Source organism: Mesoplodon mirus (genome assembly GCF_964341445.2).
Source record: "Mesoplodon mirus genome assembly, chromosome: 2".
NCBI lineage: Eukaryota > Metazoa > Chordata > Mammalia > Artiodactyla > Ziphiidae > Mesoplodon > Mesoplodon mirus.
The window spans coordinates 206,994,948-207,067,036 of NC_138977.1; positions in this window are offsets into that span (position 1 = coordinate 206,994,948).

Consider the following 72,089-nt stretch of genomic DNA (forward strand, 5'->3'; position numbering starts at 1 on the left):
CTATACTACGAATAAGCTGAGTGAATCTCATATACTTAATATTGAATGAAAGCAGCCAGAAATAAAAGAATACATATTCTATAACACTATTTGCATAAATTTCAAAAAACAGGAAAAACTAATCAATGATATTCAGTCAGTATTTTTTTTTAATTTTTGATGAAGGTTGTACTGTCAAAAACTGGAAACTATCCAAAGGTCTACCTAGAGAAAAATGGATATATGAATCATAATGTGAACATACACTGGTATACCATACAGTAAAAAGGATAAATATTCTATACTACGAATAAGCTGAGTGAATCTCATATACTTAATATTGAATGAAAGCAGCCAGAAATAAAAGAATACATATTCTATAACACTATTTGCATAAATTTCAAAAAACAGGAAAAACTAATCAATGATATTCAGTCAGTATTTTTTTTTCAATTTTTGATGAAGGTTGTACTGTCAAAAACTGGAAACTATCCAAAGGTCTACCTAGAGAAAAATGGATATATGAATCATAATGTGAACATACACTGGTATACCATACAGTAAAAAGGATAAATATTCTATACTACGAATAAGCTGAGTGAATCTCATATACTTAATATTGAATGAAAGCAGCCAGAAATAAAAGAATACATATTCTATAACACTATTTGCATAAATTTCAAAAAACAGGAAAAACTAATCAATGATATTCAGTCAGTATTTTTTTTTTAATTTTTGATGAAGGTTGTACTGTCAAAAACTGGAAACTATCCAAAGGTCTACCTAGAGAAAAATGGATATATGAATCATAATATGAACATACACTGGTATACCATACAGTAAAAAGGATAAATATTCTATATTACGAATAAGCTGAGTGAATCTCATATACTTAATATTGAATGAAAGCAGCCAGAAATAAAAGAATACATATTCTATAACACTATTTGCATAAATTTCAAAAAACAGGAAAAACTAATCAATGATATTCAGTCAGTATTTTTTTTTTAATTTTTGATGAAGGTTGTACTGTCAAAAACTGGAAACTATCCAAAGGTCTACCTAGAGAAAAATGGATATATGAATCATAATATGAACATACACTGGTATACCATACAGTAAAAAGGATAAATATCCTATATTACGAATAAGCTGAGTGAATCTCATATACTTAATATCGAATGAAAGCAGCCAGAAATAAAAGAATACATATTCTATAACACTATTTGCATAAATTTCAAAAAACAGGAAAAACTAATCAATGATATTCAGTCAGTATTTTTTTTTTAATTTTTGATGAAGGTTGTGACAAGAAGGAAGTGCAAAGAAGGTTTCTGATATCTTGTGATGTTGTATTTCTTAATCTAGGTACTAGCTATGTTGGTTTGAAAATTAATATAAGCTCTTCATTTAGGAATTGTAGACTTTTCTGAATAAATATTATATAGCAAAATGAAAATTTTGCTCTAAGCTATAATAGATTAGCTTGTAGCAGAGCAACTGTTCTGCCAAAATCAACTATAAAGTCTGGATAAAGTTTTTAAAAATATGCATAAAGGTATGAAGGCATCAAAGAACTAGCAAAGAGTCCGAGGTTTGAAGGACCAAGTTCTCCAAGAGAAGTAGAACCAAGAGGCTGAGAAATCAAGATGAAGGGAGCAGTTAAAATGCCGGAAAGCTCATCAGACATTTCAATAATTTCAGCTGGGAAAATAAAATTGAAGCCTAGGACTTCGTATAGTCAGGACTTGGGGGTTATTATCACAGAGAGAATGGAAATACGTTGAGGTAAGCCTGAGATCTGGTGCCACTTTTTCCTTGGATGTCTTTCCTTAGGGGCAATGAATGCAAGCAAAAAGCATCAGCTAAGAGATAGAACAACTTGGCAGAGATTATGGCAGTCTTGAAAAAATATATATATATATAATATATAAAATAATATGTTGATATCAATTTATATATATAATATATATATAATGTTGATATCAATTTATATATATATATATATATATATATATATATATATATATATATATAGAGAGAGAGAGAGAGAGAGAGAGAGAGAGAGAGAGCGACAGGGACAGAGAGACAGAGAGGAAGAGAGACCAGCCCTAACAAAACTTAAAGCCAGATCTAAATCAGCTCAATCCCAGACTGGATTATGCTGATCCATCATTTCTCTATAAGTCAGCCATAAGCAAAACTAAATCATCTTTGGAGGAAGATAATATCATCCATGATGATAAATTATTTTTATAACTTTTTATACACAGTATTCACTAATTAATTTACTAGCTATAGCATGAGACAAGACTAAATGACTACAAAACAAGTAAAGTGCCCTCAATATAGAGATCAAGAGATGATCTAGATACAGGATTTCTCAGACATGGATTTAAAATATCTATAATTTATGCCTTCTAGAAAATATATGATAGAGTGGGGAGATTTAAGCAGAGAAAATATTTATAAAAAGAGAATCAAATAAAAATTTTAGAACTAAAAGACATAATGATTGAAATGAATTTATACATGTGTTTAATATCAGTTTAGATGTAACTGAAGAGAATATCAATGAACTAGATGAAAGATTGGTAGATAATACCCAATTTGAAGCATGGAAAGAGAGAGAGAGAGGAGATAAAACATAGAGAAGTATGGGAGACAAGTGGGGCATGGTGAAAAGGCGTAGAAGGAGCCCTAGGAGGAAAGGAGAAATAGAATGGGAAAAGATCCAATATTTGAAGACATATTGGCAAAGATTTTTACAAATTGATTAAAAGAGAGCAAGGCACATAGTCAAGTAATGCTATACATATCAAGAATGATAAATAAAAAGAAAGTCATGCCTAGGGAAATCAGTGACACTACTGCAGCTGAAGGCAAATGGGAAAAGAATACTGAAGTGGCCAGAGAAAAAAAGACACATTAGCTTTAAGGAACAGTTGAAGAACTGACAGTTGATTCAGCTTTCAATAAAAATAACAGAAAATATGATGATGATGAGAAAATGGCAGTTTTAAAGTGCTTAAAGAAAATAATAACTTACCTCTAGTTCTTTACCCAGTGAAAATATTCTTCAGAAAATAGAGGTTGGGGAGGGAAGGATTGGGAGTTTGGGATTAGCAGATGCAAACTAGTATATATAGAATGGATAAACAACAAGGTCCTACTGTATAGCACAGGGAACTATATTCAATATCCTTGTGATAAACCATAATGGAAAAGATTATGAAAAAGAATATATATGTATAACTGAGTTACTTTGCTGTACAGTAGAAATTAACACAACATTGTAAATCAACTATACTTGAATAAAATTAAAAAAAGAAAGAAAATAGGGTAACATAAAATCATTTTTATGTATATATAAGTTAAGAGTACTACACTATTATATTTCAAGACTTATTAAAAAGCTGTAGTTGAAATACTGACATTGGTTTAAGGATAAACAAATAAACCAATGGAACACAATAAAGAATATAGAAATAGATCATATCCATGCAATCAGTAGATTTATAACAAAGGTGATGATAGAAAGCATTTGGAAAGGATAGCCTTTTAAATAAATGGAGCTGGGTCAATAGGATACCATTATAGAAAAAAATTATTTCTTGACCTTACCTCACACAACACACAAAAATCAATTCCAACTGGATTGTAAAACAATAGAACTTCTAGAAGGTAATAAAAGTGAATATTTTCAAGACTTGGTCTAGGCTAAGATTATTTGAATGTGGAACAAAAGGCACTAATCAGAGAAGGATAATAAATTGGATATATTTAAAAGAAAAAAATTTCTATTCATTCAAAGACACCATTAAGAGAGTGAAAAAGTAAGCCATAAAGTAGTAGATATTTGTAATACAAATATCCAAAAAGAGATTGTAACCAAAACGTACAAAGGAAACTTACTGATGAATAAGAAATCCAATAGAAAAAGAAAAAAGACTCAAATAGACATTTTGCAAAACACAATATCCAAATCTCTCTCTCTCTCTCAATCTCTCTCTCCTACATACACATATATCTTTATATCACTCATCACAAGAAAATGCAAGTAATAAATAAATAAATAAATAAATATATATATATATATATATATATATATATATATATATATATATACCACATACCAACCAAAAGTGCTAAAATTTAAAAGGACTTCTTTTGACTGAAAAAAAAAAGCACAACCTGAAAGTGGCAAGTTATGTTTTATTCAGGGACCTCACTGAGAACTGTAGCTAGGTAGATAGCCCATTAGATAACTCTGAGGAACTATTTCAAAGAGATAAGTGAGGAGCCAGGATATACAGATGTTTTTGCTGAGAAACAACATGCAGTTGAACATCAAAAGATGACTGCTAGTCACAAAAAACAGACATCTCAAGTTAGTGACTTTAGTGTTTTCTCTATGTATGGAAAATGCAAGAGTCTGGGCTCAATGAAATTATTCCTTTGATATACATCTTGACTATCTAGGGCCAGTGTCCTGTTTTTCTTCATCCTGAATTCCCCTCAGGATGCACTATTGGCAGCAGCTACAATGGCTGATGGCTTGATGGGGGGCAAAATTTGCTGTTTACTGGGATGGTGGGCAACATTCTTTGTTTACTGAAGTGGCAGGCAACACTTTTTGGTCCACACTGTCAATGCTCAGTGGCAAGATTTTGTAAGGATGGGGAGCACCTTACAAAACTCACACTGCTGTGTGGACGTGGGTATTAATGGCATGTCCCTTTGAAAAAACATCTGGTGGCATTTACCAAAAGTGAACATATCCTTTGTCTAGGTTAGACTCACCTAAAGGCAGACTTTAAGATACCAATTCTATTGCAAGAAGTTTATTTAACAGTAAATATCTGTAGAAGCATGGAGAAGTATTACAAGGTAGGGAAGGAAGCCAAAGAAGAGTGTGTGTGTTCTCAGGCAAATATCAGTGTGGGCAATGGGAGCTTACTCTTACCAGGAAACTGTGGGAGACAGTGTAGAAAGTGCATCCGTATCAGATTCAGTCATTGTTTAAAGGCTACTACCAGAGGTGTTAATTCTGACTTCCAGCTGGCTGTGTGTATATGTGGGTGTGTGTTTAGGTAGCAGAGTGTAGAAGGAGCTCCAACGGCCAGAGAAAGCCCTCATGAAAAGGAGAAAAATAGAAGCAAGTGGTTATGGGTAAATACCAAGAGCTTCTGATCTACCCTATAACCCAGATGATCATTTTTTTAGATATATATCTAAAAAAATGCAAACGTATGGAACCAAAAGTCATGTACAAGTATGTTTATAGCAGCAGTATTTTAGCAGCCCCGAACTGTGAAAAACCCAAATGTCCATAATAGTAGCATAGATAAACTGTATTATTTTATAATAGAATATAAACAAGGAGAATGAATGAACTACTGCCTTATACAACAAGGTGGATGAAACTTACAAACATCACATTGAGGGGAAAATATCAGGCAGAGAAGAATTCACACTGTCCAGCTCCATATACATATACATGAGTTTGAGCTCCTCAAACTCAGGCAAAACTCATTTGTGATGTTAGAGGTCAGGATAGCCGTAGTTACCTTAAAAAAGGTGGTCTGTGTAATGAATGGTCAGGGACACCAGAACACCATTCCACAGTGTGTGGAATGTTCTATTTCTTGGTGAGGGGTGGTGATTATAGGAATGTCTCCTCTGTGAAAATTTATTGAATCATACACTGTTGATTTGTCATCTTTCTGTATGTATGTTATCCTCCAATAAAAAGTTTAACTTAACAAATATAAAGCATAAACTAAGAACTAATGGCAACGTTGATTTCACTTTCTTCAGAAGGAGAGATTCTGGCTTTTGTCAGAAAGTTAATGCTGCACATTAATGCCATTTTTCAGCAATTCTGTTGGAGGGTACTAGAGAATTCAGCACCTCTGTCTGTGATTAGATGACAATACTCTGGAGAAATGACTAGGATATGCCAAATGTTAAATCTTCATTATCATATGTTCTCTTTTACAAGTTCCTAGCTTCAGGTCTATTTTTATATTTCCTTTAACTGTTCCACGGTTCTGAGCAACTGGCTGGTTTTTGTGAAATCCATCGCATTATGAGACCGGAAGAAAATGTCTTTGTTTCTTCTGATCAGTTCAGTTTTTAGGAATCCTTGGTATAACTAACCCCGCCCCCACTCCCCATATACCCTTTTAAAACATATTAAACCTTTCTCCAAATACTGATCTTAGCCAGCTATGGCTGCACTTCGGTACCTTTTTACAAAAACATGATATATGTTTTGTCCACTATCTTGTAAAAGGATATGTCCTTCATTATCCTCCTTAGAGCAACGGTAGACAGGATAAGCAGACTTATCTGGGTTCAACTATAAATGGAGACGTAGCTTCAGTATTTTTATAACTGTAGTCAAAGCCAATAGGAGCTGCTTTAGAAATGCAAATGACAATCCCATTGCCAGGAGGCAGATGTTGTAAGGAAAAAAGGATGGGTATGTAGCATGTTACCCTGCCAGAGGTCACATTTGTGATTGTCCACTTTTCTGAGAGAGGGTTAATAGAAAATCTTTTTAGGACTAGCAAAATAACCTTTCATCACACTCTCCAACACTTTGAGTTTATAAAGAGTTTCATAATAGTTACATATATAACTGTCAGTCGGCCTATTGTCAAGTATAGATTTCCATATTCCTTCTGCAACAGAATACAATAAGGATTAGAAAGAGGTATAAAAAGGGAGTAAAGTAAGATCAAGCCACAGAGAAATTACTGTAGCTTTATGGTTTGTATTCCAGTATGAGCTAATGATTGACATTGTTAAACATAAAATCATCTTGCTTGTTCTAAATGCTGGGAATTGAGATAAAAGAGAAAATTACTTTTATTGGAGAGACTTGGAGAGGATGTAGGGAGAGGTAGGGAGAAGTTTGGCTTTAGAGAGTGACTTTTCATGGAGATTGGTTGGATTTTCCCACCTATGTTTTCATCTATTTTGGGATACTTAAATATGCAACAATATCTCTTCTTTATTCTGACTCTGGTTCACTTTAAATTTCTCTTTTAAAGGAAAAGGGAAATGTGAAATGGGAGCTTTGAAAAAGAGATGAGATGTGAACATTTCCAAAAAAATGCATAAGGTTAAAATGATTTGGGGCAGTGGTCCATTACCTTTCAGTTCCTCCCCTGGGCAATGCTGGGTCCTACCATCTGTCAACTGAAAAATAACAACAACAACAACAAAAGAAAACAAAAGCAAAAAACAAAAATTCACACCCTAAAAGTTAAGAGTTATGTTTTTTTCCAGGATCTTACTGAGGACTAAAACCTGGGAGTTGGCCTCTCAGATAGCTCTGAGGAATTGTTTCAAAGAGGTAAGAGAGGAGCCAGGAGTTTATAGGAGTTTTTGCTGAAAAAAATAAATGTGAAATTTCAAAAGATTATTGCTAATCACATAAAAATTGGACATCTCAAGTTAATGATTTTAGTGCTTTTCTATATATGGAAAGATGCAAGAGTCTGGGCTCATTGAAATTATTCCTTTGACATGCATCTTAATGATCTAGGACCAGGATCCTGTTTTTCTCCATCCTGAATTTCCCTCAGGCTGGGATGGTTTGATGGTGGGCAAAATTTGTTGTTTACTGGAATGGCAGGCAACATTCTTTGCCAACACATCTCAGGTGGTGGTAATAAGAAACTGACCAAGACATCCTTAAGGGATGGTCCTCTCAGCTTAACTAAACTTCAAATGGGTATCTTCCTGACTATAGGCCCCCATCTCTGTGTTTTTAGAGCATTTACTTTAGAAACTTGGAAATGTAAATTCTCTCTTTGCCCCCTTTGAGATGTAAATCTTCTATGAACTTGGAATGTCAGTGTCATTCTCAAGGGCCTGGGAGCCATCCCTTCAAAATATAATTATAGCACCCCTCTTTTCCAGTCTCTGTGAGAGGGTTGGAGCCTAACTTTGATAAGTGCCAATTAGCAAATACAGCTGGCTTAATCACATAAACCAACCTCCTCCTAATATCCTCCAGCACTTTTCCACTAGCTCATCTCAATACTTAAAAATTGGAGTTGAGTTCAGTCTCCTTCTCCATATTGCAGTAGTCTTCCTTGCTTTTTTAAATGGTCAGGTGCAATTTTTCTTTTACAAAACCTTAGAAAATGTTGCTGTTAGAATGGGTGCATTTAAAGAAAGCAAAAATTCTACAAATTATGCAGTTGCAGTTTATGCTGATATTGGAGCTCCCCTCCCCCAGTGTTTGTACAATGTAGGGCAATGGCACCATGCAATATTTAGCAACTCCTAGAGGTGGGAATTCCCTAAAGTTTTGGCCAAAGATCTGGCTAGAATTCATACTTCTGACCTCAGAAAAATGAACTAAAAGAAGGAGGAACTGTATATAACTGAAGCAGGTTAAGAGCAAATTCTATAAAGGCTCTTTGATTCTATAAATGAAAGCAGTTTCAAGAGTTGATTCCGTCTAGAAATTCAAATGTCTTCCCTGCTATTTGCATCAACATTAACAGTCTGTCTTCTGATCCCTTCTTTCATGAATATGGAAAGAAGCTGGTCTTCAGTCTCACCTGGTCTTCTCACATAACTCAGGGTCCAATCTTAAATCTTCCTCTTCTTTACATGAAGACCCCTCAACAACACTTTTCTTCCTATCAAATAGTAAAACCAATGAGCACAGAGCAGGTGTTGTCTTGTTCACAGTACTTTGCAAATGATTTGCAGTTAATGAATATTTGTTGAATAAATGAATGAATTCCAAATTTGAATATTCTCAAATTTGTTTTATTTGCTTTATGATTGGCTAACATAAATGTCAATTCCTTAAATTTTCAATTGTTAAAGTATTTCACTTTAGGAATGTACTTCTTGGGGTTTAAATGAGCTGTTACTGCATATTCAAACAGGAGGTTATTTGATTTGTCTCTTCAGTAGAGGGTGGGAATCGGTTGAACATCACCTATTTTCTACTCCTCCTTAGCTCATCTTATTTAAAGACCACAGTAAGAAAAAAAGTCTTTTAAGATTGATTGCAATTTTCATCTATAGAAGAGGGGAAGTTAATGGGCTCATAAGGGACTAAACTCATAGTTGCCAATGAGCCTCTAACAAGAATAAAAAAGCATTTAAAACATACTATTTCCTGTTCTTGTTTTTTTCTCTCTTGTCATTGAGAATGTATTATTATGTGTGGTGTATGTATGTATATGTATATATATATATATATATATATATATATATATATATATATATATATATATACACACCACACAGAAATTCTCATCCCCTCAAGGTATGCTATATGGCATTTTTGTATCAGTTGGATTGTGTTGATTAGGAGTATCAGAAAACTCCACTAGATTGATTAAACAATAGCAGTATTTTGCACTCATAACAAGAAGTAGAGAGGTAGATGATCTAGTGTTAACTTCAGTGGCTCAGTGATGTCGTCATAGACTAAGACTCTTTCAATCTGTCTTCTCTGTCTTTCTTGGTATGCTGACTTCTGTCCTCTTTCTAACCTCTTCCTGGTGACCCAAGAGCTACTTCCCTTGGCAATACAGGCAAGAAGAAAGGGAAAGGGAAAAAGAGAGCCAATCATACCTACCCAATTTTAATAAGTAAGGAAAACCTGTCCTGGATGCCCCACCCAGAGTCTCCCACTTACCATCATTGGCCACTCCTACACCAGTCACAGGCCAAGTGTTACGACAGTGACAAGTCTGGATGAAAGCAACATGGTTTATTCCCTGGGGCTGTGTTGGAGTCCTACCACCCTAAGATCAAGGGATCTCTGTAGTCACCTGAATAAATCTGGATTTTGTTAGAAGAGAAAAATGAGAGGAGGGGGTTTGGATCGTGTTTAAGCAGTAGATACTGTATATTATGACTTTTAAAATCCAACATCAACAGAGAACTTACTATGTGTAAGGTACTATAAACTCTACCTGAATTAATTTGTCTAATGCTCACAACAACTCTATGAAATAGGTACTCGGATCATCTCCATTTTACATATGAGGAAACTGAGTTGTAAAATTTCCAGTATTTTGTCCAAGGTCTTGCAGCTAGAAAGGAGCAGAGCCTGGCCTTGAACTCTAGCACTTTAGCTTAGTATCCACTACTTTTCCATGTTGACTAGTCTTATTCTAAATCTTTTTGCAGTTTGATAAAACAGGTATAACACCTCGGCTAATTTTCTGTTGCATGCTTTTATTAAGAGTACTATTTATAACAGAGAACCCAGCATCTTGCCAAACTGATTTTGATTTCTGAAGCATCTGATGGAAATTTTAAAGAGTAGTTCCACATGAAGCGTTCCTTCTTGTTCATTTCAAGTGTTGAAAAAATCCCAGGTCCAACACATATATCTCTTGGTTTAAATTGAATTCTACAAACCTTTATGGATTGCCCACAATGAAACAGAAACCATAAATTTGGAGCTTGATAATAAAAATACTCTGGTCAGGGAGAGAGGCTCATAAACAAATAATCACAATTAAGACATGATAAATGTTATCAGAAAGAAATATACAATTGCAGTAAGGTCAGCAGATTTTCCTAAGGCCAAATGTGGGAGTCTGAGAATGGTATGAGGGGAGATAACTGAATTGAGCTTTGAAAGAATAAATGTATGAAACCCACTGGAATCAGTAAAGGTGATCAAGTTTTATAGAAGCAGGATCTTAAAAAATTGAAAGCTGTAGTAGGTTTAGATACCTTTTAAAGCATGGGTGTATTCAGTTCACAATCTAAGAAAATTGATGTAAATAGCATGATCTACAATGAATCTTTATTTGCAGGACAATTATCCAAACGTGAATCACTATCAGCCTCAGAGCTTCAGTGCTAAAAACTACTCCCCTAGAGATTTAACATTCCAAACTTTGAATGCAAAATGTATAGCTCGATGATCAGATTTTACTTAGCTTGTGAAAGGAGTTTGAGAGCAAATGCATTATAAGCTCATGCAAATGTAATTGACTTTAGAAATACGTTAAATTTTGTAAGCACCGATACCTTTATGTGATCTTCAAAAACTAATGCAGTGGATAGATGGGTAGATATGTGATAAAGTGAATGTAATGAATTGTCAGTTGTGGAATCTACATGATGGGTATATGAATGTTCCTTATATCATTCTTTCAAATTTTCTTCATGTTTGAAAAATTTCATAATTAAATCTTGAGAAGTAAAAGCAGTGTAATATATCTCCTCAGGAAAGCTGTGGATTACCAGGTTATATAATTTAGCCATGTAGCTCTTGCATTTGGGCAAAGCTGTATGTTTTTCTGTCTCTAGGGATGTAGGTCAAGCCACTTGGCTCAGGTTTAAACTAATCAGATCATCTAATCTCTTAGCCATAGTTAGTGGTTCAGTCAAGGGCACATATACAAAGCTGGACTATTAAAATCTGAGTGAAGCTTGTTGAAGTCTTCTGGGGAAGGAAGTTTCCTCACTCTTTTAAGAAGGCTTCTGGAACCATCTGTCTCTCTCTTGGGTTTTGGAAGAAGAAGTCCATGCTTAGAGGAATTGTTGAGAACCATTTTTAGATGACCAGGGGGAAGCTGGCAGAAGAAAAGTAGGTCTTTAGAGCTGCTAAATCAACTCTTCTCTATACATTGTCTTTCCAGTTAAACATACAAATAAATCCTCCTTTAATTTATTCCAGTGTACATTCTATTGAATGCGTATTGTTACAGATTTCATTTGTAAAGTAAACACAGTGTTCCAAGTAAGGAGGCAAAATAATGATATTGACATTTTACAAGGATATAGATGTGTGTGGATGTAAACACATGTATTCTAATGTATTCAAATACGCAAGTCCTCAACTGTAAGATATACCCATAAAGAAAATGGGTAATTCCAAGTATACATAAGAAACTGATGTTGATTATCAATGACCACTTTTTAAGCTTAAAGCATTATATTGAGGCCTAATTGTTTGAGAAATTTCCAGAAGTGTCTTTCTGATGGCTCTTGGTATGTTGAAAACAGATACATAATATCCATTTATTTCAGAAGACTACTAAACTTTTTCCTGGTCACAAAAATACCACAAGTTTACACACATATTCATACATTTATATGCACACACTCATATATAAACACACATATGTTTGTGTGTGTGTGTATTAGTATACTTGGGCTGCTATAATAAAATACCACAGACTGGGTGACTTAAACAGCAGACATTTATTTTCTCACAGTTCTGGAGACTGAAAGTCCAAGATTAGGTTCCAGGAAGCTTGGTTTCTGGTGAGACCGCGCTCTCTGATTTGCAGGTGGCTGCCTCCTCGTTGTGTTTTCACATGGCCCTTCCTCTTTGTGTGAGGAAAGAGAGCCCTCTGGTGTCTCTTCCTTTAAGGATACCAGTCCTTACGGGATTAGGGCCCCACCCTTATGACCTCATTTAGCCTTATTTACCTCTTTAAAGGTCCTATTTCCAAATACATTCACATTGAGGGTTAGGGCTTCAACATATGAATTTTTTGGAAAACAGTTCATACACTACACTACACACACACACACACACACACACACAAGCAAACATTTATATTTCCATCATCAACTTTTGTAAATGTGTGATTTTTGAACTGAAACATTGCAAAAGATGAGTGAACCTAGTGGATGCTTACTCCTCCATGTGTCCCATTCCTCTGTCCCCCATGCTCCACATAGATACAGGAAAAGAGCTCAGAAAAACTTACTGGGTAATTACGGCATCATGAATAAGGTTGCCTGATTTAGCAAGAAAAAATACAAGACACCAGTTACGTTTTAATTTTAGACAAACAAATATTGCATGAAATATATGAAAAGACTATTATTCATCTAAAAGTCAAATTTAACAGGGGGTCCTGTGTATTACATGGATAGAGGATTTTCTTGTTGCTCTTGTTGGAAGGGCTATAGTATTACCTTTACACTCAGAAATAAGTGCAATTTTTGATTCTGCTCAATCATTCTAGGTCTTACATCCTGGCCAATTCTGGGTGAAACTGCTGCTGACTATATGGCATTACATTCCCATTTGATGTTTAATTTCAGGAATGTCAAATGATGTTTTTGGTATGGCATCAAATGGGTGGCTGGGTGACAGGATGCGAACACCATGCAAGATAAAACACAGGTTCTGCTTTTAATAAGTATAACCTTCTGCAAACATCTTGAGAGCAACACATGTTTAGTTCAGAGACCTCTGTCGAGCCCTATCTTTGTGCAGCTATGGTAGTTGATGTCTTTGCATTGTTCAATTTCAATAAAGATTGTGATATAGTTGATATCCTTCCCCTAAAAATTAGATGGAGGTCCCAATCCTTGGTGCCTCAGAGTGTGACCTCGTTTGGAAATAGTGTCTTTGCAGATGTAATTAGTTGAGATGAGGTCATACTAGACTAGGGGGGCCCCCTACTCCAGTGTGACAGGTGTCCTTATAAAAAGATGGCCATGTGGAGACAGACATACACTGGGAGGGTGCCATGTAACAATGAAGGCGAAGATTGGAGTTAGGCAGCCGCAAGCTAAGGAATGCCGAAGATTGCTGGCAAACCACCAGACTCTGGAAATAAACAAGGAAGGGTCTTTTCATGTGTCCGAGGGAGCACGGCCATACCAACACCTCGAGTTTGGATTTCTAGCCTCCAGAATTGTAAGGCCATACATTTCTGTTGTTTTAAACAGATTGTTACAATCACTTATTATTATTATCAAAATAGCAGTGGAATCCAAGGTTTAAGATCTATCTTGAGACCTACTCCCCAATGTTGAGAAAGAATCACCAGTTGGGAGGAAAAGTCTAACCCTACAGAAAAGAGGACACTGTAACTCTGGACAGATCAGAGCTTCTTTAAAAAAAAAAAAAAGATTTAGAGAAGAAAAAAAATTCATTTTCTTGATAGTACTCCTTATTTCATTTTTCTGCAACAATTCCAATGAGAAGTGCAAAAGGCTTTTTATTATCATATCAGATTTACATGGTAAAATTTAATGTCCTTCTTGTCAGCTTTAAACACTAGAAATATCAATAAAATATCAAATTATATTTGACTTCAAACCCAAGTGGTTATAAAAATGCAATACAAATTTACAATCATTTAGTCTTCCCCTTTCCCCACAATAAAACCCTGTTTTATTCTTTATGGGAAGCTAAACTTATTTTATTCAAAGCTGGTAATTTATTAGAGCTTACATCAGATCTGAAGTGTGTTTCTCTTAGAAATCAATGGTAGGCCTGGAACTAGGACCAAACTTTTAAATTATGGCTTTGAATAATGTAATTGTGGTTTTTAATGCCTCCTACATCTGCTTGAAGGATTATGTGAGTTTGTTCAAAGTTCTGGAAGCAATAAAATTAATTTTTTAGACAGTGAGCTAGCAAAGGACACCCGTGATGCTAATTGGAGTGTACAGCATAATATCTCTTAATGCATTTTGTGATCTATCTCACACAAGGAATATCTTGCCCAGGGTGTCAACAGGAACCACATCAAAGGAACTTTGTTGTCCTTCTGTTCTATTCTTTTCTCCCTTCCCTTTTCCAGGTTCCTGGTTTTGAAACAATTTATCCTCTTTTGGATGAAAGATTCAGTGGCATGCAGCTCATGTTGTTCAGTGCTATTGATGATTTGAGGCCAAGCCTGTTTTACAGATTTGGGTTTTTGGGCAAAGTCTATGTCAGTGATTAAGAACTGTAGTCATTGCTTTCAAGCCAGCACAGCTGATTACTGGAAGTAAAGAGTAGAACAGGAAATTCAACAGAAATGAGAGAATGCTGGAGAGAGCAAAGAAGGAGAGACCCCAGGGAAGGTTCTATTCCAGCACCTTTTCTTGGATTCCCCCCCCCCCCAACACACAAAGCATTTCTACACTATTTCAAGATACTAAGATCTCTGGATCATAAATTGCTCAGGCAGAATTAAAAGTGAAACCTGAGCCTGTCCCTTTTCCATGCTTTCTCCCTGGTACATATGTGTGTGTTTCTTTTGTTTATTTCAATTTTATAATTATGTGGCATCATGTATGTCCCTCTAAAGCCAGTTAGCTTTCTCTAAAAAAGGTAACTCTCTCTTACGTCGTTCACAAAGTTAAGGTGAACTTTGTATATAACTTAGGTTGGTCTGTATTAAAGTAAATGTCGGACTTAGGGAGTTTGTAAAATTGTTCTTCCTGTTGTGATGTTTGATTGGAATCAACTCTTTGACATTCAGCAAACTTCTGTTTCCATGGCTGTCTCTCTGTCTCTTGCATTCCTCCCCTGGTGATGGCTCCACTGTCCTCGGCCATCTGAACTCACCCCTCCACCTTCTCTTCTTCAGTCAATGGCTTGACTTCAAGTTTCATGAAGAAAAGAGAAATTATCAAATGACAGCTCCCCCGCCCGCGACCATATGCTTAGAAATTGTATTCTAGTAAGCATCAGATCATTTTTCAGATGAGGGGGACCTTGCCTTTTGATTAACTTCTTTCTCATGTTTTTAATTTCTTCCTTTAAATGACTCATCAGCACTTGTATTTTTGTATCTAGCATATAAAATTTTTGGTGGTAGGAAAAATTATGCTCCCCCCCAATATCTATATCCTAACCCCTGAAATTTGTGAATGTATTAGGTTACATGGCCATTAGGATATGGGCCACCTCTAGAAGCTGGAAAGGACAAGGAACAGATCCTACCCAGAGCCTACAGAAAGGAATGCAGCCCTGTATTCACCTTGATTTTAACCTTGTGAGACCCATGTTGTAACCTAATAAATTTGTGTTGTTTAAGTTGTACTAGTTTGTTAGTTTAAATTAGTGTATGATGTTAAGTTAATTAAGTTTGCGGTAATTTTTCATGGCTGCAAACAGAAAACTAATCAGCCATCAAACCAATAAGCCAAGCTAAATGAAATAAATCAAACACAAATACAGCCAAATGAACCTTCCCAAACGCCATTGTTTAATCTCCCTCTCTGTCTCTCAGTCTCTTCCTCAATCTCTCCTTCAACTATCTCTCAGTTTCAACCTTTCTCACTCCCTCTTCTTTTATAACCAAACTGCTCAAAATAGCTATATGAACATACCCACCCTCTTTCCTCTCTCCCATACCCATCTTCTACCCACTCTAAATTTGACTTCTGCACTCAACATGGCACCAGATCTGCCAGTGCTAAAATCACCAATAACACCCAAGTTACCAAATTCAAGAGACCTTCATTTCTCATCACCATTTAATGCCTTTGCTTCAATTCCCTTATTGAAATAGTACTTCCTCTTAGCTGCCATGACACCAAAACCTTAAGGTTTTCATTCTCCTTTTGGACTTTCTGCATGTCTTTTTGGCTTTCCTCACCCCATCGGATTGTTTTTGTGGCAACACCTCTGTGCTCAAACCTAAACTTTGTGGGTAGTAAGCTTTGTGGGCTCTATTGGGGTTATAAGTCAGAGTCCAAATTTCAGAGTCCTCATGGAACTTACAGTCTTAGCAAGCAGCTAATAGCAGTCAGTGTGCTATAATGTTCTGGGCTTTGTTGTAAATGTTTATTTCTTTTATAAATTAGTCTGGCTGGGCTTTCCTGGGGTTTCCTAGCATCTATTTGTAAGGTTCAGTGTATGCTTTTTGCCACCTAAAACACTAGGGACAGCATACAAGAAAAATGAGCTCCTCCCCTGGGGACTCTGACAATTCTATTAGAACTTGCCAGTTCTCACAGGGGATTCTTCTTTGGAAAGTAGCTCATGTATCAGTATTATAATACAGTGAGACTGGACTCAAATCACAGTTCTCCTCAATTGCTATTTGACCTCAATAAGCCTCTCAAACTTTTCAGTCTCTGTTTTCACAGCTTTAGGTGAAGGAAATAAAAATGACATCAAAGAATTGTTCTGACTTTATTTCCTTAAATAATTTTTTAAAAATTTTACAACAGTTTTAGAGTTATAGAAAAATTGCAAAGGTAGTGCAGAGTCCTATATACTTCCACAGACAGTTCTCCTGTTATCAACGTCTTATATTACTATGGTACATTTGTCACAATTACTAAATTGATATTGATACACTATTATATATTATGTGCATTATACATACATATATATTATTAAAAACTAAAGCCTGTACTTCATTCGTAGTTTCTTAGCTTCTACCTAATACCCCTTTTCTGATCCAGAATCCCATTCAGGATATAACAGACATTCAGTGTCCAAGTGCTCCTCTTGGCTGTGACATTTTCACAAGCTTTTCATGTGTTTTGTGAGGTTTTTTTTTTTGTTTTTTTTACTGTTTTTGAGGATTGAGGTGGACACTATTATTTGTCTTCCTGTTATCTGTTCTCTCCTTCCTTTATTTATTTTTAATTTTTTTAGAATAATTCTTTATTTTTATTTATTTATTTTTGGCTGTGTTGGGTCTTCGTTTCTGTGTGAGGGCTTTCTCCAGTTGTGGCAAGCGGGGACCACTCTTCATCGCGGTGTGCAGGCCTCTCACTATCGCGGCTTCTCTTGTTGCGGAGCACAGGCTCCAGACGCTCAGGCTCAGTAGTTGTGGCTCACGGGCCTAGCTGTTCCGCGGCATGTGGGATCTTCCCAGACGAGGGCTCGAACCCGTGTCCCCTGCATTGGCAGGCGGATTCTCAACCACTGCGCCACCAGGGAAGCCCTCTCCTTCCTTTCAAAAGGTGCTGACAGTGTACTCAGCTGAAACACTCATTTACCGACTCCCTTGCAGCTAGGAGTTGCCACACGACCTCCTCCTAGGCAATGAGATGTAAGTCAAAGATTCTGAGTGGGGCTTCTCAGAAAGCTTTTTAAAAGGGTCAAACTTGACTAGCATGTGCCTTTCCGTTGTCATAAATCCACTCTTCTGCCCAGAGGGTGAAAATAATAATCAGAAATGTGACAAATACTTTTTAAAAATATTATATTTTGTTTATTTAAAACATAAAAATGAATTTTGGAATTTAAAAATTGACATACATATTTACTCATATTACTATATATATATATATATATATATATTTTTTTTTTTTTTTTTTTTTTGGCCACCCTGCATGACATACAGGATCTTAGTTCCCCAACCAGGGTTTGAACCTGTGCCCCCTGCATTGGAAGCACAGTGTCTTAACCACTGGACCTCCAGTGAAGTCCCTACTTATAAAACCCTCATATTTTTTTTAACACTTTTATGACCTATGCATGCATTTATTGTTTGTCATTTAGTTCTCATAACAATCCTATTAAGAAGTTCCTATTACTATTCCCATTTTTTTTACATCTTTATTGGAGTATAATTGCTTTACAATGGTGTGTTAGTTTCTGCTTTATAACAAAGTGAATCAGTTATACATATACATATGTTCCCATATCTCTTCCCTCTTGCATCTCCCTCCCTCCCACCCTCCCTATCCTACCCCTCTAGGTGGTCACAAAGCACCGAGCTGATCTCCCTGTGCTATGCGGCTGCTCCAACTAGCTATCTATTTTATGTTTGGTAGTGTATAGAGCTTTATTGAGATATGATTATGATTCGCATACCATGCAACTCACCTTTTGTTTTTTGGCCGCGCCATGTGGCTTGTGCGATCATAGTTCCCCAACCAGAAATCGAACCCATGCCCCCTGCAATGGAAGGGTGGAGTCCTAACCATTGAGCCACCAGGGAATTCCTGCAACTCACCTTTTTAAAGTACACAGTGCAATAGTGTTTTTTTATCATGTTCACAGTATTGCACAACCATAACAACAAGCAATTTTAGAACATTTTCATTACCCCTCAAAGAATCCTGCACCCGTTAGCAGTTGCTCATCATTTCTGCCAAATCTCCCTGCCCCCAACCTAGGCAATCACTAATTGCTTTCTATGTCTATAAAGTTGCATATTCTGAACATTTCTTATAAATGGAATCATACAGTATGTGGCTTTTGTGTCTAGCTTCTTTCACTTACCATAATGCTTTTAAGATTCATCTATGTTGTAACATGTATGAATACTTTGTTCCTTTTTATGGCTAACATCCCATTTTATGGATATAATACATTTTATTTATCAATTCATCAGTTAATGAACATTTGCTTTGTTTTCACTTTTTTTGGCTATTATAAATAATGCTTCTATGAGCATTTGTGTATAAGATTTTGTGTGGACATAGGTTTTCCTTTCTCTTGGGTAGATACATAGGAGTGAAAGTAGCAAATATCTTGACAGCATGAGGATGAACCTGAGTATGATAGCCTCACAGTAAGGATGGCTGAACAAGAAACACAGGAGATGGGGTCTTACAAACATATTAGGGGTACTGCAGCTCCCCTTGACTTTCTACCTTTGGATTTCTTTTTTTTTTAACTTTTATTGGAGTATGGTTGCTTTACAGTGCTGTGTTAACCTCCACTGCACAACAGAATGAATCAGCCATACACATACAACTATCCCCTCACTTTTGGACTTTCCTCCCATTTAGGTCACCACAGTGCATTAGGTAGAGTTCCCTGAGCTATAAAGTATGTTCCCATCAGTTGTCTATTTTATACATAGTATCAGTAATGTATATGTGTCAATCCCAGTCTCCCAATTCCTCCCTCCCCACCCCTTTCCCCCTTGGTATCCATACATTTGTTCTCTATGTCTATGTCTCTATTTCTGCTTTGCAGATAAGATCATCTATATTATTTTTCTAGATTCCACATATATGCATTATTATATTATATTTGCTTTTCTCTTTCTGACTTAACTCAGTATGACACTCTCTAGGTCCATCCATGTCTCTACAAATTACCTAATTTCGTTCCTTTTTATGGCTGAGTAATATTCCATTGTATATATGTACCACCTCTTCTTTATCCATTCCTCTGTTGATGGACATTTAGGTTGCTTCCACATGCAGGCTACTGTAAATAGTGCTGCTATGAACATCGGGGTGTATGTTTTTTTTTTTTATTTGAATTTGAATTATGGTTTTCTCTGCATATATGCCTAGTAGTGGGATTGTTGGGTCATACGGTAGTTCTATTTTTAAGTTTTTAAGGAATCTCCTTACTGTTTTCTATAGTGTCTGTATCAATTTATATTCCCACGAACAGTGTATGAGGGTTCCCTTTTCTCCACACCCTTTCCAGCATTTATTGTTTGTATATTTTTTGATGATGGCCATTCTGACAGGTGTGGGGTGATACCTCACTGTAGTTTTGATTTGCATTTCTCTAAAAATTAGTGATGTTGAGCATCTTTTCATGTGTTTGTTGGCCATCTATATGTCTTCTTTGGAGAAACGTCTATTTAGGTCTTCTGCCCAGTTTTGGATTGGGTTGTTTGTTTTTTGATATTGAGCTGCATGAGCTGCTTGTATATTTTGGAGATCAATCCTTTGTCAGTTGCTTCATTTGCAAATATTTTCTCCCATTCTGAGGGTTGTCTTTTCATCTTGTTTATGGTTTCTTTTGCTGTGCAAAATTTTTAAGTTTCATTAGGTCCCATTTGTTTATTTTTCTTTTAATTTTCATTAATCTAGGCGGTAGGTCAAAAAAGATGTTACTGTGATTTATGTCAAAGAGTGGTCTCTTGTAGACAACATATATATGGGCCTTGTTTTTGTATCCATTCAGCTAGTCTTTTTCTTTTGGTTGGAACATTTAATATATTTACATTTAAGGTAGTTATCAATATGTATGTTCCTATTACCATTTTCTTAATTATTTTGGGTTTATTCTTATAGGTCTTTTTCTTTTCTTGTGTTTCCCACCTAGAGAAGTTCCTTTAGAATTTGTTGTAATGCTGGTTTGATGGTGCTGAATTCTCTTAGCTTTTGCTTGTCTGTAAAGCTTTTGATTTCTCTGTCCATTCTGAATGAGATCCTTGCTGCATAGAGTAATCTTGGTTGTAGGTTTTTCTCTTTCATCACTTGAAATATGCCCTGCCATTCCCTTCTGGCCTGCAAAATTTCTGCTGAAAAATTAGCTGATAACCTTATGGGGATTCCTTTGTATGTTATTTGTTGTTTTTCCCTTGCTGCTTTTAATATTTTTTCTTCTATTTAATTTTTGTTAGTTTGATTAATATGTGTCTCAGTGTGTTTCTCCTTGGGTTTATCCTGTATGGAACTCTCTGCACTTCCTGGAGTTGATTGACTATCTCTTTTCCCATGTTAGGGAAGTTTTTGACTATAATCTCTTCAAATATGTTCTCAGGCCCTTTCCCTTTCTCTTCTTCTTCTTGGACCCCTATAATTCAAATATTGGTGTGTTTAGTGTTGTCACAGAGGTGTCTGAGACTGTCCTCAATTCTCTTCATTCTTTTTTTTTTATTCTGTTCCTTGGCAGTTAACTCCATCATTCTATCTTCCAGCTCACTTATTCGTTCTTCTGCCTCAGTTATCCTGCTATTGATTCCTTCTTGTGTATTTTTCATTTCAGTTGTTGTCTTGTTCATCACTGATTGTTTGTTCTTTAGTTCTTCTAGGTCCTTGTTAAACATTTCTTGCATTTTCTCCAGTCTGTTTCCTAGATCTTGGATCATATTTATTATCATTACTCTGAATTCTCTTTCAGATAGTTTGCCTATTTCCTCTTCATTTATTTGGTCTTGTGGGATTTTACCTTGCTCCTTTTTCTGCAGTGTATTTCTCTGTCATTCCATTTTGTCTAACCTACTGTGTTTATGGTCTTTCTGCAGGCTGCAGGGTCATAGTTCCTTTTGTTTCTGTTGACTGCCCCCTGTTGAGTGAGGTTGGTCCAGGGGCTTGTGCAGGCTTTGTGGTAGGAGGGCCTGGTGCCTGAACTCTGTTGGGTGGAGTTGAGTCTTTTCCCTCTGATGGGCAGGGCTGCATCAGGTGGTGTGTGTTGGGGTATCTCTGAGCTTAGTATGACTTTAGGCACCCTGTCTACTGATGGGTGGGCCTGTGTTCCTGGCTTGCTGGTTGTTTGGTGTGAGGTGTTTAGCACTGGAGCCTGCAGACAGTTGTGTGGGGTAGGGTCTTGGTGTTGGTATGGATACCTTCAGGAACACCCATGCCAATTAATATTCCCTGGGCCTGAGAATTCTCTGGTTTTCCAGCATCCTGGACTGTATGTTCCCACCCTGAAGGCCCAGGCCCACCCCTGGTTGGGGAACCAAGAGCCCACAAGCTGCACAGTGCAGCCTGATAAAAAACAGAGAAAGGAAAGAAAAAAGAAAAACAAAACAAAATAAGACAAAACACAAAAAACAAAACAACAACAAAAACCAGACAAACAAAGCTCAGGGCAAATAGCAAGAACAGCAGCAAACAAACAGCACCAACAGCAACACAACATACACTCACACACACATACACTCACACACACAGAGAAAAGAAAAGAAAAACAAACAACAAAAACAAAAACAAAAAACCAAGGGAACAGACAACCAAGCAAGAGAATTCTAATATAAGAACGTTTGAAGAAGTTTATACTAACGAAAACAAAGAATGAAAAATAAAACAGAAACGGGGGCAAGCTAAGAACATCAACACCACCACCAACAACAAAGTGAATTAAATATAAAATATACACCTAAAAACAGTTTAAAAAGGAAAAGATATGTGTATAAAATGAAGGACAAAAACAAGACAAAAGCCACAGAGCAACAAAAAAGTGAAGGAAAAATATAAAAATAAATACTTTATATATATTAAGAAAATAATATAGGATAAAAAATTAAGGGCTTCCCTGGTGGCGCAGTGGTTGAGAATCTGCCTGCCAATGCAGGGGACACGGGTTCGAGCCCTGGTCTGGGAAGATCCCACATGCCGCGGAGCAACTAGGCCCGTGCACCACAAGTACTGAGCCTGCGCTCTAGAGCCTGTGCTCCGCAACAAGGGAGGATGCGATAGTTAGAGGCCTGCGCACCGTGATGAAGAGTGGCCCCCACTTGCCACAACTAGGGGAAGCCCTCGCACAGAAACGAAGACCCAACACAGCAAAAATAAATAAATTAATTAATAAACTCCTACCCCCAACATCTAAAAAAAAAAAAAAAGAGTGGGAAGCCTTACTCTTAAAAAAAAAAAAAAAAAAAAAACCTTAAAAAAAAATTAAAAAATAAAAGTAGAAAATAAAAAATAAAAGATAAAAAATAATAAAGGCAACAACACCAACAGCTGAACAAAATGAAACAAACCAACAAGGAATGTCAGTAATAAGAATATTTTCTTGGTGCTGCCTCCCCAGGAGGTCTTCCCATACCTCTAGTTATGTCTTTGGACCTGTTGTGCACACTGTGGAGCCAGCTCAGACTGATCTGGTCAGATTGCCATGTGCATGCCCGTTAAGTCCAGTGTTGCGAAGCCTAGACTGGTCTCAGATGTTGAAACACTCATTGTCCATTGAGGTATTCCACAAATGCAGGATTTACCCAGCTGATCTTGGGGATTTAATTCATAGCTGTGCTACTGCATAGAAAGGTTTGTGTTTCTCTTCCTTGGTTGCATCGCCCCTTGGGCTCAATTTTGGTTTTAACCCCACCTCTGCATGTGTGCCACCCTTAGGCATCTGATCCTTGCCCAGGTGAGTGGGAGCCCAGGTGGAAAGCAGCAGATGCTTGGAGCATACCTGGGTACTCCCAGTAGCTTCAGCAGCAGGAGCTGGCATATGGGAGCTCTGTTGTCCTTGCCCCCCATGTGCCTCTCAGCAATGGTGCCTCACTTTCCAGGTAGACCATGCTTCTTCTAGGGCCATTCCGGGTGCACATCCCCTCACTCCCATTCCTTCTGTTGTCTCCATGCAGCCAGCTGTGTTTCTCTTCCTGGGTCTGTTCTTCCAACCCTACGCTTTAGCCCTCTGACCCTGCCAGCTTCAGCAGACTCTCGTCCCAGGCAAGGTTGCCCAGGGCTGTTTCCCAAGGAGGTTTTGGGGTGGGCAGTGCTCAGGCCCCTGGGAGCCAATGCAGGTGGAGGCGACACCAGCCAGAGGGGTGGGCGGGCCTGCTCAGGTGGGAGCCCCTCCCAATGCCTGCAGAGGCCGAAGAAGCTGGCGGGTAGGGAAGGGGTTATGATGGTGGCTCTGCCCCTTGCACACTGCTTGACAATGACTGTTATAGTGTCTTAGGCTTTTTCCACAGACCTTCCTGGTTGTGGCACCCCTTGCTCCTGTCCCTTCAGGCTGTCTTTTCACAGCCAAGCATTGTCCTCTCTCTGGGTCTATACTCAAAACCCCTCTTCCCAGCACCCAGCTCCCCTTCACAACAGGCAACTCACGCTTCAGGCTGGAATGTGCAGAGCTGCGGTATAGACCATGCATGTGGTTCTTAATTTGTCTTGCCTTCCACAGACTGTCTGCTGAATTCTCCTTTGATCCCCTGAAGTTCCTTTTCTGTCCTAGCTGATTTCCCCTCTGTGAGGGAGTCTTTCTTAATGTGGGGATCTCTGCTCAGCTTCAGCTTCAGACCATCCAGGTTTCCTGGTCTCTTTTTTGATTCTTCTTCTTTCTTTTGTTCTTTTAGGTGTCCAAAGTCTACCACTACTGTTCAGCAGGAGCTCTGTGGGAATTATTCTATTTGTAGATGTGTTTTTGATGAACTTGTGAGGAGCAACAAATTCTGTGTCCTCCTATTCCACCATCTTGACCCCTTCCCCCTGGATTTCTTATATACAAAAAAATTGTCTAAAGGGTGCTTGAAAGGCTTCTGTCCTATGTTGCTGAAGAGGATTCCCACTGACACCAAGATTAAATAGGATGTTGTCAAGAATGGGGCAATATGCCTAGTGCAGAGTAAGTTTCAGTCTCAGCCCAAAGAAGTCTGCTCCCATTTCTTCAGCTGGTACTTGGCGCTTCCTTCTTGGAACTTCATCAGCACTGAGTACCAGGTGGATTCTTTGATCTTTGGCACTTACTTCTATATTCTTGACTTACCTGTAAACTCTTTGAGGGTAAAATACCACTTACAATGCTCATTTGCTATGCCTCTGAAGTGCCTAGCTAAGTGCTGGGCCATATATTCCCACAGGAAATATTCGGGTTTGATTCTATTAGAAGTAAAAACCTGCTATTTTCTTTGGAAGATCCCATTCTCTGAAAGTGACATTAACCAACACTTGAAGAAGGACAAGTGCCTACAGGGCCAAAACAATAAATCTGTGGAAGCAGTTTCAAAATTCTCACCTCCCTTCTGCAGAAGATCAAGCCAATTGTCACAAAAGACCATAACAGTTAATAATATATGCCAGATTGTTACTACTGACTCAACCAATCATCCCCTAGTTTTTTGTTTTTTTGTTTTTTGATTAAAAACTGCAAGACTGTTCTGATTTTAACACCACAGGTCCCACTTCTTTGGTTACTCCACATTCCCAGTCAAACCAAACCAGTCACTATATATTTTATATATATATATAAAAATATATATGTATATATTTACTGATAGTTGTGGTTTCTTTAAAAAGTGTGAAAACCACTAATTGAGAAATTATCACAGTCTTTTTGTTTAGGCATTAAAACAGGTAAGTACATTAAATGCCAAAGCTGCTTCTGCAAGGATGCATGTTTCTCCAGCCTGTGGTTATCAGTTTGTGCTCTTAGCACTTATATCTTCATCGCCTCCACCTGACAGCTTGAGAGTGGGGACCGTGTCATAATCATTCTTGAATTTCTTTGACTTAGCACATAGTAAGTATTGAAACATGACTGCTCTGTATGCAGAGATTTGTCAATATAACTAGGGTTCAAATGCCTCTTAGGCATTTGCTTGTGTTTGTTGACTGTTGAATTATGAAGTCACAAACTATCAGTTGCATAGCATGGAATAAGGCTGGGAAGAGAATAAAACATCAGACCATACATTGGCTTAGAGGCAAAATAAAGGTTTCAGATTTTACCATAAATATACTAGGGGGAAAAAAACAAAAAACCTCAAAGATTTCAAGGAAGAAAGTGACCAGATACACATTTTCCATTTTCTTCATTTCACTGCTTTAGCTACTTCCTCACCACCAGAAAGGGATGGTATCCTCCCTCCCTGATAGAATGTTGGATAATGGTCTAATGAATTAGAGTTTCTTGTTGGCCCCAACACTTTGTTGTTGAGAGTAGGAGCTCCCTGTACCGCATCTTCATCATCTATGAGATGGGTATAATAATGGTATCAACCTCCCTGATTGTTAAGAGTATTAAATGAGGTCAGATTTCTAAAGCACTTCAGTAGTGCCTGGAACACAATAAGGAGTCTGTTGTGAAGAATGGGAAGATGGAGGAACAAATACATTTCCAAGTTGTATTCAGGTGCAGCAGTGTGAAGAAGAAATTGCTGAATCAAATACATGAAGCAAGAGTTATTCCAATGGATTACCAGCCTCACAAAGCTGAAATCAAGGGGTCACCTAGAGCTGTGATCTCATCTGAGGTACAAGATCCTTGTCCAAGCCTGTTGGTTGTTAGCAGAATTCAGTTTTTTATAGTTGTAGGAACTGAGGCCCTCACCAGAGACCACCCACTGTCCCATACCATGTGACCCTCCTTACAACACAGCAACTTACTTCTTCAAAATGAGTAGGAGAATGTCTCATTCTTCAAATCTCCCCCTTCAGGAAGAGACCAGGTCTTTTTAAGGGTTCACCTGATTAGGCCAGGCCCACTTGGGATAATCACCTCTTTGATTAACTCAAAATCAATTGATTTGAAACCCTAATGTCATTTGCAAAATCCCTTTACCATTGCCATAGAATGTAACTTAATCACATTAGTGAATTTCATCTTCCCTGCTCTGCCCACCCTGGAAGGCACACAGAGATTGTACATGGCATATATACCAGGGAACAAGAATCATTAGAGTCATCTTAGAATTCTATCTACTGCAGTGTGCTTTTCAGCCCTTGTAGAGCATAACTGCAGGTTGAATAGAGATCCCTCTGGCTCTGGCTGTAATGTAAAGGATTTACTGGGTAGTGGGTGGGTCAAGCAGGAACAATAGTTGGAAGGATAATGCCATAGTGAAAGATGATGGCGGCTGACAAATGTTGTGGCAGTCATGGTGAATAAAAATGGATGGTTTTTGGATATATTTGGAGAAAAAATATTCAGGCCTTGATGGTAGAGAGGTTGTCCAAGAAAGGTGAAAGAAAGGAAGAGTAATGGATGCTGCATTATTATTTTTTACTGTGTAATAAAGTTCCACCAAATTTATCTGTTTTAAAAAGGCAAACATTTGTTGTTCCAATATTTGTATGGGTTACAATACAAACATGCGTGTTGTATGCATGTGTATACAACTCAGCTTGGTTGCTATCAAGATGTCCACTGAGGCTTCAGACATCTGAAGGCTTGACTGTGGCTGAAGGATCTGTGTTCAGAGTGGCTCACACACATCCATGTTGTCAGGAAACTTCTTATTTCTCAATATATGGACTTTGCCATGGGGTTGCTTGAGTGTCCTTACAACATGGCAGCTGATTTTCCCCAGACAAATTATCTAAGAGAGAGGGCAAGTTAGAAGCCGTAATGTCTTTTCTAAACTAGTCTCAGATTTCACATACTATCACTTTTGTCATATTCTACTCATTAACAATGAGTCACTGAGTCCAGCACACAACTCAAGGGATGGGAATTTGGCTCATTATTGGAAGAGAGGAATTTCAAAGGATGTGAATATATTTTAAGTGACTATCAACACATTTCCATAAGAGTTTAGAGAAGAGATAGGTGGATATGAGCTGATGTGGCCAAGAGAGATCTAAATTTGAGGTAGGCCTTAATAATGAGTAGGATTTTAATAGGGAGATACAGAATGGTTATCCAAGCAGGGAAACCAGAACAAACAAGAGCATGGATATAGAGAGAGATCCCATTGAAACCAAACGTTTGACTTGAGGAGAATAGGAGAATGGTCAGTAAAAGCTGGGAGCCATTTCATAAAGGACCTTAGGTAATTTCATGCTAAAGAGTTTGCATTGACAATTTGTGATAGTTTTCAGAGAAAAAGAAAATCTTTGCCACAGCACAAACTTGGCACAGACAAGTGATGTTTCTGCTGTTGGCTTGTGTTCCAGATGCAAGGCTTGCTCCTCAAATTTAGTGATCCTCAGGAACCTAGTATTTTGTGCATTGAAGAGACTGATTGTGAATCAAATTATTCGTCAGGTTTGGAAGGATTTATTGAGGAATCCTGAAGGAAAAATCTGTCACCAAAGCAAGATTTAAACCACTTAAGTGCACATAAGTCAATCAGAAATTATAGTAATTGGACTTAAACCTGCTTCCCTTTCTGCATACTGTAAATAAAAGAAGACAGTTTAAACAAAGGGGCAAAATGTAAGTACAAGAGTGAGATCAAAGCAAATATGGAATTTAATTCTGCACAGAGAAAAACAAAAATCCAAGATACGCCATCAACACTTTGTAATGCATTTTACAGCACTAAAAACTGTCAGCCTAAAATATGATTTTTTCAGCATGTCTACACAGAGTTTGCAAAACAATTTACAATTCACTCTTTTTTGTTGTTTCCCAATTATCTTATATTTAATGAAGTCATTTACTATTTCTTCACTGAAATATGCACAATGACTGTCATATTTGCATACAAATAGACGACTTCCATTCCTGAACTTTTCTTTATCACTTAAACCACCCATAGTCATGATGTTTATGTGTTATTTTCTTTAGTAATAATGTAATTCTTTTTGAAAGCCAATGAACAAAATAAAATGAATGGACATTTTTAGGTGTGGAGAGACTGGTGAGATAAGATTGCTTATAGAATCACTAAACCTTATCAATTTATTCTAATAAAGAATAACTTGAAGTTAAGTCTTCAAGTAAATAGGCTAAGAATAAAGATTTTTTGAATAAGGAAGTAACGATGATGACAAATTTTAAGGCAATACTGGGGCTAAGAGAGAAATGCAAAATAGAGAAATGGGTTCAGAAAACAAATTGGGTAAGGACAGGACACTAACACAAACATTACTGATCTGTCATTTTTAATCAAGACAGTGATGAATGTGTAGAATTAGTATTTGCCAAATCACCTCCTAGATAATACCTGGCCAACTATTCCTAAATAGAAATTTCTCTTTCAATCACAAGTCCATACATGAATAGTGTGCATTCTCAATGCAAGTAGTCTTGCCTCCAGTGGGGTGAAAAGTGGGGCAAACTGTCTTACTTGTTTTATGGATAAAACACAGATATACATGCAGCACCTAAACAGCTATACAGCTTATCTATGGTATTTAAATTTCATGGAGAGAATAATGAAGTAAAAAGTGTCTAAAGGGTTCTGTGTATGTCTGTTGTAGAGGGTCATGAAAAAGGAAGTTGACGAATATTGTTTTATACCATACTTTTCTAAGTCTTGTGTAGCGATTCTCTAGAGTTCAAGCTCCTTGAGCTACAGATTTTTAAACATTTCACTGCTGTATCCTCAGCACCTAGAACCATACTTAACACATAGTTGGTATTTATCAAATATTTATCAAATAAATTACTCTTCTTACTTTACAGCAGAGACATCCAGGGTGATGGTAGCTGTACCTAGATTGCTTTTAAGCAGTGTCCATTGATTTTATGATCGAAAAGGAACAATCTAACACTTGGTCCTGTCCCTGGCTACATGTCCAGTTCCATCTATGACCAACACCTCCTTTAGGTGGCTTTAGTTCCCCTCCCCACACTGGCCCCTCACCTGGCATCTTTTATATTCTCTGTCCTCCCTCCTTCAACAAGGCCTTTGTCTATAATGCTCTTTCTACTCTAAACCTCCCCAGTTGTTGCCTAATCAACTCCAAGTCATCCTTCATTCACACCACTGACAGACTCAAAGGTTTTCGTAGCTCCCATTATTTCTTTTTCACAGCATTTAACACTGGGCCAAGGTAGCATGTCCTTGTGTAACATATCAATCATGCCTATTTTCCCACTAAACTGTAAACTCCATCATGTCTGTTTGAGCTCATTATTTTATCCTCTGCACATAGCACTTTCTCTAGTATGATGCTCAATAAATACTTCCAAATAACAAAACATTATTAATTCTTTGGCAAATCCCAGAATTAAACAGATGTGAGTGTTTCAGGTATGTGATCAGGATAAAACAAGAACCATACTACCTTCAGTTAATATAGGAAGTAGGTATTTTCTACCAGTTAGTCCCTGATGAGCCACTTGGAAATGAGAATGAATGAATCAATGGGTAATAATTGAGAAGTTACCTTTTGCCCAGCGCTGTACTAGAACCTATATTTAATCAGCTTCTTAGTGTCTGTAGACGTTAGGCATACATACTGGAATCTGACTGTTTGGCATTTGCTAGAGCGTGGAGTTCAGCTTGAGAGAAGGCTGTCTGAGGGCTGGACTCTCTGATAAGGGGTTTCCATTATCCAGAAAAATCAGATGGGAAGGGTTAAAGCAGAACACACTCTTTGCTGAGCACTTTGTGATTGAAACACTGACAAGCACTTCACATGCATTCTTATTTAATCCTCATTAAGTCTATGAGATCAGTATTATTTATTGCTGTCACCATTTTAAAGATGAAGAGCCTTTGGTTCTTAGTGGTGCTGTGACCTAGTTATCCTCTCATGGAGCAAGGATGGTTTCTTTTAGGTAATGCCCATAGCAAAAAATAAATAAATAAAACAAAATAAAAAAAAACAATATGGCATTATTATGCTTCTTTAGAGAACAAATGAGAGACAGTAAACAAAACTTCTAGAGCAAGGATTGGCAAACTGTTTCTGTAAGGACCAGATAGTAAATATTTAAGGCTTGATGGGCCACATGTTATCTGTTGCAACTACTCAACTCTGCCATTGCAGCTCAAAAGCAGCCACAGACAATTCTAAACCAACAAATGGGGCTATATTGAAATAAAATTATTTGTGGACACTGAGTTTGAATTTCATATAATTTTTACATGTCACAAAATAGTCTTCTTTTTATTTTTTTCAACCATTCAAAAATGTAGAAATTATTTTTAACTCATAGATTATACCAAAACGAGCAGTTGGACAGTTTTGACCCATGGGTCATAGTTCATGAACCCCTGCTTTGTGTAGAAGGAACAGTATTAGTAGTTATAGCTAATACTTATTGGTTCTGTACTGTGTTGCAAGGACTATGCTAAGCATTTTATGTAAAAGAGTTTATTTAATATTCACATATTTTATCAGGTAGATAGTAATAATATTAGTCCTACTTGCTCAAGATCACACAGCTATGGATGATAGAAAAATCAGGATACAAACTGAGGTCTTTTATATTCTAAAGTCTAAGGTTATAATATATTTATGAATAAAAACTTATTTATGCAAATCAGAAATATGACTGGGTCTGCATTTATTGTAGCACCTAGTATACATAATAGGAGTTTGGGGATGAATAAATCCATAGCAGTGGGAACAGAACATGGAAGAACTGAGTCTTAAATTGGGCCTTGACAGGATTAAGGAGGTTCTTTATTTAAATTTTAAGTAGGAGGTAGTGGGTGGTGTAGGGATAGCATAAACAAAGTGAAAAATAGATTCAATTTAGCTTTCATACAAAGCTTGGTTATTTTACATATAATCTCATGTGCATTCATATAATGTCTGGAGCTTCAGAGTATATTTTTAAAAGCCTTTTTGAAAAAGAATACTATTTTAAAAGCCTTTGAATATATTAGTGTTGTTTCTTAGTTCTAACAAATGTAGCATGGTGACATAAGATGTTAACTTAGGGTGTGAACAAAGAGCATTGCTCACCACTGAGTCCTACAAGAGTTGTCTTTTTTTAAAAATAATTTAATTTAATTTTTAAATTAACTTTTTATTGGAGTATAGCTGATTACAATGTTGTAATTAGTTTCTGCTGTACAGCCAAGTGAATCAGCCATACATATACATATATCCACTCTCTTCTAGACTCCATTCCCATATAGGTCATTGCAGAGCACCAAATATAGTTCCTGGTGCTATACAGTAGGTTATTAGTTAAGGGTTAAGTCTTAATACACTACAGTCTCTGATTGACTGTGCACCTGGAGAGGAAATTTAGAAGATAACAGAATGAGGCACTCTGTGCTTTGGACAAGCAGGACCCTTAGATACTTAGATGCATATCTCAAGAAGAATTTTAATGACCCCAGATTTTTGTACCTTCACATTCATAGAAAAGTACTAAAATTATTAACTTGAGACATCTGTTCTTAGTGTTAGCAGTAGTCTTTACCAAGTTGTATGCTTGACTTCATGTATCCCCTAGCCAAAAGTCATATATAAACTGGCTTTTCCCCCACCTCTTCTGTGCAGTTTCCTCAGAGCTAACTGAGGGAGTGTCTCCCCAGCTGTAGTCCTCAGCAAGACCCAGCATAAAACTTAAACTCACAACACTTATGTTGTGTGCCTTTCTTTAAGTCAACAAGGGGAAACTTAGTGAGGGGTTGCTAGGAACTTTGTATTATCTTTGCAAATTTCCCTGAGCCTAAAATTATTAGAAATAAAAAGTTCATGACAAAATCTCTGATATTTTTCAAATGCAAGTTTGAGAAGCCTACCAGTTCAGACTATCTCCCAACTCAAACAATTCATTCAGTTTTTTCTGTATATGTCCTGGAGTTAATCTGAGGATCTGAGTTTCCTACAGCTAGCCCTGATTTATTTCCAGAGGAGGAAACCTCAGAATGATTTAGAAATGAACATTCAGGATGTAATACTCCATCTGCTCCTGCTGTCACTCCAAATCTTTTTGACATCAGATCCATGACATGGCAGCTTTTTGTTGTTGGCTCGATGATATAAGCAACAATTCTGAATGACAGCCTAATCAAGTTAAAACTCCAACAACTGTACTTCAGAGGTACAGAAACATCTGCTGGAGATCTACAAAGAATCAAAGGATGAACCTGAAAGAACTTAATGTTATAAAAGAGGCCTCCCAGAGGCCTACTCTCCAAAGGGTTTCTTTTCCATTAGAGAAGATTGATGACAAGTCAACAAAAGGAAAGCCTTTCTCTTTCAGCCAGGTGAGGTCAATGCCAGTGAGATATTGGAATAAAGCTTTGAAATTATCTCCTTCTACAGTTCCTTTGGCAGCATAAATATAGTCAATCATTATTTAACCATACCCAGAATCTACTCAAATGCTCTATAGTATTGCAATGCCCATTGTAAAGGAAATCCATTGAGTAGAGATTGTTTAATTCAAGTAAATGAAGTAATAAATTAACCATATTTTCAATGGCTATAATATGCACATATTTTCACATGTTAATTCATTTATCTGAAATTAGGATGTGCCTTAAAATCAACAGTGTCTTACATTGCTGTCTGCCTTCTGTCTGAATTGAAATTGTTTTTCAGAGAGAATTTACATTGGCTTCTGTCAGTTCACTTAGGTTGGCCACTACTTATCTAAGAGATCACTTTAAATTAAATTCAGGTTTTGGAACTGCACTGGTAGTCTTCAGACTTTGAACTTGAATGAATATGTACTTGGTTAAAAAAAATATATTCAGAGGAGATTTTCTTTTCCTCTCCTTTTAATTGGTGCCAAGTTTGAGACATGTAGGTTTCCTTGTGGTCTCTTTCTGCATGGTGGGTGTACTGCTAGTTTACCCTTTCAAGGAGCATAAAGTTCTTTTATATCATGGTTTTAAGCACCATTTTCTTACTAATCTCCCCATTTGGGGCAGTTTTGGTTTTCCTGCTGAGATATATAAAATAGTGGTGCATCTTACAATTAATGTCTACTATTCAGTGAAATATGAAAACCTCTCAAGTTTGAGTGTTGTTTTTACTAGCTGCTGTGGTAAATGTTTACATACATTATATCATCAAATTCTCTCTAGGACTGTGAGTAATACTCTTTGCTTTGTAGTTCATCTTTCCTTGAATGTGACAGTGCAGTATTATGTGTGCATGGCTGTTTCTTAAGCAGCAACTTTGGTTTAGTTGATTTCAACAGGAATTCACACTCTGGGAGTACTGAGCTAACCATCTAATCAGGAAGCACCTATTTCAGAGGCAACTACTCCAAGCATTTTTGTTATTCATATCCTAAGAGGAAACAAATGCTTCACTAATGAACAATTTCAGAAATAAATTTTATTGATGAAATTGCAAACTTGTTAAAGAATATGACAAATGCTAGAAGTGGGCTTTCATTGGTGCCATTAAAGATTTCTATATAAACAATTTCTAAAATATAGAGATTCTCCCTTCTCTTGCACAACTGGGTATGCAGCAACCTGGTGGGTCCTGCTCTATCCCTGGGGCTGGCACCTGACCTTTATCCTTAAGTAGAACTGTGCCATTGGTTTGGAGAATTTCTATCTGCCTGATGCCAATTAATAGGAAAAGAGTATCTTGCCTCTAAATACTGTTTTACCTGTCTTGCATGAACATTTCATGCAAGGTATGGTTGGAACATCTAAAAGAAGAGAGAGATAGACTATTGGTTCTGTTTCTCTAGTGAACCCTGATTAATACATTAGGTTTAGAGGAAGTCGTGAGGGTGGGGCCCTCATAATAGTATTAGTGCCTTTATAAGGAGAGATACCAGAGAACATTCTTTCCCTCCCTCTCTCGCTCTCACTCTCTCTCCAAATGTGAGCACACAATATAAGCCAGGAAGAGAGTCTCTATCAGGAACCAAATTGGCCAGCACTTTGATCTTGGACTTCCTGACCTACATAACTGTTGTTTAAACAGTCTGAGGAATTTTGTTATGGCAACCTGAGTTGACTAAGAGAGTTGCCTATGCAAAACTAGGTGATGTGGCTTAACCTGTCTCTCAAAGCCTTCTATAAAATGTATACTAGATGCTGGGCACAAAAGCACTTGATAAGTGCTAATTGAAATGAATTCATTCAGCACTCTCAGAGAATTTGATAATTTCATTGTAAATTTCCACCAAAGGCAGAAGTACAGGGTTGTTAAACAACTGGATTCTGGAACCAAACTGCCTGGAATCCAATCCTCATAACACCTATATAATCGTGAGCTTAAACCTGTTTCTTCATCTGTAAAATTGGCATAAAAATAGCATTAACCTCATAGGCTAGTGAAGATTAAAGACAAAAAATATATCAGTATAAAACACTTAAATGACTGCCATGAAGATAGTATGTACTTAATAATGGTTATTGTCTTTATCATCATCATCATCATCATCATCATCATCATCAAAGGAAGCAGATGACACACATTTTGAGGACTAATCTCACTCCTGGCTACAGTTTACTATACCATTATATAGCTATATGCAAAAAAGGGCCACATTTTCACAACATATTAATGTCACTACCCAAGAAGGAAAGAGCTGAGAACATTTCACAGGCTCACATAGGAAACCTTTATCACTGCTTTGGATCATCATGAGAATAAAGGTCACTTCTACCTTCTACATTTACTAAGAGACCCTCATGAGTTGAAGTTCAACTGTCTTTTTCCTAATATTTATTGCAACTTTTATCAACCTTTAATATGAAATAGGTTATACTCACTCGAGGTATTATAATTATATAAAGAAGACATAATATGTATAGATTTTAGAAGCAGAGGCTGTCTCACAATAGGGTCCTGGAAATATCTAGAACAAATTCAGAGCAGGGAAGGCAGCTAAGCTTCAGAACTTGTGCTTACTAAATACATACATAAAATAAATAAGTAGAAGTCACTTAGGAAGCAAATAAGTTGCTCATCCTCCCTCCTCTCACTGTACCATACAGAGAAATATTAATTTACACTCCTCTAAGTGGTGAGTTATCATCATTTGACTTAGCTTGGCCTCCAACTTACCTTAGACTGTCTCCAGGAAGAAAAGTTTTGCTGAGTACCTTAGTATGAATGACATTGTATAAAGATATGTTTAACCTACTAAAAGGAACCAAATGTTTTTAAGGATTCAAGTTCATTAATTAGTTGTGTACAAAGTTCCACTATTTATAACTAGTTATCAAGTAATTAGAATCCACCAGGATTTTACCCAGAAATACTTATTTATAGTTAGTTACTATAGGTTTTTGAAAGCGATATCTTTGTTTAAAATTTATCTTATGGGCTTCCCTGGTGGTGCAGTGGTTGGGAGTCTGCCTGCCGGTGCAGGGGACACGGGTTTGAGCCCTGGTCTGGGAGGATCCCACATGCCACGGAGCAACTAGCCCCGTGAGCCACAAATACTGAGCCTGCGCGTCTGGAGCCTGTGCTCCGCAACGAGAGGCTGTGATAGTGACAGGCCTGCGCACCGCGATGAGGAGTGGCCCCCACTTGCCGCAACTAGAGAAAGCCCTCACACAGAAACGAAGAGCCAACACAGCCATGAATAAATAAATAAATAAATAAATAATTTAGAAAAAAAATTTATCTTATAAATATTAGTTAGGTCCAATCACATGAATCTGGAGCAGTGAAGCTGATGTTTAAAGTAATACTTTTTATAAACTAGTAAGTTTCAGCAAATACTTATAACAGGGAGCACTTGAAGGCACCTTGAGTTTTGCATTTAAAAAGTGTGAGAGTTCTCTAAAAATCACCTTATCATTTACATTATGATCTGCATTATTCCTCAAATTTTTCTGTTCATTGCTGATTCTTCAATTTGCTTGTGAAAGCCACATTTTACTTAGAAAAACTGATTGATTTTGATTCAACAGTTATATACTTAATTTTTTCTTTGTCTTAAAAAATAACTTGACCATTACGTCTTTATTTGTAACACTGAAAATACATAAAAACATATGTAGCAATAGTCCAATTGGAGAATGGTAAATGGACTAGAATTATGATAAGTGAACCTTTTGGTTGGAATATTGTAACCATAATGGAATATTATATAACCATTAAAATAACTATTATAGATTTATAACAGACTAATGTCAGCTAGATGGCAGACTGCGAGGTCCCAGCCATTCCTACTCTCCCCCCCAAAAAACCCACATAACTACTCACAGATGAAAATAACTCTGAGAATGCTCCAGACTACAATTAAGGATGGAACACAAAACCTTAGGATAACCATGCAGAAGAGTATGGGAAGCATTTTACCTGTGTCTTTAAGAGGAGGTGGGAGATATTGTGCATCGTACCCATTTTGCTTAAGCCTTGATGGAAATTTTGCCAGTGGAAAGTTCTCTCTGTTCTTCTGTGGTGGGAAAGAGTTCAACACACACACACACACACACACACACACACACACATCCAATTATATGTACTATCACCAAGTGTCTATCTAATTTGACAATCGGACGGACAGAAGATTTTGCCTGCTGTCAGCACACATTTCAAACTCTCCCCAGGGATGCCCTTTACTGAGCAAAGCATGAGGAATGAAGAATGATCAACTGCCTTCCCACCAGTGGGCTGGGGGCAGCAAACGTCTGCCCGAGTACTAAAGTACTAAAAAGCGGGACTGCACTTATGGGTCTCGATTTTAACTAAATATTTCTTCTCTAGATGCCCCCCAAAACTTAATGAACCAAAAGTTTCTAGGAATGGTGTCACAGAATGAATGCTACGGAACGTCCTGACACTATTTCACTGTATTCATCAATGCGTGTGAAAGAACTCTTCTATTAGCTCTTCATTATTATACCCAGGAGATAACATGATAATCCCAGGGAAATGGGAGAAAGCCAGTTTTGACTTTGAAGAAGGCAAAAAAAGTGGGATGTTGTTAAGAAAGACACGTGCAGCTCTTTTGGTAGGTGGAATGATGTGGGTGCAGGTGTGTGTGTGTGCATGCACACACTTGCATGCCCACTGGGTATGTTGGGTAACATACATCGCCAGTGAGCATATCTTGCCATGGGAGATAGGGTGGGATGGGTGTATTCATGAAAAACAGGAGGCAACCAAAGATGCTTTCATGAGTTGCCTTCTTCACCTAGCGCTGCCCTACAGACCACTAGCCTCAGATCCTAATTTCTATACTCTCCCCCACCACTGCCATTCCACTGTCTTACAGAATACTCTATACCTTTCTTCCTGTGATTGTAGAAGGAAGAAAAACCAACTTGTAAGAGTTGCAGCTGTATTTTATGTGCATCTTAAGAGCAGAAGCCATGACTTTTCACATAGAATGAATTCACCCTGACACAATGAAATACTGAAAAAGATGTCATCGAAGCTGTGTCTTTGTTTCTTTTTAGTACCTTTGCCACCAAATAATACATCTGTATCCTTTCTGTAGGGTAAAACTTCCAATAATCCTAACTTAAATACTTAGGGACAAACCAAGGCACTGCTGGTCTCAGGAAAGAAAAATTTGAGAAAAATTTTAAAATTAATAATTAAAAGGAGAAAGAAAGGAAGTCTAGATACAGAGATTGTGGTACTTTTAGAACATCCTTCTTGGCTTTTCAGAGGGCTTATTTTCCCCTTGAGATTTTGTCCATTATCCTTCTACGTGACTATAGCTTAGCAAAGGTGTCAATGACTCCATCCAAAAAATGGAAATGTAAGTCTGGAGTTTGAGGAAGTGACTGAAGTTGGGAAAATACCAATTAGAATTATTATTGGTGTTGTCTCCCAATCCACATGCCAGGATTGAAGGGGCTCCTTCCTGGAAGAGAAACAGCCATTGGAAGGTTTTCTCCCCAGAAAACTGTTTAATTTGATGGTAATTATTTGTTTGTCAAAACCCACTGTTTATTCAGATTAATTAAAACCAGTTGTTCCAGCTGCCACATGGTAGCCTTCCTTGTAACGAAAATGTCTACAATCTTAAATTCATCAACCTACATCTGCTCCCCTCTGAAAGTCTTTACCCTTACTCTGTAAGTCAATATCACTCAACCTGCCTCAGACCTATGTCAGTACATGGGAAAATGGAGTTCTTTAATGCGGGTCTTTTCCTGTTGAAATCTCATGGCATAAAACTGTTAAGGATGGCCTCCAAATTGAGATCAGTAATTTGAAGGCCCCAGATGAGGTCTCAATTAGACAACAGGAAGGGAAACTGAGCTGCTAAATCTGAAACTTGTTTAAAATACCATCTTGTAGAAAATGATATTTTAAAAAATGTTTTGCTGTTTTGATTATCAAGAGTCCTTATGTGTTATGGATTAGCAGATGCTATCATTTCCTAATAAATAAAGATACTTAATAAGAAATAGCTATTTGATGAAAAAAGCCTAATTTATTTTTGCTTGTAAACTTAACGGAGACCAAATACTTTTACCTGCAGTCAAGTTTTGCTTCTCCAAAATAATCTCCATATAATTGAATATCCCCAGATTTAAAAGCTTAACTGATTCACATCTATAATATTAAAAATTGGCTTCCAGCATACACAGACCTGCTGAAGAGAGAGGAGGAAAATAAGGAAGTATTTTCCACCTATATATTAAATTGTAAATGCATCTTAAATTCTCTAAAGCAGTTCATTTTTGCACAAATGAACTCAAAATACTCCAGAGAAAACCATTTGCCTGTAACACTTCCAGATATTCACAGCATTCCACCTTTGAATGTGAGGGAAGTGTGAAATATTTTGCTGATTAAAAGACAAATGACCATAAGCCTTCTCCACTGTGATTGCTATTGGCAACAGTCAGTCCTGTCCTTGGCTGAAATCACAAAGCTATCTGGAAGACATTTCTTAATCAAAGCCAGGCATGTGTTCTAAGGTTGGTTGGTTTAGTGCTTTTTTTTTTTTTTCTTCTTTTTTTAGCTAGCCTGACTAGCTACTTTAACTTGGTATTTGCTTCCATTCTCCTACTTTGGTGTCCAGAATAAATGTACCAGTGACTCTTCTACCTGAAATGGTTCAGAGGTTAAAATAACTAAACTGTGTCTATGCTTGGCCTCTACTAAGGCAAAAATATTGAAAGTAAGATCCCAAGTGTGCCCAGAAGACTGGGGAACAAAAATGAACCCACATAATCCATCAGTTATTTAATTCTTTGCCTTCTTCCAGTCTGTTCTTTCTTCTAAATGCCACTTCTAATATTGCCACAATGCTCCTGTCCCCACTTCATCTCCACAGTCTTTACCTCTGATCATCCCTGTTTAGGGCTTGGTGTCCTTGTCGTATTTACAGAATCCATTAGGAAACTAATCTGCAAAATACTGACTTTGGTAGGACATATGTGTCGACTGAAAAAAAAGTGCACAACCTAAGAGTTGAGAATTATGTTTTATTTAGTGGACTTAAGCCCCGGAGGCAGCTTCTCAGATGCTCTGAGGGAAGGCTGTGAAGAGGTCAGGGAGGAGCCAGGATGTATAGGAGTTTCTGCAACAAAACCCAGGTAGTTGGAATATCAAAAGATTACCATTAATTAAAGAAAACCAGACATCTCAAGTTCATGAATTTAGCACTTTTCTGTGCATGGGAAGATGCAAGAGGCTAAGGTCATTGAAATCATTCCTTTGATAGGCAGGCACCTTAGCTATTTAGGGCAGTATCCTGTTCTTTCCCATCCTGGAAAGCTATTTAGGGCCCCCCATTGGGATGGTTGTAACTGCTGACTGAGGCAACATCTTTCGTTTACTGATGTGGCAGGCAACATTTTTCATTTGCATATGTATATTAAAGAACTTAAAATGAGTCCCAGCATGCTCTGATTATTGTCTTTTCTTCTAAGGAACACTGTGATTAACCATCTTTATCCTTCCATAAGGTGGATTCATTCTGGGGCTTTACCCTTCTCCCCAATCATTCTTCTGGGGCTTTGTGACAAGGGCATCTCTTATGCCTTTCAGTAATACAAGATAAACAAGCAGCACTTGTCACTCTGCTCTCCCAAAACAGAGGCAGGCCTTCCTGTCCTACATATATACTTTCTCATTTCATGTGGGGAGTTCATTATGGGGAATGTTGCTACCCGGCAAAGGATGAGAAGACTGAGGCTCTTTGCAAAACAGCCCTTTAAAATAGAAAGGCAAAAGGAATTATTTTTATTTTTAAGGGGTTCCTTTTTAACCCAAGCTCTTATTTATCTGTCAGGGGTCATGCCACCTCACACAGCAGGGAAGACCAGTAACAAGTATTTGGCCTGTGCAAGAGGCAACTATTTCACACAGGCAGCTTCTCTCAAGAAAACCATTAAAGCACATCAATCCTGACAGCTACACAGATGCCCTGAGAGCTGTGCTGCAGATACCAGGCTTTAATACATCTGCAGGCTTTCCGGGGGACTTTGTGGCTGCTTGTTTCAATGAGGTGAGATTGGAGTTCCAGATAGTGATGGAGAGATCATGGGGCTGGGGGGACAAGAGGGATGGCATGGGGGGAGAGGAGAGTGGAACAGCAACCTGAAACCTTAAGATGACTTGATGATGGTCTGGAAGTCCTAATCTGAGAAAATGCATACATCTCAATCCAAAATGGCCTCAGTCTTTGTTTCTAGCACAGGTCAATACTTCCAGGAATTAACCACCATGTTTGCAGAAAATTAGAATGGGTTCTGGTTACCAGCACATCACTCCACCTGCAACTGTCTTACAGCATTTGGCTTTTTGAGAAATAATGTAGTGTATCATCCATCAGTCTGAGGATCCAGTGGGAAAAAACAATGCTCACGTGATAAAGGTGGGAAGCTGTTGCAAAAAGGGGGACCCCTTCTAGGGCCTGAGAGTGGGTTCTTGTTTCACACTCAGAAATGAATTGTCCAAGGAGACACACATGCTGACAAAGCAAGAGACTTTACTGGAAAGGGGCACCCGGGCAGAGAGCAGCAGGGTGAGGGAACCCAGGAGAACTGCTCTGCCACATGGCTTGCAGTCTCGGGTTTTATGATAATGGGGTTAGTTTCTGGGTTGTCTCTGGCCATTCATTCTGGCTCAGGGTCCTTCCTGGTGGCGCGCATTGTTCAGCGTCTACTCTCTCCTTTTGACCTTTCCCGAATTCTTCTGGTTGGTGGTAGCTTGTTAGTTCCAGTTCCTTACCAGGACCTCCTGTTGTAAGATAATTCATGCAAGTGGTTGCTATAGTGCCTGGCCAGCGTGGGCGGTTTCGGTCAGTGGTTCCCCTAACAAAGCTACTAATGTTAATGACAGATTTTAGGCTGTCCTAAATCTTATTCTTCCTCTCTAAACCCTAACTAGGTATAATCTGTTCAGTCTTTGTGAGATGTCCTGAAACCCAGGAGAACAGCCAACTGCAATGGTCTAAATGCTTTCTGGTGTTAGAGTAGGAGCTTTGACTAACAGGGAAGGCTTTTCATTGCTGATACAAACTAAGAAAGTGCACACTGCTTACCCTTTATCTGGCAATGGTTTGAACAAACTCCCAGGAGACAATGGGGCATGGTGGGCCTCCCAGTCCTTTGAGGAACATGGTAGTCCTTGTTGCAGAGTCCTGCCTACTCCTATTTAGAAACTTTCCAGCCAGCTAATGGGTGACAATGGGACCTAAATGACAAGCACTGGAGATGCCTAAAACATTTAATAATAGCATATTAAATTAATTTTAATAAAAATAATTTAATTTCACAGGTGCACAGGTCTAACTGCCATGCACGTATTGTCTTATCATAACCCTATCATAGCCCTATGAAATAGTCCTACTTGTGTTTTTTAAACATCTTTATTGGAGTATAATTGCTTGACCATGTTGTGTTAGTTTCTGCTGTATAACAAAGTGATTCAGCTATATGTATACATATATCCCCATATCCCCTCCCTCTTGCCCCTCCCTCCCACCCTCCCTATCCCACCCCTCTAGAAGATCATAAAGCACTGAGCTGATCAGCCCATGCAATGCAGCTGCTTCCTATTAGTGATCTATTTTACATTTGGTAGTGTATATATGTCCATGCCACTCTCTCACTTCGTCCCAACTTACCCTTCCCCCTCCCTGTGTCCTCAAGTCCATTCTCTACGTCTGCATCTTTATTCCTGTCCTGCCCCTAGGTTCATCAGAACCATTTTTTTTCTTTTTTTAGATTTCATATATATGTGTTAGCATACGGTATTTGTTTTTCTCTTTCTGACTTACTTCACTCTGTATGACAGATTCTAGGTCCAACCACCACACTACAAATAACTCAATTTCATTTCTTTATATGGCTGAGTAATAGTCCATTGTATATATGTGCCACATCTTCTCTATCCATTCATCTGTTGATGGACACTTAGGTTGCTTCCATGTCCTGGCTAACGTAAATAGTGTTGCAGTGAACACTGTGGTACATGACTCTTTTTGAATTATGGTTTTTTCAGGGTATATGTCCAGTAGTGGCATTGCTGGGTCATATGGTAGTTCTATTTTTAGTTTTTTAAGGAACCTCCATACTGTTCTCCATAGTGGCTGTATCAATTTACATTCCTACCAACAGTGCAATAGGGTTCCCTTTTCTCCGCACACTCGCCAGCATTTATTGTTTGTAGGTTTTTTGATGATGGCCATTTTGACTGGTGTGAGATGATATCTCATTGTAGTTTTGATTTGCATTTCTCTAATGATTAGTGATGTTGAGCACCCTTTCATGTGTTTGTTGGCAATCTGTATATCTTCTTTGGAGAAATGTCTATTTAGATCTGCCCATTTTTGGATTGGGTTTTTGATTTTTGATATTGAGCTGCATGAGCTGCCTGTATATTTTGGAGATTAATCCTTTGTCAGTTGCTTCATTTGCAAATATTTTCTCCCATTCTGAGGGTTGTCCTTTTGTCTTGTTTATGGTTTCCTTTGCTGTGCAAAAGCTATGAAGTTTCATTAGGTCCCACTTGTTTATTTTTGTTTTTATTTCCATTTCTCTAGGAGGTGGGTCAAAAAGGATCTTGCTGTGATTAATGTTATAGAGTGTTCTACCTGTGTTTTCCTCTAAGAGTTTAATAGTGTCTGGCCTTACATTTAGTTCTTTAATCCATTTGGAGTTTATTTTTGCATCTGGTGTTAGGAAGTATTCTAATTTCATTCTTTTACATGTAGCTGTCCAGTTTTCCCAGCACCAGTTGTTAAAGAGGCTGTCTTTCTCCATTGTATATTCTTGCCTGCTTTATCAAAGATAAAGTGACCATATGTGTGTGGTTTTATCTCTGGGCTTTCTATCCTGTTCCATTGATCTATATTTCTGGTTTTGTGCCAGTACCATACTGTCTTGATTACTGGAGCTTTGTAGTATAGTCTGAAGCCAGGGAGCCTGATTCCTCCAGCTCCATTTTTCGTTCTCAAGATTGCTTTGGTTATTCGGAGTCTTTTGTGTTTCTATACAAATTGTGAAATTTTTTGTTCTAGTTCTGTGAAAAATGCCAGTGGTAGTTTGATAGGGATTGCATTGAATCTGTAGATTGCTTTGGGTAGTAGAGTCATTTTCACAATGTTGATTCTTCCAATCCAAGAACATGGTATATTTCTCCATCTATTTGTATCATCTTTAATTTCTTTCATCAGTGTCTTATAATTTTCTGCACACAGGTCTTTTGTCTCCTTAGGTAGGTTTATTTCTAGATATTTTATTCTTTTTGTTGCAGTGGTAAATGGGAGTATTTTCTTAATTTCACTTTGAGATTTTTCATCATTAGTGTATAGGAATGCCAGAGATTTCTGTGCATTAATTTTGTATCCTGCTAATTTACCAAATTCATTGATTAGTTGTAGTAGTTTTCTGGTCGCATCTTTAGGATTCTCTATGTATAGTATCATGTCATGTGCAAACAGTGACAGCTTTACTTCTTCTTTTCTGATTTGGATTCCTTTTATTTCTTTTTCTTCTCTGATTGCTCTGGCTAGGACTTTCAAAACTATGTTGAATAATAGTGGTGAGAGTGGGCAACCTTGTCTTGTTCCTGATCTTAGTGGAAATGGTTTCAGTTTTTAACCATTGAGGATGATGTTGGCTGTGGGTTTGTCACATATGGCCTTTATTATGTTGAGGTATATTCCCTCTATGCCTACTTTCTGGAGAGTTATTATTTTTTTTAACATCTTTATTGGAGTATAATTGCTTTACAATGGTGTGTTAGTTTCTGCTTTATAACAAAGTGAATCAGCTATACATATACATATATCCCCATATCTCCTCCCCCTTGTATCTCCCTCCCACCCTCCCTATCCCACCTCTCTAGTTGGTCACATAGCATCGAGCTGATTTCCCTGTGCTAGGCAGCTGCTTCCCACTATCTATCTATTTTACATGGTAGTGTATATAAGTCTGTTCATTGCAGCTCTGGAGAGTTTTTATCATAAATGTGTGTTGAATTTTGTGAAAGCTTTTTCTGCCTCTATTGAGATTATCATATGGTTTTTATCCTTCAGTTTGTTAATATGGTGTATCACATTGATTGATTTGCATATATTGAAGAATCCTTGCATCCTGGGATAAACTCCACTTGATCATGGTGTATGATCCTTTTAATGTGCTGTTGGATTCTGTTTGCTAGTATTTTGTCAAGGATTTTTGCGTCTATGTTCATCAGTGGTATTGGTCTGTAGTTTTCTTTTTTTGTGCCATCTTCGTTTGGTTTTGCTATCAGGGTAATTGTGGCCTCTTAGAAGGAGTTTGGGAATATTCCTCCCTCTGAATCGCCCTACTTTTTGTGCCACTACATAGATTAGGACTTGGTGTCAAAAGGAGGTAAAATAGTTTGTCTGCAGTCAAATAGAGTAGTATGACATAGGGTCATAAATTGTGTCACCATGTTGACTTAACTGTGAATGCTGATTCTCTTGTTTATGAACTATGTGACATCCTTCAAGTAACTTAACTTCTCTGATCCATATATTGATGGCTCATTGCTTAGTAGGATTATTATGGGGACAAGATAAGGTAACAGATTTAATTTCAGGTAGATCAGGTTATGCAGGTAGCAGAAGGCTTGATATGGAGGAAACACGATGAATTCACCTAGAAATAATGAGCAAATGATATTGTTCTCAATTTAAAAAGTAGTTAAATGATATCCAAAGAATCTGAGTTATTTATCCAAGTCCCCAAACTAGAGGTCACAGAACTGAACTAGAGACTAGAATTTCCAGCTAATTTGGTATTGTTTCTACATTTTCACAAATTCACTCTACTTTAGAGGACATCAAGATACATGTTGTCAGTGGAATCCTACTCAGTAGAGACGTCAGATAAAGAAAATTCACTTTACAGCTTAAGGCTGTTGAGTCAAGAGTGATTAGACTTATTTTCCATTGTGGGGTAAATAAAAAATGATATATGTTAGCTTCATAAGATTGAAAGGCAGTAGCCTTAAATTTCATGGAGAATAACCTTTGGGAAGTCCATTGTCAGGCAGATGCAAAGAATGACCTCTTAAAAGTCTTCAGTTCTCTATGATCAGGGCTAAGGAGATCTTTAGCCCCAGACTCTTGCTTCTGTTTACGTTTCTGTCTCAAGAAAGTCCAGGGTAGGGCAGGTCAAACTACAAGTAGAACATCTTAATTGCCTCCCTCCAAAATAGTTGTTTGACAAAATGAATTACATTTACTCATAGATACTCATTTATTTTCCTAACTCTAAGAAGTGTAGTGAAGACATTCCCACAGTCCTGTGGGAATGAAAATGTAGACATTTTCCACAGGGAAATAAAACAGGAAGAGAAGCGCTTAATTTTCTTTTTTTAATGTTCAGAGGAAGAAAACATAAAGCCTTTTCTCCAGTCTCCATTCCACAATTTGGTTGAGTTGCATCTGGCTCGAATAGGCTGTAGTAGTGAATATTTTATCAGATTTTTGACAAGACATCCATCTCACTGTGGAATAAAGCTAGATCTTAAATCACCTTGGACAGTTTTGCTCCTTAATTAGACAGTCAGTACACTACCAGTTGGGAAATTGAGGTTATATTTGGCTTCTATGATTGTGAGATGGCTGAGATCATTGAGAATTTGGATCTGGTCCAATTAGTTCTCTTGATAGCTTACTGTCTCCTCAGTTCTGCTAGACACTTGGGTACTGATGCAGCACACTGGTATTAATTTTAAGTGGAGCTCTAGCAAGGCACAGTGAAATAGCATTGTTTGAAGCCTGAACCAAGAATTATGTTTAAAATGGTATTACATTTGTATATATACACAATGTAAGCTCAACACAATCCATTCCTTCGTTAAAAGTGAAGATTTTCTACTGCCATCCAACTTCTTCAAGTTTTAGTTCTGTCAGAATGATTATCGGTCACTAAGTTCTTGGCTGTGCCTCAGATATCTAATTAAATTTGAGGCTTTTGTCTTGAAACCAATGGAGAATAGTTAACTACTGATTATATGTTAGTTGATACAAAACAGCTAGTTTTATAATGGCTTGCAATTAAAAATTTAATATCTTATCTTCTTCAGCTAGCAATTTGGCTAGAACAAGACATACCCTGTCCTGAAATATTTGGGTCAATAAGAATACGGCAGAGTCTACTCTGTTTTCCAGAAAATGCGTCTTTTTTTTTTAAGAAGTGGGAAGAGGAGGTAGAAATGGGCATTTGAAAGCAAAATGTGTTAGAACTCAAAATATTAAATGACTCAGCACAGTAAAGTTTACTTTTCATTAGCCAAAAGTGGAAACATATGAAGGAATTGAGGGTAAAAAGAGGTATCTTATATAAATAAAATATAAGAATAAAATGGCTAAATGCTCTACCATGATTCTGACTAAAAATGGTGACTTGAAAAACAAAATGCTTTTATATATATTTCATTTGATATCCCCCCAAAATGACAGTTAAAAAATAAAGATATTACCACAGAAGCACAAACAGAATGGGAGAGGAGACAAAATAACCGATGTCATCAAGGTTTTGCAAGATGAAAAGAAGCAAAGTAACTTATTTTGAGGAGTAGACCATGTATGAAATTGTGAGAAGTGGTTTTCCCATAGAACCCCGAAAAGCCTAGATTCTTAGAGTTTCCAAGAATCACAGCAAATGGGAATGAGGTATAATATGAAAAACATGTGGATTTGTTCAAAATTCATTCCCCAAATCTTCCTTCTCATGCCTTTTAGCCAAACAGGTACCCTATTCCTATCTCTCAGAAGACAGGATATTCATTCTTTTCTGGAGAAACTGAACCAGGCACAGTGGGGAACAGTGAAGTGTGTTTGTCTGGATCACCTTCATGGTTGTACAACCTGTGTGATCATACAGAGTCCCATACTCAAAAGGGTCCCTTACTTGTTTAATACTTTGCTGTTGTTATCTTAAAATTCTTAATCATACTTTTTTTTTTATCAATGAGCCACAAATGTTTTGCACTGGGCCCCACAAATTATATAGTTTGTCCTGGTGTTTATGGTAGTGAGTTGTACTGAGATACCAGACAGAAAATATAGGCATTTAGGAAAGCATGAAAAGTGAATCATAAGTCACCCTAGCCTGTTCCTAGTGTAAGATCAGCAAGATATATTACCCACCCGTTATACCCTCACACACTCAGGCAAAAGACTAGAGACATTTTCTTAGGAGATATAGAACAACTCTAAAGAATGCAGATATTAGTATTTGAAGGAATTATAGTAAGAATCAGAGTTGCTATCCAATCACTCTCCTATGAAGGCCTCTAGTTAGAAAGAACTTCCCCAGCATGTGGAAATTCTATTAGCTATTTAATGCCTTAATCTACATTACAAGTTGATAGCCAAGGAGTACCAGATACTTGAGCAGAGCCTTCAACAGAAACTGAAAAAAAGAAACTGAAGAAAAATGGATTCAACACAGGGGACAGAATAATATGTCAAAAATTTTATCTATTTTTAATTATTTTAGAGAATTAAGAAGAGATGCTGTAGCATATTCTTGAAATTAAACACAGAGTGCTATAAATGGGAGTAGGGATAAGAAACCAAAAATGAAAATAGGCTTAAAAATTAAAAAAAAAATAGCCCCCTCCCCACAAAATCAATAAAGGGATTAGAAGATAGAATTTTAAAAAAACCAAGGAAGAGAGAGAATGGATGAAATGAAGCCTAAGGGATTATCAAATGAATCATAAAGGGAAATTTCCCAGGACAGAAGGGTATGTGTCCTCATGATTGAAAGAGGTCACTGAGTGAAAAACAATCCACACCAAGGCTTCTCATCATGCCTCATTGCAACACCAGCAGCTGAATGAAGTTTTCAAAGGTTCAGGAGTAAGAATAGCATCAGACTTCCAGCATTGCATGTCAGGAGACTGCAGAGTTACGCCTTTCAAATGTTGACAGGAAGTTATTTCCAAACTTGAATTCTTTACCCCACCAACCACCACTATTGGTTCAGGGTATAACTGATACATTTCTATATTATAAAAAGACTCAGAAAATGTACTTCCAAGCACTCTTTCTTAGAAAGCTACTAGCTAGTGTACTTAGCAAAACCAAGGAAAACGAATGGGACTTAGGATCCAGACAGAGTAAATCTCAACCAAATGAGAGGTGAAAGATTAATCCCACAGCTGCTGAGGAAGCAGCCAGTTTAAATTGAAGCAGGAGGTTGAAGAAAAGCAAGAGGGTTGACTTCAAGGAAAACAATAGAAGGGAACTGAAGGTGTGTTTGAAAATGTTGAGCATTTGGACAAAAACATTTACAGGCATTTGACAGCTCTCTCAGAACATTTAAAGAGAAAACAAAGACAACTCAGTAAGAGAACATAGGAAGTTAAGGGAGGAAATGGCCATTATTGAACAAAGGAAAAACAAAAAGAATTATAGGAAGGAAAATGTAATCATATAGACTCTGACTTTGCAGTACAACTTGCAAATAATTCTAATAAAGCTAAACTCAACATTTGGTTAAGTCTCTCCCAAAAGTGACATAATTATATTGGGAAGATTTCAGCAGTGGTGGTACAAGAAAGATTGTAAAAAGTTTTGGGATGTTTGAGGAATAGAACTAAAAATCCTTAGCTATTTAACTGGAAGAAAACAAATATGTATAAAATTTTTAAAAAGCACTAAAAAATCACAGTAAACTATTATTTATAAAGATGGGAGATTATAATAATAAACAGGATAATTTCTACTATAGATAGATAAATCATCTTGATAAAAAATAAAAATTAACTTAAAACAGTTAAATGATAGAAAAAGTTTTGTTTCATTCATTGAGGGAGTTCCATTAAAGTTAACAAAGAAATAGTTGATTGGAGGATGAGATTTTGTTAGTACTTTTTAAAATGTAGGCTCTGTCTTATTGGTATCATTTTTGTCTGTTGGAGGGTGTTCAAATGACCCTAAAAGAAAATGTCGCATCTATATTCATAATAATCAAATATATGGCCACAATTATCTATCCTCCCATGGTTGACACCCATCATTATGAAGAGAATGAAACAGAAAAAAAAAGCTCTTCTCTGCATTTTTTTACCCTTTCGTTGTCCTCTTGGCTAATGGCTATTTTGTTCCTTTAGGAGTAAAGTGAAGACTTCCAAAATGCTAAGAATATTCAAAGACTTTCTCAGGGAGGGTCAACTCATGAAACAAGAGTTGCCGCAATGTGAAAATTGAACACATTAAGTCTGATAAGTAAACTTCAAAAAGAAAGATACTCATGTTTCCAAAAGTCCTTAAGGTGGATGTTTGCAGCATTTTGTGTTACAGTAAAAGACTCAGGAAAAGACTGATTAAAATACTGTCCATACAGTTTTACACTCTACAACACTGAAAATAGAGAGTGATAGGGAGGCTGGTATGAAATGATGTTCAAGACTTATTGCTAAGATAAAAACAAAACAAAACAATAACAACAACAACAAATGACTAAACAGTTGCAGAAGAGTATGTATGGTACACTCATCCCTACATGAACTTATTAGGAAGGTATAACCTTGCTTGTTTTGGACAGAGTCTCTGAGGCTGGAATCCAAGGATGGATTATCAGATATATATATTTTTTATGTTTGTCCTCATGTTACTTTCAATTTTTATAATGGGAAATAATTTTTAGAAATTCCATAATACATAACTAATGCATGGTATTAGTCCATGTGATCAACACCCCATACCTTAATTTTAGAACTTTCACTCTAAGTTCAGTTCAGGAATTAGGGTGAAATTGGAACATTGCCTTAGATAGTTAACATGGTAAGAGCAAAGAACATGGGATTTAAGTCAGGAGCTCTAATCCCATTTTCCCATGTAAAATCTGGGCATGTTTCCTTTTATCTCTTAGTCTCAATTATGTGATATATAAAATAGGGGTAATAATAACCTCTCCTCCTTTGTTGGTGTGAAAACAAAGTCAAGTAGAGGAATAGGTTTTGTGCACTGGAAAGAACCATACAAGTATTCATTGTTTTGCAGAAAACTGGTTCTTGCAACTTCATACGCATGATATTTTGCATTGATAATAACAACTAAAAAATCACTAACATCTTTGAGCACTCATTGTTCCACGTGCTATTTTAAGGGTTTTACATGTATGAATTCACTACTCACAACAACAAATGTGTAAGTGTGTATTGTTGTTATCCCTTTCATAGATGAAGATGCTCAAGTAAAGAGACGTTAAGTAACTTGATTGAAGTCACACAGTGACTAAGTGATGGTGCTGGGCTCCATAACCACACAGTCAGCCGTGCTTTCTGTCATTTGATAAGTGTCTCTAAGTGAATGCAGCTGAAAAACTGATAGGGACTTTCTGTGCTTTGTAGTAGAAGAAGGTTTTGTTTCTTGAACTAACCCAGTTTTTGCCTTTTTTCTTTGTGAGTTTTCTTCCAAAGTTTCTCCTCTAATTTGTCTTTAAAATTATTTCTCCTTATAACCACCAATGCACTGTACAACACCTAGGACATAAATCACATAATTACAAATGTATAAGAAGAGAGTAACTGCCTCTGAAAGTGCCAAGGTGTTTTTGTCCTGGTTCACTGGTTCATCTCCTGCAGATGGAAATGACTCACCTAAATTACCCTGAATCATAGAATCCTAACATTGCAGGGCTAGAAAGCACCAGTGTTCTTTCACAAGTATTCAATCAAAGTTAAAAATGATGACTTGCATCAAAAAGAATATAGAATTAAAAATGGAATTTAAAAATTAAACAGTAGGTGGGATTCCCTAATATGAGTCCTGAGCCTGAAGGCAGTGCCTTAAGGATGTTGAGGTGATAAAGTGGACAGCAGTAGGGATTGGGTAGCCTTCCTTCTTTCCTTGGCTCTGTTTTTTAATCTGGTCTGTGGTCTTGGAAAAGCCGTTTACATTCTCTGGGATACACTTGTCAAATCTGTAAAGTGAAATGCATGGAGTAGATGCTCTATAAAACCCTTTCTCAGTTTACTTTTCATTGATTTCCTTGGGTAGTATTATTTTGTGTCCAAAACATAGGATTTATATCAGTGTTTTGGGGGAGAGAGTGGTTAGAAATGGAAATAAGGAAACATTAGCTGCATTGCTGGGAAGAAATGCTTTAATAATGCCTTCAGCCTGAAGAAGACTTACAAAAAAATACACTTCCTCATGTGCTTCCCAGGTCAAGGGCACCAAGAAAAGAAGAGCAAGCTCACAGCTCATTCTTGAAATGAACTCCACCTCTGAACTCCCCTGCCTGCATTTGTGTGACGTTTCATGTTTTTGCCACTTATAGGCATTTGCACTTAAAAATGATGTTCTGGGATGCTTCAGTTACTTTTAGTAGAAAAATGCAAATAAATGTAGATTTCTGTGATTATCAGCTTTATCAAAGCAAACAGACAGAAGCAGGAACATTATTAGAGTTTGATAAGAGTATATATTTGAATGATTTCCCCAGAGGACTGGGGAAAACTCATCTCATTGCATTCCTATTATAGACAAGCATTAATTGCCTCATGTGGAGTTACCTGCATTTACCACTTGTCAGCCCCACCCTCAAGCCCCCACCCTCACTTTTTTTTTTTAGTGTGAGAGCTGCTCTTTTGATTTCTGAAATGTAACTGCAATAAATGGTAGACTTGAATCGAGACTTTTAGGCAGAAGCAGGTGAGAAAAGGCATGAATAACATAACAGAGCATTGGAAGAATAATCATTTCAGAAGGTAACATTTATATCACAGAAAAAATAAAGAAAAACTTAGACTGCTAGTTCTCTGATTAGAACTAAGTGAAAATAAGGAATCTTGGGACCTCCTGTTGGATTTCCAGTCTGGACCATGTCACTTACCTTTGAATATAGTTTGGAATATCTTCTGACATATTTCCCTTAAATGAATCCAAATTTCTTTGAAGGCAGGGGTCTTGTGTTTAGTTAAGTATACTACTAAGCCTGGCACATTCCTGGGCAGATGGAAGGCTCTTAATAAACTAATGCTGATTGAGTGACTCTTAATCCACAACAGGGTCAAAACTGGAAATGGTCATTTGATGGCAGGCCAGTAAATGTGACCAGGTTTGTTCTAAACATCTAATTATTCATTCTAGAAAAATATATCATTTTCTTTGCTGAGATGCAAAATAAAAATCAATTAGATGATTGTCTCCAGAAATGTATAAAAGACTGCATCATTCCTAAGTGCCTATTATTACAGAACAAAATGCCTAAAACGAAATGAAATCTCTAATGGTACTTTTAAATGCAATGGGATTTCAGGAGCAATTCTATAAGAGATGGGCTATTTTAGAACCATTCCTCTAATTTTTCCTATGGACAACCTTGGGACGTTTGGAAATAATACCGTTTTCATACTGATTTGCTTAGTTCTGGATTAGACTCATCAAAAGATCACTGGACAGGAAGTAGGGGCCTTGAATTCTGAATTTACCTCTGTAGTTCACTGGCTGGGTTAAGTCACAGATTCTTAGCAGAGAGAGGAAAAGTTCTCTGGGGGCTGAGTTTATTCCCTAAAGCAGTTTTCAAGCTTTCATTTGCATCAGAGTCACCTGGAGGTTTTGCTAAAACTGCTTGCTAGGCTCCACCTCCAGAGTTTCTGATTTAGTCGATCTGGGATCTGGAGTCGGGGTGAAAATGTATATTTCTAATGAGTTCCCAGGTGAAGCTGCTGCTATAGATGCTGACCCTGAGAACCACTGCCTTAGGGAAAAAGACCAAATAGAACCCTGCTAGCCTCCAAGCTCTTTCTCTGGCTACCTCTTCTACTCCTTAGCATTCATGTGTCTTTTGGGCTGGCTCTATCTGCACAGCTTGGCTCTCTCTCTGAGGGCCTCTTTCCTGCAGGAGCCCCCAGTGGTAACAACAATAACAGCAAGCCACGCTTCTCTCGCATTCTTCCCAATGAAGCCTCAAGTCTCTGGAGTCACCTTAAACTTCTCTCTATTGCTTCACCAGATCAGTGCTCATAGTAAACTGTCAGACCTCACAAACAAAGACTGAGAGTATAGAGCGATCCCACAGCTGATTCTTTGCCTCTGGTGCTTCACACCGTGTTGCAGGCTCCCTCTTTGGCCTCCAGTGGAAGGCTCTTTGCTCAGACCTTCTCGCCTGGGAGGTGGTGTGTAACAGGGCTTCCTAGTTGGGTAACACATACACTCTTGGGGCACTTTCACCGATTTGCTTTTACGGGCTTTTGAATAGCATTATTTTCTCCAGCTCTCTGGAAGAGAACAAGTTTAATGGTATCAGGCAAAGGAAAGGGTAAATCTTCGTACAGGGGAAAACAGAAAAGAAAGAAAGAATGTTCCTCGTTAGTGATGCAAGAAGAGACCTAACTTGCCTCTTCAATAGTTTAAGCTAATCTTTGAACCCATAAAGTATGGTGGAGGATGGCTTGCCAATGAATGCCTTGTGGATGTGTCCCTTTGGAAGGGAAACAGAATAATTAAAGGATAGATCCGCAGGCCTGGCTCCGTCAACCCCTCCCTCTCACCTTCCCGCCTCCTCCCTACTCTTCCCAGGCATCTTCCCTTCTCTAACCACCATTGTAGGTGTTTTTTTTTACTAGAATCTTCACCACATCAAAACAACTAATAAATGTGATTTATTTGCGACACCAGACCTTACTTTCTCACCTCTCCCCACTCCATTTTAGAGACTTTCTGTGGCTCAGGAACTTATGTGGCTTCAAGTCTAACCCCAGCTGCCTGACTTCCTGCTAATGCCTACATAAAGTCTCTCCTGTGGCCTTGCTGGCTTCTTCCCCAAACCCCAAATGTGCTGCTGTATACTTCTTGACTCAAGCCCTTCATTCATGCTCTTCATCCCTTTCTGAACCTTCTTGGTTTCTTTCTAACCTTCCCTCCCCAAGGTGTCATCTTTTTCGTGAAGTCTTGCTTGACTGCTGCAATCCAGTGATCCAACTTTGTTCTTTGCTATATACCATATATACGATGCCAACAATATTCATTTGTCTCTGATTTTGTTGCATGGATTAGACTTACCTCCTTCTTTTTCTAAGAAACCTAAGGGCCAGGATTTAATCTCATGCATTTGTGGTTTAACAGAGTTTTGTCACATGTTTGTCTTTTGGAAGTGCCCAGTATGCAATTACAATTAATTAACTTCTTTGAATCCATTTTCCTATATCCTTCTGCCAATGTTTTTGCGTACATGATGCATAATAAATGCTATAATAATAATAGCTACTCAATCTGTTGCTATACATGTTGCCTCATTAATAGTCATTAAACACCTATTATCATCCTACTCATCAACCTATTTATCTAAAACTTAAAAGCAAAAAGTCCCAGAGAAGTTAGGTAAACTGCATAAAGGTACCAAGCTATTAGTTGATGTGGGGGTGGTTACAAACTCAGGTCTACCTGACTTTAAAGAGTGTATCTTCCTACAGACTCCACCCCAGTTCTAAACTGTTGGGGTAGGAGTGAACTTACTAAGGATAAACCGCTTGCCCAAGGTCACATCATAAGCTGTTTTCTGAAGAAATAGGTACAAATGTATAAAACGAATCATTATTCTGTTATCATGACTATGTTATACAGATCATGAAAACTAGAAAATCACTCTCTCCGCCATTTGAGCTGGTGAACTCTAATCCTAAGTTGAGGGCCCAACTCCTCTGTTGGCTCTAGTTCTCTCTCCCCTCTAAGTCTATCAAAGAAGACGTGTGAGGTGATGATAGCTTAGCTCTTCTCAGTGGCTGAAATGAATGTACTTTAAACGAACAGGGGGTTTTATAATGCCTCCTGCCTCTCAGGTCTCCATGGGAAAAATTGCCTGAAACATCCTGTCTGATGTCCTCATGGGAGCCAGGGCTTTATATTATGTATAAAAAGTTCCTACAACTGCTTTAACTAATAACATTTTAATTTAACGCGTTTCCTATTTCCATATTTATTGTGCTCCAATCGTGTTTTATGAGGAGACAGAACTGGAAACTGATGTAACTGATGTTTAGTATGTATGCATAGTGTACTTTCCTCAAGAGGTTCCCTTGCTGAGCATAAATGTAAAATAAATACAAATAACCTCTTTGATAGGCCTCCAGAGTGCCCCAGCCTAGCTGATCAAATCGTCCCCTGCCTTCCACTTAAATAATTCTCTGCAGAAATGAATAAACTGATTAGAACCAAATCCCCTTGCAAAATAGTGTATCCTCTTTCAAGTTTATTAATCTGGCTCCACTCAGAGCCATGTTACTCGCCAAACAGAACCTGAAAGATGATTCCAACTCTCCTGCTTTCCAGCTAATGAAAAGTCTTTGCTGGGGAGGATGGAGAGTGTGAAGAAAAAGCCTGGTGTAGTCTCCAATCTGTTCATCTTACAGCTGGCATCAGGAAGAATCTGATTTTCAAAGAAAAGGCTTTGGATCTTATGTCACATCCAGAAAGGGACTTTAGGAAGATGGGAAAGAGAGGATGCTCAAAAGTTCCAAAGACTTTCAATGAAACTGGAGGATGCACTCAGGTAGGGTTGCAAATTCTCTGACCAGATTTCGTTTTGTAATTATCTAAGACAATGGTGAGGAATGGATATTTCACTCCAATTAAACTTCAGCACTGTGTTTTGTAGTCATGTCACAGGTAATATATTTATATCCACTCCATTTTCCTCTCCTAAATAATTAAAATCCATGCTCTTTTTCATTTTCAAAATTTGGATACGGGCTTCCCTGGTGGCACAGTGGTTGGGAGTCCGCCTGCCGATGTAGGGGACACGGGTTCGTGCCCCGGTCCGGGAGGATCCCACATGCCGCTCAGCGGCTGGGCCCGTGAGCCATGGCCACTGGGCCTGCTCATCCGGAGCCTGTGCTCCGCAATGGGAGAGGCCACAACAGTGAGAGGCCTGCGTAACACGAAAAAAAAAAATTTGGATACTTCTTGAAAAGAAAAAAAAATCTCTTTCTTCCCCTTCATTAAGAATCTTTTCTTGCTAAGATCCAAAGAGAAGCGGGTAAGCAGGGTTTTTTAAGTTAAAATATATTTGAAATCATTTTTAGACATTGAAATTGAAGCATTTGGGGAGCTGAAGTCTTTCCTTCTATATTAAAGGAAATGTAATTTAGAAGCAAGAATGGATATCAATTGATATTAATACCATTATCTTAAAGATATCTGTCTTAATGAGTAAACACTTAGAACAAAGTTTTTCCAGTTCATCAGAACCTTTAACATTTGAAACAAACTTAGATGGTTCACATGCAGCAGGTAGGTGTTTAGGGAATAAAGGGGCAGGGGTATTCTGCTTCCAGGTGTCTCCATGATGAGACAAGAATAAGTGTCAGCTTCCGATTCCTTCTGGAGAGTCTTAGATCTGAGTTCACAGCATCATCTTCCTGAAAACATTGAAGAAAAGGATAGGTGCCCTTCTGTCATGGTCTGGAATGACCTAGGCCGTTGCTACTTGGGGGCTCAATGACGTTCAAGTTTTCTGTTCATCCAGGGAATCTGTTAATTTACTGTCTTATCATTTTGTTCTTATCAATCTGTATTAACTTGTCAGATCCTGTGGTGGTGTATTCTAAAGTGTCAAACAGGAGAAAAGGAAAGGAAAATGGAAACTAATGTAACTTGTCTGCTGTGTTCTAGGAACTATGCTATTAGATCTTGTTTTATTCCCTCCCAAACTGCGTTGTCATGTAAGCCATTTTTCCTTTTTTTTTTTTTAACATCTTTATTGGAGTATAGTTGCTTTACAATGGTGTGTCAGTTTCTGCTGAATCACAAAGTGAATCAGCTATACATATACATATATTCCCATATCTCTTCCCTCTTGCATCTCCCTCCCTCCCACCCTACCTATCCCACCCCTCTAGGTGGTCACAAAACACTGAGTTGATCTCCCTGTGCTATGCGGCCGCTTCCCACTAGCTATCTGTTTTACGTTTGGTAGTGTATATATGTCCATGCCACTCTCTCACTTTGTCCCAGCTTACAATTTCCCCTCCCCATGTCCTCAAGTCCATTCTCTATGTCTGCGTCTTTATTCCTGTCCTTCCCCTAGGTTCTTCAGAACCAACTTTTTTTTTAGATTCCATATACATGTGTTAGCATATGGTATTTGATTTTCTCTATCTGACTTCACTCTGTATGACAGATTCTAGGTCCATCCACCTCACTACAAATAACTCAATTTCATTTCTTTTTCTGGCTGAGTAATATTCCATTGTATACATATGCCACATCTTCTTTATCCATTCATCTGTTGATGGACACTTAGGTTGCTTCCATGTCCTGGCTATTGTAAATAGAGCTGCAGTGAACATTGTGGTACATGACTCTTTTTGAATTATAGTTTTCTCAGGTTATATGTCCAGTAGTGGGATTGCTGGGTCATATGGTAGTTCTAATTTTAGTGTTTTAAGGAATCTCCATACTGTTCTGCAAAGTGGGTATATCAATTTACATTCCCACCAACAGTGCAAGAGGGTTCCCTTTTCTCCACACCCTCTCCAGCATTTATTGTTTGTAGATTTTTTGGAGATGGCCATTGTGACCAGTGTGAGGTGATACCTCATTGTAGTTTTGACTTGCATTTCTCTAATGATCAGTGATGTTGAGCATCCTTTCATCTGTTTGTTGGCAATCTGTATATCTTTTTTGGAGAAATGTCTATTTAGATCTTCTGCCGATTTTTGGATTGGGTTGTTTGTTTTTATGATATTGAGCTCCATGAGCTGCTTGTATGTTTTGGAGATTAATCCCATGTCAGTTGCTTCATTTGCAAATATTTTCTCCCATTCTGAGGCTTGTCTTTTCCTCTTATTTATGGTTTCCTTTGCTGTACAAAAGGTTTTAAGTTTCATTAGGTCCCATTTGTTTGTTTTTGTTTTTATTTCCATTTCTCTAGGAGGTGGGTCAAAAAGGATCTTGCTGTAATTTATGTCATAAAGTGTTCTGCCTAAGTTTTCCTTTAAGAGTTTGATAGTGTCAGGCCTTACATTTAGGGCTTTAATCCATTTTCAGTTTATTTTTTTGTATGGTGTTAAGGAGTGTTCTAATTTCATTCTTTTATATGTACCTGTCCAGTTTTCCCAGCACAGCTTATTGAAGAGGCTGTCTTTTCTCCATTGTATATTCTTGCCTCCTTTATCAAAGAAAAGATGACCATATGTGTGTGAGTTTATCTCTGGGCTTTATATCCTGTTCCAATTATCTATATTCCTGCTTTTGTGCCAGTACCATACTGTCTTGATTACTGTAGCTTTGTAGTATAGTCTGAAGTCAGGGAGCCTGATTCTTCCAGCTCCATTTTTCGTTCTCAAGATTGCTTTGGCTATTTGGGGTCTTTTGTGTTTCTGTAGAAATTGTGAAAATTTTTGTTCTCATTCTGTGAAAAATGCCATTGGTAGTTTGATAGAGATTGCATTGAGTCTGTAGATTGCTTTGGGTAGTATAGTCATTTTCACAGTGTTGATTCTTCCAGTCCAAGAACATGGTATATCTCTCTATCTGTTTGTATCTTTTTAAATTTCTTTCATCAGTGTTTTATAGTTTTCTGCATACAGGTCTTTTATCTCCTTAGGTAGGTTTATTCCTAGGTGTTTTATTCTTTTTGTTGCAATGGTAAATTAGAGTATTTCCTTAATTTCTCTTTCAGATTTTTCATATTTAACGTGTAGGAATGCAAGAGATTTCTGTGCATTAATTTTGTGCCCCACTACTTTACCAAATTCATTGAATAGCTCTAGTAGTTTTCTGGTAGCATCTTTAGGATTCTCTCTATATAGTATCATGTCATCTGTAAACAGTGACAGCTTTACTTCTTCTTTTCCAATTTGGATTCCTTTTATTTCTTTTTCTTCTCTGATTTCTATGGCTAAAACTTCTGAAACTATGTTGAGTAATAGTGGTGGGAGTGGGCATCCTTGTCTTTTTCCGATCTTAGAGGAAATGATTTCAGTTTTTCACCACTGAGAACGATGTTGCCTGTGGGTTTGTCATATATGGCCTTTATTATGTTGAGGTAAGTTCCCTCTATGCCTACTTTCTGGAGGATTTTTATCATAAATGGGTGTTGAATTTTGTCGAAAGATTTTTCTGCATCTATTAAGATTATAATATGGTTTTTCTCCTTCAATTTGTTAATATGGTGTATCACATTGATTGATTTATGTATATTGAGGAATCCTTGCATTCCTGGGATATACCCCACTTGATCATGGTGTAAGATCCTTTTAATGTGCTGTTGGATTCTGTTTGCTAGAATTTTGTTGAGGATTTTTGCATCTATGTTCATCAGTGATATTGGCCTGTAGTTTTCTTTTTTTTGTGACATCTTTGTCTGGTGTTGGTATCAGGGTGATGGTGCCCTCGTAGAATGAATTTGGGAGTGTTCCTCCCTCTGCTATATTTTGGAAGAGTTTGAGGATAGGTGTTAGCTCTTCTCTAAATGTTTGATAGAATTTGCCTGTGAAGCCATCTGCTCCTGGGCTTTTGTTTGTTGGAAGATTTTTAATCACTGTTTCAATTTCAGCACTTGTGATTGGACTGTTTATATTTTCTATTTCTTCCTGGTTCAGTCTTGGGAGGTTGTGCTTTTCTAAGAATTTGTCCATTTCTTCCAGGTTGTCCATTTTATTGGCATAGAGTTGCTTGTAGTAATCTCTCATGATCCTTTGTGTTTCTGCATTGCCAGTTGTTACTTATTTTTCAATTCTAATTCTATTGATTTGAGTCTTCTCCCATTTTTTCTTCTTTTTTTTTTTTTTCTGGTACGCAGGCCTCTCACTGTTGTGGCCTCTCCCATTGCAGAGCACATGGCTCACAGGCCCAGCTGCTTGTGGCATGTGGGATCTTCCCGGAATGGGGCATGAACCCGTGTCCCCTGCATCGGCAGGCGGACTCTGAACCACTGCACCACCAAGGAAGCCCCCCCTTTTTTCCTTGATGAGTCTGGCTAATGGTTTATCTATTTTGTTTATCTTCTCAAAGAACCAGCTTTTAGTTTTGTTGATCTTTTTTTTATCATTTCCTACATTTCTTTTTCACTTATTGCTGATCTGATCTTTATGATTTCTTTCCTTCTGCTAACTTTGGTTTATTTTGTCCTTCTTTCTCTAATTGCTTTAGGTGTAAGGTTAAGTTGTTTATTTGAGATGTTTCTTGTTTCTTCAGGTAGAACTGTATTGCTATAAACTTCCCTCTTAGAACTGCTTTTGCTATATCCCATAGGTTTTGGGTCATCATGTTTTCATTGTCATTTGTTTCTAGGTATTTTTTGATTTCCTCTTTGATTTCTTCAGTGATCTCTTGGTTGTTTATTAGTGTATTGTTTAGCTTCCATATTTTTGTATTTTTTACAGATTTTTTTCCTGTAATTGATATCTGGTCTCATAGTGTTGTGGTCAGAAAAGATACTTGATATGGCTTCAATTTTCTTAACTTTACCAAGGCTTGTTTTGTGACCCAAGATATGATCTATCCTGGAGAATGTTCCATGAGCACTTGAGAAGAAAGTGTATTCTGTTGTTTTTGGATGGAATGTCCTATAAATATCAATTAAGTCCATCTTGTTTAATGTATCATTTAAAGCTTGTGTTTCCTTATTTATTTTCATTTTGGATGATCTGTGCATTGGTGAAAGTGGGTGTTAAAGTCCCCTACTATTATTGTGTTACTGTTGATTTCCCCTTTTGTGGCTGTTAGCATTTGCCTTATGTAATGTAAGCCATTTTTCATTGATGAGGAACCTAAAGCTCTGAGAAGTTAAGTAACTAAGGTTGTTAGTGGTAGAGGTGGGACTGGAAGCAAGAATGTCTTGCTGCATGCTCTCTCTGCCTCACCACACAGCATCCAGAGTGACAGTGGCTCAGAGGAAGTGGAGGTTAGAGAAGACAGGAAGGATGCTCGAGAATTTCATAAAGGACGTAGAACTTCAGCTGAAGTTGAAGGAAAATGGCATAATGGTAATTGAAAATCCAGGGAAAGCAGTTTAAGGGAAAGGATGTTTGCAAATATTTGTATGTATAATGAGCTGGGAAAGAAGGTAAACTAGTTTGGTTGGAATAGAAACTTTATAGGTAATATAAGGTAAGGAAGACTACAGACCAGATGGTCCTTTTTTCATCCATTTTCATGGGGCTCAGAAATGCCCTACAATGTTACTCCTGTCATTTCTCAAGGTTGGTGTCACTGGAGGAAGTCAAATCTATGCTTAGCTTGCTCAGCCAACTTAGGAGAAGGTCAGCAGGAAAGGTATCTCTGCAGAGGTCATGTTTAGATAAAACCTAAAAGAAAACCAAGAGTAGCAGTGTGTGCAAATGCATTAACAAGGCAGGAAAGGTCGACATATTCAAGAATCTAAGACCACAGCTGCTGAAATCCAGTGAGCTGCATGGAAAAGTAACATGAGGGCACAGGGGAGAGGTAAGCAGGGGCTCGATCACATTCAGCCTTGTGGGCTGTAGTAAGGAGTTTGATTTTGTATGAAGTTGAAGGGGATGTAACTAAGGGTTTATAAGCAGGGAAATACAGTGATTCCCTTTGGCTGTGGAATGAAGAAAAGGTTGAAGAGGATGTGTGTCCACTCTAGTCAATTGGATTAACCCAGGCCAGAGATCATGGTGTCCTGAACAACAGTGGTAGCAGTGAGGATGGAGAGAAATGTATGGAGCTTGAGACATGTCTTGAGGATAGATTTTTAGGCACTTGCTCATGAACTAGATTATGGCAGCAGGTAGAAGAACCCATTAGGGCAGGATGTCTGGTCTCAGTAACTCAGGAGTTCAGTTTCTGATATATTATGAAGAGTCTGTGAGTCATTTAAGAGATGGCTAGTTGACAGCTAGATATTTTTCCAGCTTGGACTACAGCTCCAAGTTTTCATAGCTAGCTTTGCCCTTAGATCAATATTAAGATCAGATAAGAACAGAACTGTCCAATAAAATACAGGATGTCTAGTTACATTTGAATTTTAGGTAAACAGTAACTTTTGGGGGGACTTTATATTGTTTGGGACATACTTTCACTAAAAATTAACTGTTGCTTATCTGAAATTCAAATATGACTGGTTATACTATTTTTGTATGTGCTAAATCTAGCAACCCTATGTATGAGCTCCACTTATCATCCCTGTATCGCCTATCCCCCTCCCTACCTCTGTTTCCAAATCAGCTCTCTTGTCCTTCCTTCTTTTCAGAGGAAGAGGAGGCTTTCATTCTCCTTGGCAAACCTGATTCTATTATCTGTTTTACCTGCTCCAGGGCTCTGATGTCACAATTATCTTTTTTTTTTCCCCTTTAAGATTACTTGGAGGCATTTAAAAAGGGGGTGTGCATGTTCCCCTTTTTGACTTACATTGGTTGATCTGTGGTTTTAATCACTTCATAATTTTTTTCTCTTAATTTCACTGCCAAAATGATTTAAAAATTATTTTGATTCTCTTTTGTCTTTTTTTTCCCTAAAGAAATTTATTGTATTTTATTTTATTGAAGTATAGTTGATTTAAAGTATTATATTAGTTTCAGGAATATAATATAGTATTTCAATATTTTTACAGATTATACTCCATTAAAAGTTATTGTAAAATCTTGGCTATGTTCTCTGTGCTGTACAATATATCCTAGTAGCTTATTTATTTCATACATGGTAGTTTGTACCTCTTAGTCTTCTACCCTTATCCTGCCCCTCACCTTTTCCCTCTCCCCACTGGTAACCACTAATTTGTTCTCCAAATAAATGTGTCTGTTTCTGTTTTATTATATTCATTCATTTGTATTATTTTTTAGATTCCACATATAAGTGATAATATACAATACTTGTCTTTCTCTGTCTGATGTATTTCACTAAGCATAATACCCTGCAAGTCCATCCATATTATTACAAATGGCAAATTTTTATTCTTTTTTTGGCTGAGTAGTATTCCATTTTGTGTGTGTGTGTGTGTGTGTGTGTGCGCGCACACGCCACATATTAATCCATTCATCTGAAACAACCCCATTTCTTGTCTATTGTAAAAAACGCTGCTGTGAACATTGTATCTTTTTGAATTAGTAGTTTTGTTTTCTTCGGATATATACCCAGGAGTGAAATTGTTGGATCTTATGGTGGTTGTATTTTTAGTTTTATGAGGAACCTCCATACTGTTGTCCATAGTGGCCGAACCAATTTATATTCCTACCAATAGTGTACTAGGATTCCCTTTTCTTTACTTCCCTGTCAACATTTGTTATTTGTAGACTTTTTGAGGATAGCCATTCAGATAGGTGTGAGGTGGTATCTCATTGTGGTTTTGATTTGCATTTCTCTGATAATTAGTGATGTTAAGCATCTTTTCATGCGCCTGTTGGCCATCTGTATGTCTTCTTTGAAAAATTGTCTATTCTGCCTCTCAGGTTCAGACAGGCAAATCAGACCCATTAATAAACACTTCTCTCCATTTTCTTCCTGTTCAGTAAGTATCAAGAAGGCTGGGTGCTTAACAACTAACAATGCCTTCACTTTTTATAGTGTTTATTATTTACGAAGTGTTCTTCCTTTATGAGCTTCTTTTATTCAACATTCAGAATTTGAAACATAAAATTATAGTATAATAGAATAGGAGGAAAACTTAGGACCTAGACACTTAAACATTCATCTCACAGATGAGGAAATTGATCTCTGGAGAGTAAGTGACTTCCCTGAAGTTTACAACAAATTAACATCCAGATTGGTATTAGAATCTGAAGCTCTTCACCCAGACAGTCTAAAACTAGATAAGTATAGGGCTGGGGGAAGAAAAGCCAAAGAGTCGAGCATAGTGAATACTTACAATAGGCTCCCCAGATGTAACTTAGCCCTAAACTGCCACCCATTAAGTCCACGTGGATGAATGTGAGTTCCCATCTCCATTCATTCCACAGAACCTTTCGTTAACTTGCTTTCTCTCCTTGAAGAGGCAAATTTCTACTTGGAGGTCAATGTTTTCCTTGTAATTACATGGTAGGCTCTACTATTGAGGTGGCATTGTCAAACACTGCTTGCTATTTCTGGATACTGAAAAGAGTCCAAATGCTGGACTGGGCATCCTCATCAGCTGCCTTCCTTCCCTCCAGCCCCATTTCTCTCCATATCCTTATCTGCCCTGACTAGTCAATCTACAGTGGTTTCCTGAATAGAGATTCTGCTCCACCCCAACACTACACATAGACTATTGTCACCTGTCCATCCCATTCTGGAAACCTAGACAACTGCAGCATTACCTTCCTTGGGAAGTTTCTCTTCATCTCTTGAGAAAGAGTTAATATATCCTCCTTCATCTCTATTCCCTTGTCATCAGGTTTGCAGTTTTTGCAATGACAATTTAAAAACACCTTTAATACATGAATAAAAATGTGGAAAAGTACAAACCATATACTTTGAAAGCGAGAACATCTGTGTATTATTACAAAGTTAAAAAGCAAGTGCCATATTTGAAAAAATATTTGCTATAACTGTAATATACATAAATAATCCTACAAGTCAATAGGACAAAAATCAGTGAAACAAAGTTTAAAAATAAAGAAATCTGATATACAATAATGCAGTTCACAAAAGGGCAAATCTGAATGGACAGTAAAGATGAAAGGTGATTAATTTCCCAATAAGAGAAATGTAAATTATACCAACAATTAGATAAGATTTTACCCCGTTATTTGGCAAAAATTAATAAACTTAATATGGAGTGTTGATAAACCGGTGAGAAAACAGGAACTCTCGTACTATACTGGTAAATGTATACGGACATTGTGCAGAGAAATTTGTCATAATCTGTTAATATTTTATATAAGCATGCTCTTTACTCTAATAATCTTAATTCTAGGTATCTGTGTATCCAACAGAAATAAATACCATACATAGGCATGCATGCATGCATGCATAAAGATACAGTGCTTTAAAATTTAGAAACAGCTTAATTGGTCATCAGTAGGGAAATAGTAAAATAAACACTAGTGTATTGGGATAAGGAACAGTTAAATTAAATGAGGTAGGGCCTCCCTGGTGGCGCAGTGGTTGAGAGTCCGCCTGCCGATGCAGGGGATACGGGTTCGTGCCCCGGTCTGGGAGGCTCCCATATGCCGCGGAGCGGCTGGGCCCGTGAGCCATGGCCGCTGGGCCTGCGCATCCGGAGCCTGTGCTCCGCAACGGGAGAGGCCACAACAGTGAGAGGCCCGCATACCGCAAAAAAAAAAAAAAAAAAAAAAAAAAAAAAAAAAAAAATTAAATGAGGTAGGTTTATTTCCTAAAAATGGAAAGATCTCCAAGTGAGAGATCTATCTTTCACTACAAGGGTTCAACCAAAAAAAAAAAAAAAAAAAAAACAGAAACACGTGGATCAATATGTAAACATCATACTATTTATGTGAAATTAGCCAAACCCAATAAAACAAATGAAACAAAATTGTGTATTTTTATAGATCCATGTATTAGATAAATGTGATTAAAAAATACAAGGTTTAAAGGGATAATACTAAACTCATAGAATGGGTAACTGGGGAAAGACTGGGATAGGCATACGTGATCAAGGAGAAGCTTTATTTCTAATGCTATATTTTTGTATTTTTTCACAATGAGAATTGTCCATTTATAACCTGTAAATTTAAAATAAATCATTTTGAAAGTGAAAGTCACTTTCTTCACCCTAGAAGCCCATGTTTCTTTTTTTCCCCAGAGTCATGTAAAAATTAAGCATAATTTTGGATTTGTTTTTTTCTCCTTAGATTTCTACCACTGTTTGCTTTATATATTTTAAATCCACAGTTAGGTGCATAAAAACTCATTTTTGCATCTTTCTGACAAATTTAATTTTCATCAGATGGAATAGTCTCTCTTTGCTCCATCTAATATTTTTACCTAAAATTCCATTTGGTTGGATGTTGATGTTGCTATACCTCCTTTTTTTTTGGTATGACTTTGCCAGATCTTTATCCATTCTCTGATTATCTGATTTTTAACACCTTTTCTCTCATTTTTTGTGTCATCTGTTACCAGAATGTATCTGAATTTGTTTTGAAATTTTACTCAATCTAAGAGTAAATCCATTTTACTCAATTTAATCAATTTTTCTTTGCCTTTTTACTGTGATCACATTTCTACATTAAACTCTTGCAATCATATTTTCTGTTCACTCTATGTTATTAGTGGGATTTTTCTCCCCCAATCTGTCTTTTATTGGATTGGTTGACACTTTCTGTAGTTCACTTTTTCTTTACTATTATTTTTCAAGTTGTACATTCTCTTTCTATAACTCAAGTGTGGAGATTCTCAAATTTTAGATTTCATCAGAGTTATCTGGAGGGCTTGTTAAAGCATTGCCTGCTGAGCCCTGCTTTCAGAGTTTCTGATTCATTAGTTCTGAGGTAGGGCCCAACAATTTTCATTATTAATAAACTTCCAGATGATAGTGATGTAGCTGGCTAGGGCACACCATTTTGAGAATCACTGGTCTAGTGGTCACTCAACTTTTAAAATCCATAATCACTTTGTATTTTCTGTCAACATCTATTTGGAATCAATATTTTTACCTTTCCTGCAAAATGGTAAAGAATCTTAGCACTCCCCCCTCGTGTCTTTTCCAATACATTGTTAACATAAAAGATTTTACTGATAGATGTTAAAATATTTTTATATTATGCAATACAACAAAATCTCTCTTGAATTAATTAGAAGTTTTACTTGCTCACCACCATTCTGAGTATCATAAGATATGATAATACAGAAATATCAATGATTATAATACTACATAAGTCTTTTTTCATTTTTAGATTCATATTTAATTTTGTTGCAGTATCTCCTGGAACATATACATATTTGTTCCGATTGGATTGACGGATAGCATTCCTTCTGAGACTTTTCATGCCCCCTTGCCTTTATTCTCTTACATGCTAAACCTAGTGGTTAAAATTTAGAGTGGTTATAGAATACACCTGGTATCGCATGATATTAATGATGTTGCTATTTTGATTTGTATTGTTTTTGTAAGTAAAAGGTTTTTTGTTTGATTATTAATTTTTCTTCTTTGGAAACGTTCAGACTTTTCTCATTTTTTGGTCTTTTGGAATATCATTATTATGTCTCTATGTATTGGTGTTTTGCACCAATCTTTGGGTGTTAGTTCTTCCACTTGTTGCATGAATTGCCATTCCTTTGAGTTATTGGTTCTCTTCATATGTTTGGTTATAATTGCCATTTGTAATCCCAGCTCTCCTTTATGTGAGTGTCAGTTCTGACTGCAAGGAGCCTGTTTCTGGAATCTTTGGGAGTTTGACAGGATATGCTTCTAAAGAGGTTATGCTTAATTCTTTGTATTTGTGGCAAAGAATCTTTCTATTCCTCCTGGAGTAGACAGTCACCTGAGACATTGCCCTACTTTTCATTCCCAGTGGTATCATCGCTGGGCAGAAAAGGCATAAAATAGGGTTACCCTGGTGGTGCAGTGGTTAAGAATCTGCCTGCCAAGGCAGGGGACACAGGTTCGAGCCCTGGTCCGGGAAGATCCCGCATGCCGCATGGGCCACAACTACTGAGCCTGTGCTCTAGAGCCCGTGAGCTACAGCTGCTGAGCCCGTGTGCCACAACTACTGAAGCCTGCGTGCCTAGAGCCCGTGCTCCACAACGAGAAGCCTGCGTGCCTAGAGCCTGTGCTCCACAACGAGAAGCCACCTCAATGAGTAACCCCCACTCACCACAACGAAAGAAAGCCACCACTCACCACAACCAAAGAAAAAGTCTTTGCAGCAACAAAGACCCAATGCAGCCAAAAATAAAATAAATTAATTAATTTTTAAAAAAAGAAAGAAAAAGCATAAAATAGAGAAGATTCTAACCATCCTGCTGCTTAAGAAAATTTTCTCAGTGAAGCACCTTGCTGATATCCCCAGAGCCCTCTCATTTTCTCTAACTTAATCAAATCTGAGCCTGAACAACTTCTGAAATCATGCCTCCCTTTTGTGACCATCTTTTTTCTGTGTATTTTGGTCTGTTCTGTGGTCTCCTCCCTTCATCCAATTTGTACCTGTCTACCTTTTAGAAAGCCTTCAACATTTTTAGTTTGCCAATTACTCTCCCTTATTTTCCAGCTTTTTATAAGTTCAAAAATGACATTTATTGCAATTTAGAACCCACACAGATGATCTTTCTTGAACTAGTCTCTCACACCACCAACAAATATTTATTAGAATTATTTCCTAGTTAAACTTCTAACTTCAAGAGAACAAAAATAGACATCATATCTGTAGTCCCATCAAGAACCATAACCTTATACCTAGTGGATCTTCATTGCGTTGTACACCAATTAGTAATTGAACAAATGAAATGTACTATAACATTTATGCTGTGCCCTGTTTGGGGTTACAGCTATTCAGGGATTATATCTACATAACTAATTGGTTTATCTTTAATTTGGCATTAAATGAATTGGGGGTGGAAAAAGAACAATAAAAGAAAGAAAGAAAAAATTCAGAGAAGCAAAGAGGTTTCTATTCCTGACAACAACTGCACAGAAGAGACTCTTCCCATAATGTTCTCTGACATCTCCATCCCTCTCTCCCATCACACTGTTCTTATGGCACTGGGCTCATTGGCTGTGTGCTGTGGAGATACAGCAAAACATATTTTGTTTTTTGCTGCCTTACCTTATAAAGGACTTCATTTTCTTCCTCTGGGTCAAAGGCAGCTATTTTCAATCTGAATAGGTTGACTGCTCATCTAGCCCCACTCAGTCATGAGGCTAGTGCAGAGAAAGCAGTGTGTTTACTGCGTTGTGTGCTGTGTTTGTCTAATTTATTTCCATACTGGGTTTCTATTCAACGATCTGATGGAGTGACCCTCACTATCATACTCTTTTGGTCTGTGGAAAAATAATGGTAAATCTTGTAAGAGCCCAAAGGCTTGTTTCTTTTCTTCCCTTTTCTTTTCCTTTCCCTTTTCCTTTCCCTCCCTCCTGCCCTCCCTCCTTTCCTTCCTTCTTTCTTTCCTTCTTTTCTGATCTATATTTCTGATAATATTAGGAAGTATACAACTATTCTTCCTTTCAAACAAAGCCTTCTGATGTAAACAATGAACCTTTGTTTGAATAATCCAAATTATTGAATTACTTTCCTTCCTTTTGCTGATCTTCATAAATTCAAGCAATCCTCACCCAAAGCCTTAAGTACCTTCTCAGAGGCCCAGTGGTATTCTGAATATGTTTTAACCTTAGCCAATTTTCTTTCAAGGCTTTAATGTCTGAAAACACTTTAAAATATAGTAACCAAAAAATTGGAAACATTACTAATAGTAGTATCCTTGTTTTTTTTTGTTTTTGTTTTTTTTTTTGCAGTATGTAGGCCTCTCACTGTTGTGGCCTCTCCCGTTGCAGAGCACAGGCTCCGGACGCGCAGGCTCAGTGGCCATGGCTCATGGGCCCAGCTGCTCCGCGGCATGTGGGATCTTCCCGAACCGGGGCACGAACCCGTGTCCCCTGCATCGGCAGGCGGACTCTCAACCACTGCGCCACCAGGGAAGCCCATATTCTTGCTATGTTTTAATTAAGATAAAACTTACATTAACCTTAAAAAATAGAAAACTTGGAGTCCAGAAATTAAAATGTGCTCCTGGTTCTGCCAGAGCACTTTAGGAAAGTTGACTAACATCTCTGACCCTATTTTCAACCTATAAAATGGTTCCGTTAACTGTATATTTTCTAAAGTCTGTATTCGCTCTAAAATTATTTCATCCATTGCATGAACTTATTATGCTCTACATATGTAAGGGATTGAAGGTTTAAGTTAAAATAGATTTATACTGCCAAATATTGGCCATTTATGAGTGTAATGAAATCTGTTATTACACTGGGGGCAGGGAGCAAGAAGGTGGCTATCATACTCAGTGAAGGTAGTCACACTGAGCAATACATCAAGTTTCTGCTATTTTGTTAGTTGGTCAATTCAGGAATCTCTTAACAGCAAATGAAAAGGTCATTGCAACTCTCACGCTTTTGCTCTTCTATTAAGACCAATCCACTGAAAATATTTTGAAATGGCCACTTCCCCGTGGCAGGTTTACAAAGTAAACTGGTAATATGTCTTCACTGGCAAAGGTAACCCAGGAATCTGCAACAGACCAATTTATCATTTTGGGGTGTTTTATTTTAGTTAGATGTAGCCCAGGGAGAATTTTTGTAAAAAAGCATGAATAATATTATTGAGAGTGATTGGAATCTGAGCTACCACTGCCGGAATTACCAGAACTTAAAATTCTCTCCTGCAGTACAAGATTGTGGGGACCTTATACAGGCTCTTTGGGAGCCATTAAAATGGTCCAGTTAGAGCTGCTAGGTTGGTCTCCCATTGGGACACCTCCTGGCCTTACCCAGTAATGCAACTTAAGGACCTCTAACATTAACTGTGTCATATCTCCAGTCTCCAAATCCTAGTCAGGCGTGGAGTTCTCCATGCAGCTAGGAGAAGAAAGGAGCATTTCCTCATCATGGGTGTAACTATTAATGAGTTTCCTATGAGTTAGTCTTAATGTTGTGTTTTTCTATATCCTTAGTGAACTGGGATTAACCACTCTGTTATTGGGGGTCAGAGGACAGAGAACTGTTATAACCAAGACAATCTGTCCCACTAAAAATCAGCTTTCTGAGCTAACTTCAAGTATCTTGTCAATCACTCTTCTGGATAAGTTCCTTTTGTCCCCTTATTTATTTGGAGTCTTCATCCTTGTACGTTGGAATCTACATCCTAGGTGTTTTGTCACCAACTCTAACATTTTTCCCAGAGGTCCCTTGGGTCATCCGCAAAACAACCTGAGCAGCACTTTCCAGTGCCAGGTGTTTGAAAATGGATATGCGGATTAAGCTCCATACCACTCCATCCCACCCTTGGGACCACACGGCACCATAAGGCAACACTTTTTAAGTACAGTATGAGCTTGCTAACAATCTCACAAGGAACAAGAAAATTGACTCACTCTAATGAAGCGTGAGCTTGCTGTAAAACTTCAAACTTTTTCAAGCTTCTGGAAAAGTACTTCAAATAGTTCTTTCCAGTCCCTTCACTTTTCCCTTGTATCAGTTGCTAGA